The 62871-nt window shown below is 42.1% G+C and overlaps 1 protein-coding gene across 1 annotated transcript; it reads left to right on the forward strand.

The window, feature by feature from the left end:
- Positions 1-21594: 21594 nt before the first annotated feature.
- LOC127649358 (kinesin-like protein KIF2C) lies at positions 21595-45688 on the forward strand. The gene is made up of 21 exons (XM_052134413.1): positions 21595-21756; positions 23501-23595; positions 23761-23877; positions 25469-25526; positions 26159-26290; positions 32682-32786; positions 33086-33177; positions 33566-33661; positions 33753-33807; positions 33898-34060; positions 35651-35741; positions 35838-35901; positions 35993-36084; positions 36340-36482; positions 39553-39757; positions 40311-40421; positions 40604-40671; positions 42810-42903; positions 43169-43243; positions 43423-43516; positions 44788-45688. Exons 1-21 carry the CDS (start codon positions 21696-21698, stop codon positions 44856-44858), a joined length of 2082 nt encoding a protein of 693 aa, XP_051990373.1. The 5' UTR covers positions 21595-21695; the 3' UTR covers positions 44859-45688.
- Positions 45689-62871: the final 17183 nt, after the last annotated feature.

The raw sequence follows: 62871 nt of genomic DNA on the forward strand, positions 1-62871 counted from the left end.
TTTGGGTCACTTACTCATTCTTTATGATTTTTCACATTTAAGGATAATAGTAAAGTCATCAAAACTATGGAAGAACAGAAATGGAACTATGGGAATTGTGTTGTTACTAAAAAAATCCTAAATAAATCTAAACTATTTTATAGTTTAGCATCTCAAAGTAGCCACCCTTTGCATAGAATTTGAAGACATACTCTTGACATTTTCTCAACCAACTTCTTGAGGTATCAACCTGGGATGATTTTTAAACAGTATTGAAGGAGTTCCCATCAATAATGACTATCTGCTTTTCTTTATTATTCGGTCCAAGTCATCCATTTCAAAAACTTTTTTTTTTAAGTACAATTTTAGTTTTCTAATTAAATGAATTAATATGTTGGCACAATAAAAACATTTAAAAAAATTTTTTTTTCAAACATTTAAGCTTACGCCTTCAAATCAAAAGATCATGAGAAACATTTCTGTCAAGTGACCCCAAACTTTTGAACGGCAGTGTATGTTTAGATATTATTTGATTAGAATTTATATCAAAATATACATAAACAGAGCTAAAGATAGAGAGATTTTTTTTTTTTTTTATAATAATAAATAGTAAAATTATCATTTGTATCATTACAGAATTTTCTAGAGGTAAATTTGCTCAATGCTGGGGCTTCTTCCCAGCAGACCACTTTGTTATAAACACTGTAAATGTTCTTGTTGTTGTTTGGCAGAGGTGGGGGAAATTTAAGGATTTGTGACTTGCTTGACTAAATGAAGAAAATGACTTGACTTGACTTTGACAAGAACCAGCGACTCCACTTGACTTGACTTGACCTACATGACTCGACAATGACTTGAATGATTTTTATTATTATTATTTTCAATAACTTATTATAAACAGTAATAAAATGTGTTTAAAGCCTGCCAGCACCACTGATCTGCATCTGCAGTTAACACTGCACTCACAATGTGCCAAAATGACAGATGATTTTTGAGTTCCCAAAATAATCTTCTTTGGATATAAAGATTTTGTATCGGACCATGTGAATAAAGAAAGTATGAATTTGAATTTATGCATTTGGCAGACACTTTTATCCAAAGCGACTTACAGTGCACTTATTACAGGGACAATCCCCCCGGAGCAACCTGGAGTTAAGTGTCTTGCTCAAGGACACAATGGTGGTGGCTGTGGGGATCGAACCAACGACCTTCACCACCACTCCTATGAAAATATGCAGTGCAAAATTACTGATAGAAACACCACAACCTTAAATTTCATCAGACATTTCAAAAACCACAAGGAAAGGTAAGTAAATAATTTCATTATCCAGACAGATTAATATGTAAAATTACTGATCAAATGTTTGATGTTGTCAGTAAATAAAATGATTCATGATTAATCTCATGTTTTGTAGTGCGACAAGTTTGAAATGACCCGACATTGCCTCTAAAGGTGTGTGTGCCTTTTCTAAACCTTCTCAACAGTCATTAATATACCATAACCATTTGTTGACAAAATAAAAACATAACAGGCAGATTTTCAGTCAAAACACTTCATTTAAAACGTGACAGGTAAAATATACAGAATGACTTGTGATGAAATCCAAGTGCTCTCAAAGTGATTATGACTTCTGAAGACTTTAACCAAAGCCCTTGAATGCAACACCTTTATGACTTTTTATATAACTGTATCTCTGAAGGGAACGTTTGGTTACGTATGTAACCTCCGTTCCCCGAGGGAGGGAACGACATGTTGTGTCGGAGAAGCGACACTAGGGGTCTCTCTTGAGCGCCGATATTCACCTCTGATCTTATTCAAAAGGGCCAATGGGAGTTGGCAGTCAGTATTTGCATACCCCGCCCCCGGACATACGGGTATTTAAGCGGGGCAAATATGGGAGTTCATTCAGGATTTTTCTGAGGAGCCGGAAATGGTCCGCCACAACAGTGGCTCGGTTCAGCGACATGGCGGAGGAAAGACACAACGTGTCGTTCCTCCCTCGGGAACGGAGGTTACATACATAACCAAACGTTCCCCTTCTGTCGCTCTCTCCACGTTGTGTCGGAGAAGCGACACTAGGGGACCCATTCCAATCTTGCCATGCGCTGAACCTTGTACGTGGACCGCCGATACAGAGGCGGGCAGGGATTTCATCCAGTGCCACGCATCGTCTGTACCTGGCTGCACGTACTCTTCCCCAATGCCCCATAAGAACATCGGAGTCCTTCTAGTTACCCTGGGAGGGGAACAAGGCGATGTTTGCCAACATGGGAATGGGCCAGCCTGGCTGGGCCTCTTTTCTCTCTATGTTTCTCGCATAGAGCAATCACGGCCGGGCCCTTACATGCATATAGGGAAGGGGTCTTACCCAGACCCTCGCGGAGACCACACCTGCCCTTTTTTCTTGGGGAGGAAAAGTGGTAGACACGTCACACGGCCGTCTTAGGGCTCGTGTGGAAAGTATGGTGCGGTGGTAGATCCAGCCTCGAAGGGGGAGTTGCTACAGCACGGCGACCGAGGCAGCTGTAACTGCCTAAGGGAGACACGGGGGTCCGCTCGTAAGGGGACAGAACCGTGGAATTACACACAGGGGGAGTCCGAGCAGGAGGCCTTACCTGTGGAGCACCTATACCAGTACAGGGTAGCCATCAGGGTACCCTCAGTGGCTTGGGTCGGCGAGTTCCTCCGCTGAACCGCGGACCCGGCGGGCTGGGGAGGAATCGACCAGGGGCCCGACTTGGAGTGGGGCGCCCTGGGAAGAAGGCACACACTTTACCTTGACATCAGGAAAAGGGCGCTGGGCGCAAGCGATCCACCCGGCCGGTCGGTCTACGTGTTACCGAGTTCTATGGGCTCGGACCTGAGAAAACACGAGAAAACGCGGAGGTGCAAAGGTGTTGGGTGTTGCCCAACCCGCGGCTCTACAGATGTCTGATAGGGAGGTGCCCTTGGCCAGTGCCCACGAGGATGCAACACCCCTTGTTGAGTGAGCTCGGACCCGCAAGGGTAGGGGCACGGCCTGGGTGTGATAAGCCAGTGTGATGGCGTCGACAACCCAGTGGGCGAGCCTCTGTTTGGAGACGGCATTCCCTTTCTGCTGTCCCCCAAAGCAGACAAAGAGCTGCTCAGAGCGTCTGGTGCTCTGTGTGCGGTCCAGGTAAATGCGCAGGGCGCGCACTGGACACAGCAACGAAAGGGCTGGGTCTGACTCCTCCCGGGGCAGCGCTTGCAGGTTCACTACCTGATCTCGGAATGGTGTGGTAGGAACCTTGGGCACATAGCCCGGTCAGCGGTCTTAGGATCACGGACGTATCTGCCGGACCGAACTCCAGGCAAGTGTCACTGACAGAGAACGCTTGCAGGTCCCCGACCCTCTTAATGGAGGCGAAGGCGATAAGCAGGGCCGTCTTAAGAGAGAGGGCCCTGAGTCCAACTGATTCGAGCAGCTCGAAGGGAGGTCTCTGGAGTCCTGCCAAGACTACCGAGAGATCCCAGGAGGGAACTAGGCCTGGCCGGGAGGGATTCAACCTCCGGCGCCTCTCAGGAACCTGAGGATCAGGTCGTGCTTACCCAAAGACTTGCCGCCTACAGGATCGTGGTGGGCGGCGATAGCGGCAACATACACCTTGAGGGTGGACGGGACAGCCTCCTGTCCAGCCTCTCCTGTAGGAACAGAAGCACTGACCTAATCGCGCATCTCTGCGGGTCTTCGGCTCGGGAAGAACACCAATCTGCGAACAAGCGCCACTTTAGGGCGTAAAGGTGCCTGGTATAGGGTGCTCTGTCTTGGTTGATGGTATTCACAACGGTCGCCGGTAAGCCGGCTAGCTCTTCCGCATCCCGTCCAGGGACCAGACGTGGAGGTTCCAGAGGTCTGGGCGCGGGTGCCAGAGCGTGCCCCGTCCCTGAGAGAGGAGGTCCTTTCTCAGGGGAATTCGCCAGGGAGGAGCTGTCGCGAGGAGCCTGAGTTCCGAGAACCAAGTCCGAGTGGGCCAGTAGGGGGCCACCAACGTGACTTGCTCCTCGTCCTCCCTGACCTTGCACAGCACCGGTGCAAGAAGGCTCACTGGGGGAAATGCGTACTTGCGCAGCCCCGAGGGCCAGCTGTGTGTCAGTGCGTCTGTCCCGAGTGGAGCCTCTGTTAGGGCGTACCAGAGCAGGCAGTGGGAGGTTTCCTGGGTGGCGAACAGGTCTACCTGGGCCTTGCCAAACCGTTCCCAAATCAGCTGGACCGACTGGGGGTGAAGCCTCCACTCCCCGCTGGGCAGGCGTTGTCGTGATAGCGCGTCCACTATGACGTTGAGCTTGCCGGGGATGTGAGTGGCACGCAGCGACTTGAGTCGCTGCTGGCTCCATAGGAGGAGACGGTGGGCGAGTTGTGACATGTGGCGGGAGCGTACGCCGCCTTGGCGATTTATGTACGCCACCACCATGGTGCTGCCGATCTCACGAGGACATGTTTGTCCCGAACTAATGGGAGAAACTTCCTGAGAGCAAGAAGGACGGTCAGCAACTCCAGGCAATTGATGTGCCAACACAGCGGGGCCCCTTTCCAACGGCCCGCTGCTGCGTGCCCGCTGCACACGGCGCCCCACCCGGACCGGGAGGCGTCGGTTGTGACCAGGACGCATCGGGACACCTGCTGCAGGGGCACTCCTGCCAGTAAAAAGCAGAGGTCTGTCCAGGGTCGGGGTGTTTTGAGGCAGGCGGGGGTGATCCTTACCCGATGCGTGCCGCGGTGCCATGCTTGTCTCGGGACTCGAGTCTGGAGCCAGTGCTGGAGTGGTCTCATATGCATCAACCCCAGCGGCGCGACCGCTGCGGAGGACGCCATATGCCCCAGGAGCCTCTGGAAAAGTTTTAGAGGGACCACTGTGCCTGGCTTGAAGGAATCGAGGCAGTCCAGCACCAACTGAGCACGCTCGCTCCTGAGACGTGCTGTCATTGAGACTGAGTCTAACTCCAACCCGAGAAAAGAGATGCTCTGAACCGGAGTGAGCTTGCTCTTTTCCCAGTTGACCTGAAGCCCCAAGCGGCTGAGGTGCCGGAGCACCTGGTCTCTGTGTGTGCATAGTAACTCTCGAGAGTGTGCTAGGATGAGCCAGTCGTCGAGGTAGTTGAGAATGCGGATGCCGGCTACTCGTAGCGGGGCAAGGGCCACCTCTGCGACTTTCGTGAAGACGCGAGGGGACAGAGACAGGCCGAAGGGGAGGAATTTGTACTGAAACGCCTGGCCGTCGAACACGAACCGTAAGAAGGGTCGGTGTTGTAGCAGAATTGAGACATGGAAGTACGCGTCCTTCAGGTCCACCGCTCCAAACCAATCTAGATGCTGAACGCCAGCCAGAATATTTCTCTGCGTAAGCATTTTGAACGGGAGTTTTAACAAGGCCTGATTGAAAACTCGCAAGTCCAGGATTGGTCGTAAGCCGCCGCCTTTCTTGGGTACAATGAAGTAAGGGCTGTAGAAACCCTTCCTCATTTCGGTTGGAGGGACGGGCTCTACCACGCCCTTAGCTAAGAGGGTCGCGATTTCCGTGCGCAGGGAACTGGCGTGCTCGCCGTGTACTGCGGAAAAGCGGACGCCCCTGAAGGGGGGCGGGAGCCAGGCAAACTGAATTGCGTAACCGAGTCGAATGGTCCGGTGCAGCCAGCGTGATGCGTTGGGAAGCGAAAGCCACGCTTCCCAGCTCTGCACTAGGGGCACCAAAGGGACGAGTATTTTGGACGTACCCGGCGGGGCCTCGCAGCGGGGTGGAACAGGTAATGCAGCGTCGGGCGGCTTCGTTGCGGCCTAAGGCTGAGGTGCTGAGAATAGACTCAAAGCACTTACCTTGCTCCGAGCGCCCGGCAGGGGGCGGGTTCTTGACTGAGGAGGAGGTCTGATGTTGGCGTCCTCTGGACTCGTCTGAACCGGCCGGCCGGGGGACAGTCGTGGGCAGGCGGAAGGCGGGATCGCCGCGTCCGGTGTACCGGGACTGTTGTGATCTGAAAGCACATTGCCGTGAAAACGGCAATTGCGGCAAAGGAAATAGCTCTTTTATTGAGAATGTGGGTACCACAGCCCCCATCATGGGGTGTGGCAAATGAAAAAACAAAGGATTCTCCTCCCGGCCCTCCACCGGGGGACGGAGCGGTCTTACCACCTCCGGAGCTAACGTCTTCAGCTCTGGGTCGGCTGTCTCAGGAACGCTGGGGAGCCTTCCGAGTCCTGGAGGGGGTTCGTGAGACAGGGGGCGTGCGCCGCCTGCGGAGTGCTCAACGCTGGGGCTGAGAGCTGGGCCCGGGTTGAGGCGGAGCAGGAGCTGGTTTCCTCGAAGGGGGACGCCCTCGGCGGGCAGACGGGGCAGGGCCCGTAGCGGCAGGTCTCGCGGCGGGGCATGATGTGCGAAATGGCCTCCGTCTGCTTCTTCACCGCGGAGAAATGTTGGGCGAAGTCCTCGGCGGTGTCACCGAAAAGGCCAATCTGGGAGACAGGTGCGTCCAGGAAGCGGTTTTGTCAGCCTCACGCATCTCGACCAGGTTGAGCCAAAGATGGCGTTCCTGGACCACTAGGGTGGCCATCGTCTGTCCGAGTGCCTGCGCTGTGGCCTTCGTCGCTCTCAGGGCGAGGTCGGTCGCTGAGCGCAGTTCCTGCAGCACATCAGGATCAGGTCCACCCCGTGCATGTTTCTGAGAGCTTTGGCCTGGTGGACTTGCAGGAGGGCCATCGCATGTAGGGTGGAGGCAGCGCGTCCAGCCGTAGTGTAGGCCTCGCGTTAGCGAGGATGTTGTCCTACAGGGCTTGGATGGGAGTATGGGGCGACCCGCCAGGAGGTAGGGCTACCGGGGCATAGATGGTGCGCAACTGCCCTATCGACCTAGGGAATCGCGTCGTACCCGTGGCGCTCTCGCCGTCGAGGGTGGAGAGAGTGGAGCGGGTGGCACCTAGACGAGCGGAGAGCGGGGCTCTCCACGTGAGCGTCAGCTCATCATGCACCTCCGGAAGAAAGGGACCGGGGATGCGAGGCGCTGAACGGCGGCTGTCCCCAGGAACCAATCATCCAACCGAGAAGGCTGTGGGGAGGATGGAGGGTTCCAGTCCAACCCCACGCTCAAGGCGGCCCGGGCAAGCATGTCGGACATCTGAGCATCGGCCTCAGCCTGGGCCTGCTGGCCCGAAGGCGGCAGTCCAGGGGAGTCCTCAGCATCAGACACCGCACTCTCCGCACTCTCATCTGCTTCGGACTCGGGAGGATAGACAGCTGGGCCGTGAGGAGAGCCGCTATCGCCGCGAGCGTGGACGGAGACCAGCGAGTGTGTCGGGGAACGGGAGGTTCGAGGGGGGTTACCCGGCGAAACTGCACCCGCTGCCGCCCCCAAATCGCCCCCAGCGCCAACCGCACCGTCCTTAATCCCGTGGGAAGAAGGAGCAATGCGGGGTGCAGCTGGGGTGGCTTGCTTTCTGTTGAAAGCATGAACCATCCACAAACACCGCCTCGGTGTGATCGCGGCCCAAACACACGAGACAGCGCCTGTGGCCGTCTGAAGCAGAGAGCACTCTACCGCATCCAGGAACGACACAGGGGTGGAAAGGCATCTTGAAAAAGACACGTCCTTAAAAGGACGTTCAACGCCGCTGTGTTTGCTCTTTTAGAGAAAATTACTCTTTTAGTAAAAACTCTTTTAATACACAGTGTGTGTGTGTACGTGTCTGCACTGTCGAAGCGCTCAGGGGCAACAATGCACGGAGAAGGAGAAAGCCGCTGTTGTGCGCCGTCAAGATCCAACAGCATGCAGATCGTCAGAGGAAAACAGGAACGTTTAAGTGGCGTGTAACTCGCAGCAAACTGCAGACAGTCCATCGGCTCCGAAGAAATTTTCTGAATGAACTCCCGTATTTGCCCCGCTTAAATACCCGTATGTCCGGGGGCGGGGTATGCAAATACTGACTGCCAACTCCCATTGGCCCTTTTCAATAAGATCAGAGGTGAATATCGGCGCTCAAGAGAGACCCCTGTTGCTTCTCCGACACAACGTGGAGAGAGCGACAGAAGGGGAACCGACTGTCTTCAGAAAAGTTTTGATGGCATTTTCTTTTCATCTTATCTCCATATAATGCAGGGGTCAGGAACCTTTTTTCACATAGGAGCCAATTTAAAAAATTTTGATTGATGCATTTTTTCGAATAAAATAAAATGTTAATATTGCCCATAGATTACTCAAAAAGAAAACAAATATGCAAACATTAATAGGTAACGTTGCAATATGTAATAGAGTTTGTTCGGGTCTCCATAAAATTCATTCATTTTACAATTGTTCATGAAAAATGTAACTTCGCTTTCGGGCTGAGTGATATGTAAAAAATATGTTTATGATAATCGCATTTATAATATTGCGATATCCGATTATATGGTGAATATTTTTGCTTGATTTATTTTGCTTTAAAAATGAAATACAAATACATTTATTGAAAATGAAAACCTTAAACAAAAGACATTTCTAAATTCAAATTGCACTTTAAACTAAACTAAAAAAGCTATTTAAAAAAACGAAGTGATTAAAGAATCTTCTATATAACCACCTACCCAAATCCAAACATTTACTGTCTCCAATGACCCCATTTGCCATCATGCAAATATTAGTATTCGGCAACAGGTGCGAAATAAGAACTAAAGAAGGCACATTCAACTCAGATATGTAGGTGTAATGATGAGTCAACAGAGTTGAGATCCAAGTGTAGCTTTTAATAATAATAAACATAGTAATTCAGACAGGCAGAGTTAAATCACCAGCAGCAGTAATATCAAAGGCAGTCCAGAGGGGTATTCAATAAACAGGCAAGAGATCGGGGCAGGCGGAAGACAATCACAGGTTATATCCAGATAAAAAAAGACAGTAATAGTAGGCAGGCCGCAACAGATTAAAGACAGGGTAAACAGTCCAGGATAATATACTGGTAATTCAACAAACTAAGAAAATGATCAGAAATGTCAGCCTGGGCAAAATAAGACTTCGCAATGAGAGAGAGTGAGTGTGAGCTGAGTGGATTGGAAACAGGTGAACAGGTAATCATTGATAGGTACAGGATAATGGTAAATGGAGTCCAGAGAGTTAAAGTCAATCCCCATGTGATCTAGCCCTCTGGTGGTGAGCGGGAGGAACAACAAAGGCGGGATTGATGACAGATCAGGCAGGTTGGCCAGGAGATTCAGGAGGCCATCTCAGGGTAGGGACATGATCAGAAGACCTGGTTGATGATCAGAGAGCTGAAACAGGGTCAGCAAGCCTGGGTGGTGACCACAGACTAGAGACTGGAGCCGTGGAAGGCTTAGCCATGGGAGACTCTAGGGACAAAGCCACGGAAGGTGGAGCTGTGGGAAGCTCAAGAAGCGGAGCCATAGAAGGCAGAGCTGTTGCAGGCTTGAGGGGTGGAGCAATGACTGGCTGAGATATGGGAGGCTCAAGGGGCGAAGCTGTATTAGGCGGAGCCGTGACAGGCTCGGGGGCTAAGCCATAGAAGGCGGGGCCATGACAGGCTCGAAGGGCGAAGCCGTTGAAGGCAGAGCCGTGGGAAGTTCGAGGAGCGGTGCCATGGCCTCTGTGGTCGTGTACATGGGCATAGATTTGGAGACGACCTCTGTGGTTGTGTACATGGGCAGAGACACAGAGATGACCTCCGTGGTACTGTACATGGGCAGAGACTCGGAAACGACCTCCATAGTCGTGTACATGGGCAGAGACTCGGAGATGACCTCCATGGTCGTGAACATGGGCAGAGACTAGGAAACGACCTCTGTGGTTGTGTACATGGGCAGAGACTTGGAACCTGAAGCCTTTCTCCTTCTCATCCTCCGGGAGGCAGAGGTAGGCAACGTGGGCTTTGGGACAAACAAGGCTGGCAACGATGGCTCTGGGATGAGGCTGGCAATGTATTCTCTGGGACGGATGAGGCTGGCAACGCAGGCTCTGGGACGGACGAGGCTGGCAACGCAGGTTCTGGGATGGATGAAGCTACCAGCTTGTTAGCCGCGGCAGGCGTGGGCATTGGCTCGTTGGCCGTGGCAGGCGTGGGCATTGGCTCGTTGGTCGTGGCAGGCGTGGGTGTTGGCTAACTGGTCGTGGCAGCCAAGTGCACTGACAATTTGTGGGGAAGAGTCTTCGTGGCCCTACGCACTGATATCAGTGCCGGATAATTCAACTTGGAGACCAGGGCGTGAAGGCCTTCGAGCAATGAGTCGTGGAAGGCTGGACTGTTGCATGTCTTGGAGCAGACTCAGACATGGCTGTGACATGGTATGGAGCAGGCTGAGGTGTGGCTGTGACATGACATGGAGCAGGCTGAGGAGTGGCTGTGACATGGCATGGAGCAGGTTGAGGAGCGGCTGTGACATGGCATGGAGCAGGCTGAGGCGTGGCTTTGGCATGGAGCAGACTCAGATGTGGCTGTGACAAGGAGTGGAGCAAGTTGAGGTTTGGCTGTGATACGGTATGGGACAGGCTGAGGTGTTGCTGTGACATGGCATGGAACAGACTCAGGTCTGACTGTGACATGGTGTGAAGCAGACTCAGAAGTGGCTGCGACAAGGAGTGGGAAGGCTGCAGACGTAGATGACTTGGAATCCAGGATCGGATTGAGAGAGGAAGCTCCCCCGAAGCAAGTGTTTTGAGTACTAGCCTCACATATACCTCACACGTGTAGTCTCCGGAGTCTGGTTATTTCCTCTACTGGCATGCTGTGAGTCCGATCTGGTTTATGGATTTCAAAGCAGTGTGGGCATCAAAGTTGGAAAAGAAATGGAAGTACTTCCTTATTGATAAGTCTGCCTGGCTTAATTGAACGAAGTATGCTACTATATCCATGGTGCGGTGAATATTAAGTCCAGCTTGTCCACTACGTCTTCAGTGGCTCTGATGCCGGGAGTACATGAAGACTCTTATGTTCACTTCTACAGCCAACAACAGAATAATTACGAAGATGAGACATTATTCTTCACACTGTATCTGCTCCAGCGTGAAAAAAAATGGCAAACTGTGTGTAGATCACTCAGGGGATGAGGGTGGAGTCAGTCACCAGTCGTGGGCAAGACCTGCTCTAAAGTGACGTCACTTTAGAGCAGAAATGAAAATTATTCATTTTGACACTGTTTTTGATTAATAGAAATATAGGAAAGAGGAGTGGGTGGACTTTTAACATTGTAGGGTCATTGTGTAAACACACTGCCGACTCACATTTATGTACAAACACCAATTTGCATAATAGGTCCCCTTTAACTCTCTGGACACCATTTCCCATAATCCCCGTACCTGTCAATGATTACCTGTTCACATGTTTCCAATTCGCTCAGCTATTTAAGATTCAAACTCACTCTCTCTCATTGTGAAGTCTTGTTTTGCCCAGGCTGACATTTTTGAGCGTTTTCTTATTTTGTTGAGTTCCTTTTCATATTTGGCTCCTAAACTATGGAACAGTCTCCCTAACACTGTTTGAGATGCAGACACATTTTCTCAGTTTAAGTCTAGACTAAAGTCTCATCTATTTAGCCAGGCATACACCTAATTTATCCTCCAACCCACAATTAGGCTGCTTTAGTTTAGTCTGCCAGAACCAGAAACCAGAAACTTTGATCACGATATATAACTCTGCAATAAATTTAATGGCATCTATGCTTATATTATTTTATTTGTTTCCCTGTCTCAACCCTGGGACTCCTATCCTGAGGTCACCAGAACCGGCAGGATCCAGCACCATTCCTGCTTCGTGTTGGACTCCACTGCTAAATGTCGCTGAATGATGATGACTAAATGCAGCCGGTGCCAGCCAAACATCACTTCAGACTTCAGAGGATGAACTGATGCCAACTCCAACCATTAGAAATGGTATACTTCATATGCCATTGTCTGAACCTTGGATTTAGGATGGACCACAACGAACCTCACCAAAATTACCGGCCAGGTTGAACTGCGTTTCACATCCCTGATCTCTGCCTGCATCACCTATTGATGGACTACGATCTTGAAATGGAATGCATAGATTATCAATAGCCAACAAATGCCTTCATAAGCCAATTTACAAGGACAATTGCATCTATGTGAACTTCTGCAGTTAATCCAGGCTGGACTTCAAAGACATTGGTCATTAATCTTACAGTTCAAACAAAATCGATGTTTAAACCATGACTTTAACTATACATAAGTAATATTTACATTATATTCATGATGTTAGCCAGAGAGGAACTGGCCCCCACATTGAATCTGGTTTCTCCCAAGGTTATTTTTCTCCATTAATCAACATCTTATGGAGTTTTGTGTTCCTTGCCACAGTCGCCTTCAGCTCACTGGGGTTATTAATACAATAATTATTCAATTACTTATTTTTAAACACAATTAACAATTGTAATTTATCTATGTGGCGGCGGGGGCGTGGTCAAGCGCCCGTCCAGGAGAGAAAAGCGGTAAGGGCGCTTACACCTGAGCCAAATTATGTCTAACACCTGTCTCTAATTTCAGTGAGTACGAGGAGAGCGGCATAAAAAGGCAGCGAGAGGGCCCCACGAGAGAGAGAGATGACAAGCGACCTCAGTGTATTGTATTGTATTGTATGTGTGATAGTTGTACGAAGCAAAAGGGAATTAAAAACCTTACCTTGTGGTGAAGACCTGTTTCCTGTCCTCCTTCCTTGGGAAGTATTACACTGGTGCCAAAACCCGGGAATTTAAAAGGAAACATGGAAAGTGGTCGCCCATAGAGTCCTCCCAGCTGGCAGAAGTCCTCCAGTCCCTCGCGATGCTGCATCAAGGCCACCAACAATCCCTGCTTGAGCTCCGGCAAGACCAAGATCACCGGTTTTTCGAAATCATGCAGGCTCAGGCAGAGGACCGGCTCGCCATCCGGAGCCTCCTCAGCCAGGAGGATGCATCAGCCACAACCGCGACCCCGGACACACGCGCTACGCTGCCCCCATGCTACAGAAGATGGGAGCAGCAGATGATCCTGAGGCCTTCCTCGATTTGTTTGAGCGCTCAGCAGAAATCTGGGGCTGGCCCCGCGAACAGTGGGCAGCCCGCCTGATTCCCCTCCTGTCCGGGGAAGCTCAACTTGCGGCAGAGCAGCTGCCGGCGATGAACCTCCTGGCCTACACCGATCTGAAGAGGTCTATTCTGCAGCGGGTCGGTCGGAGCCCGGAAGAGAATCGCCAGCTCTTCCGGGACATGAAACTAGGAATGTCCGATCGCCCGTTCGCGTTAAGCTCAATGGCTCGGGGCGCCTGTCGGAGGTGGCTGCTCGCGGGGGACCGCGACGTCGAGGGAATAATCGACCAGGTGGTACTGGAACAGTTCGTTCAACGGCGGCCTCGGAAGACGGCGGGGTGGGTCCAGTGCCATCGCCCGGCGTCGCTGGAGGAAGCTGTTCGGTTGCCGGAGGACCACTTGGCGGCGATCCCGAGGGCGGACGAGCCCTCTTCTTCTTCGTCTTTCTCTCTTTCCCCTTCCCTTGTGTCTGCCCCTGCCCTCACCCCCTCCCCTATGTTCTCTCCTTCTGTTCTCTCCCCAGGGCCCGTTCCTGCCCCGCGCAGGCGTGGAGGGTTCCAGAGACCAGCTTCCCGGCCTTGGGAGAATGTACCCTCCCATTCCCGTCATTCAGCCGCTCTCCTCCTCAGGTGGGGGCACCGCCAGCACAAGTGCGGCCGCTAGCGCCTGGGCCGGCCTGTTGGAGGTGCGGAGACCGGACCACTTCGGGATCAGTGTCTGCTGATGGAAGTGGGGGCGGTGGTGCTGGTCTCCGATGTCCCGCAGGCTGCCCCTATCGGGCTGGAGCATACCGGATTCGGTAAGGATCAGGGGGGGTATTTACCAAGCTTTGCTGGATACAGGCTGCAATCAGACCACCATCCACCAATGCTTGGTTCAACCCGGGGCTTTGGGTTTAGCTAAACTGGTGAGGGTGAGGTGTGTGCATGGGGATGTTCACAAGTATCCCATGGTGACTTTTGCGATTAAATTCAGGGGAAAAAACATAGTGTGGAGGCAGCGGTTAGTTCCCGCCTCACCCATCCGCTAATCTTGGGTACTGACAGGCCGAATTTTAAAGATATTTTAGAGGGTATTTGTGCAGATGGGTCCTGCATAAAGAAGTGTGCGGTGTGCGATGCTTTGGCGGGAGGCGGGCAGGGACCGTCCTCGGCTGCTCGGAATGGCGAGGGAAGGGGCAGGTGGCGCCCCTCCTCTCAGGGAATTCCCTGAGGGGACTTCCCTCTAGAGCAGTCGTGGGATCGAAACCCTTAAACATGCTCTTGACCAAGTGAGAGTAATTGATGGTCAACAGCTCGGCCGGGCATCGCCATTGCATACCCATACTTTGCCATGATTAGAGATCGGTTATATAGAGTGGCGCAGGGCGGCTCAAACAAAGGAGGAAGTAACACAATTATTGATTCCACAGAGCCACCGGAAATGGTTTTCCAGGCGGCTCACTATAATCCTATGGCCGGTCACCTAGGGGAGCGGAAAACACTTCTCAGTCTAATAGCCCGTTTCTATTGGCGGGCATTGGCGGTGGCGTCCGCAGGTGGTGTCGCGGCGTGCGTGAATGTCAGCTGGTAAACCCACCGGCCACCCCAAAAGCGCCATTACGCCCTCTACCATTAGTCGAGGTCCCCTTCGAAAGAATTGGGATGGACCTCGTCGGGCCATTAGAGCGGTCAGCACGCGGACATCAGCCGTGTTAGTCCTAGTGGATTACGCGACGCGATATCCGGAAGCAGTGCCTCTGAGCAACATCTCCGCACATAGTGTTGCAGGGGCACTCTTCAAGATAATCTCCGGTGGGGATTCGAAAGAAATCCTCACCGATCAAGGCTACGACTTTTATGTCACGAACACTTCGCGAACTTTACGAGCTCTTGGGCATTAAATCGATTAGCACTAGCGTTTACCATCCGCAGAGCGGATGGCCTAGTGGAAACGATTTAATAAAACACTCAAGAACATGATTCAGTAAATTAGCGTACCGATGACGCTAGAAATTGGGATAAGTGGCTAGACCCCTGTTGTTTGCAGTACGAGAGGTCCCACAAGCCTCCACAGGGTTTTCCCGTTTGAGCTGCTGTACGGGCGACGCTCCGCGGTGTCCTTGAAGTCATCCATGGCTTGGGTGGAGGGACCTTCTAATAGCAAAAATGAAATTCAGTTCGTTCTCGATCTTAGAGCAAAACTCCACACACTGGGGCTGACTAACACAGGAGAATTTGCTCCAAGCTCAAGAACGCCAACGCCGGCTGTATGACAGGGGTGCTCGGCTCACGGAATTTGCACGGGAGATAAGGTACTCGTATTACTCCCAACATCGAAGCTCTAAATTACTCGCCAAGTGGCAAGGACCCTTTGAGGTCACCACGACCAGTAGGGGATCTCGATTATGAAGTTAAGCGTACCGATAGAGGGCGCGACGTCAAATTTATCACCTCAACCTCCTGAAATTGTGGAGGAGGAGGCGGCCTCTGTGACGCTGGCCACGGTAGTTCCGGAGAGGCGGAGCTCGGACCAGAGGTAAACAAAAACTACAACCTTAACACTCCGCTTACTTGTGGAGACCACCTCTCACCGCGTCAACTCACAGAGGTTTCTGAATTACAAAAGGAATTTGCGGATGTGTTCAGCCCTCTACCGGGCCGTACAGACATCATACAGCATCACATCGAGACCGAGCGGGCGCGGTGCGCTCTATCGCTTACTCGAACATAAAAAGAAAACAGTATGGGAGGAATTAGATGCGATGCTTGATATGGGCGTAATAGAGGAATCCCACAGTGATTGGTCCAGCCCGGTTGTTCTTGTTCCCAAGAGTGATGGGTCTGTTCGATTCTGTGTGGATTACAGAAAAGTCAACGCGGTATCTAAATTTGATGCGTACCCAATGCCCCGTGTTGATGAACTGCTCGATCGGTTAGGTACTGCTCGATTTTATTCGACCTTGGATTTAACAAAGGGTTATTGGCAGATCCCCTTGACACCAATGTCCCATGAGAAAACAGCCTTCACTACGCCGTTTGGATTACACCAATTTGTGACGCTTCCTTTCGGTTTGTTTGGGGCTCCGGCCACGTTTCAGCGCCTCATGGATCGGATCCTCCGACCACACACCGCGTACACCGCTGCCTATTTAGATGATATAATCATTTATAGCAATGATTGGCAGTGGCACATGCAACATCTGAGGGCCGTCCTGAGATCGCTGCGGCGGGCGGGGCTCACAGCAAACCCTAAGAAGTGCACGATTGGGCGTGTGGAGGTACGGTATCTGGGGTTCCACTTGGGTCATGGCCAGGTGCGTCCCCAAATTGATAAGACCGCGGCGATTGCGACTTGCCCTAGACCTAAGACCAAAAAGGGGGTGAGGCAGTTCCTGGGGCTGGCTGGCTATTATAGAAGGTTTGTGCCTAATTATTCGGACGTCACCAGCCCACTGACTGACCTCACTAAAAAGGGGGCTCCAGATCCGTTCCAGTGGTCGGAGCAGTGCCAACAGGCGTTTATGCAGATTAAAGCCGCACTTTGTGGGGGGCCGCTTCTTCATGCACCTGACTTCTCTCTCCCCTTTTTATTACAGACGGACGCTTCAGACAGAGGGCTGGGGGCTGTACTCGCGAGGTGGTGGAGGCGGGAGCGCCGGTGCTGTACATTAGCCGTAATCTCTCCTTAAGGGAGACTAAGTACAGCACCGTGGAGAAGGAGTGTTTGGCCATCAAGTGGGCGGTCCTCACCCTCCGTTACTACCTGCTGGGGCGGGCCTTCACCCTCTGCTCGGATCACGCCCGCTGCAGTGGCTCCATCGCATGAAAGATACTAACGCCCGGATCACCCGTTGGTATCTAGCTCTCCAGCCCTTTAAATTCAAGGTGGTCCACAGACCGGGGTGCAGATGGCTGTCGCCGACTTCCTCTCCAGAAATGGGGGAGTGGTAGGCAGGCGGATGACGCCCGGCCTGAGTCGGGCGGTGGGGGTATGTGGCAGCGGGGACGTGGTCAAGCGCCTGTCCGGGAGAGAAAAGCGGTAAGGGCGCTTACACCTGAGCCAAATTATGTCTAACACCTGTCTCTAATTTCAGTGAGTACGAGGAGAGCGGCATAAAAAGGCAGCGAGAGGGCCCCACGAGAGAGAGAGATGACAAGCGACCTCAGTGTATTGTATTGTATTGTATGTGTGATAGTTGTACGAAGCAAAAGGGAATTAAAAACCTTACCTTGTGGTGAAGACCTGTTTCCTGTCCTCCTTCCTTGGGAAGTATTACAATCTAATTACACAATGATGATTCATCGACATTATAGACATTACAGTTTTATCATCTGTTAATGCCTGATCTTCTGTAAAGCTGCTTTGAAACATTGTGTGTTTTGAAAGGCCCAATACAAATAAAATACACTTGACTAATTTTAAACTGTTTCTTCAGTGTTTCTTCTTTAAAGCAACTGTTTCTTGCTTTTTAATTAAAGCAAAATTCCAGCCAAGAATTTAATTACTCAAAAATAACCTGGTTTAATACTTTTTAAAGCTGTATCCCTGATTGAATGCAATCATTGTGGAAGCAAAGATAAATGGCAGTCTGTTTTGGCAAATTTGTTTGTCCTCATGAATGCAATAGAAAGAAAGAAAGAAAAATGTAAAGAAAAAAAAGTTCATGCCATCTACAACTACATTATCAGTGTTTGAAATGAGCTTTTTGGCTAACCTGCCACTGTGGCTAGTAGTTTCCACTCATAATTTTCACAAGCCAAAATCCCCTGTCTCGCAATAAGTGGCAAAGGTAACTGGAGACTCTAACTGCATGCATTTTATTTTTACCAATTTGAATGAGAATTATATTAGTTTAGCAGGACACAAGCCTAATGATTTAAGTCACATTTAGGATATCATAGAACAGGAGGAAAATCTTTCTATAATTTGTCCATAATTCATGGAAGTTTGAACCCCCTCATTCTAAATTGTACTTGCCTATATGAAAGTTTACCATTTTCCTACCATTGTTTAACAGTGGCATGTGTAATTATAAGGCCATTATCACATACCCCATGAATGGCTCCACATTACTGTTTATAGGTTATATTGACAGTCTTTTCTAAAAAAAAAAAAAAAAAAAGTATTTGTAATAAAAATGTAATAGCCTTTACACGTTTAGAAAAGTTTAACTACATATTTTACAGTTGTAATACATATAAAGTCTATTAGATTCACTCTATAGTCTATATGAACATTTAAATAGATTAAATATGAATGCATACAAGTTACCAGTTAATGCTACTGCAGAAAAACAAATAGAAGGATGATGATTTGCATAAACGTTTAAAAAGTGATCATGTGTATTATTGGTTGGGGAGTACAATACATGTAATGGGAATATGTATATAAAATACAAAATATAAGTAACTGTATTTCAATACAGTTACAATTTAAATCATTGTTATTTAGAATACAGTTACATTCAAAACGTATTTTGATTACTGAAGAGATTACTTTGCATTTTATTGTCATTTGTTTAATTTAATATTTAGTCCTTTACAATGGAAAACATTTATACATAGAAATGATGCAATCCAAAATGCATTTGAACAGTGGTGAAACACTTTCTTATGATGTGTTACATTCACACGAGCAGACAGAGAAGTAAGTTTTAAGTAAGTTTGTAGCAGAAGAAATAGAAATTACCTTGTGTAAATTCTCAGCTTTATGCTAAGCTAAAATGCTATTTCTAGCCATTTTAAATGTGCATGTTACCAGGCACGAACATATTTTTTTTTTCAAGAAAATTCATGTTAGATCATAATCAATTTTTTCTAGTAAGACCAAAATCTATATTAGGGCAAAAATAATAATAATTTTTGTTTTGTTTTCCTGTAAAAATATCTAAAAATCCTGTCCACTGGCATGTGTGTACACTGTTTTCAATTCATACCAATGAAAATCCACCTCGTAAGCATGGCTCTCGGCACCCAATGGTTTGAATCGAAAATTATTGCTTTGCCTCCCTAAATGCACCAGTCTACACACAGCATGATGTGCGCTTGAGCGGTTAGCAAGAAAGCACATTTCATTCGCACTGCACAGATGCCAGGATAAGTTATGAGAGGCATGAATACTATAAAACTGGCTCTGCAGTGGCTCCAACATTTATAGAATTGTGTTGAGTTACCCACCATTGCATTTGGTGGGTGTTAATTTCAAACTCTGTGCATTATGCTTACACAAGGGACTTGCATTGTTTAGACCTTTCTCATAGAGCTGAGAAATACTTTTAAAATCTTAATTTGTGTTCTGCAGAAAAAAGAAAGTCATACACATCCGAGATGGCAAAAGGGTAAGTAAATAATGAGAGAATTTTCATTTTTGAGAGAACTATTCCTTTAAGTTGTGTATTAAACCATTAGCCTGAATAGCTTGCAGCTCCTCAGTTTTCCTTCTAAACCAGAAACACTTTGCCCTGACAATTACCTCACACAGATACTGTGTTACATTAAAACTGAAGAGGTCAAGGTCAAGTTTATTTATAACCATACCATGTGTGCTAACCAAGGTGCTGTACAACAGACATAAAATAACACACACCCCTACACTAAAAAACATTAATGAAATTACATTTAAAATAAATTAAATACTGTGGCAGGGCGGAGGGCGGGGACAGGTTGTGATTATACACACCTGGTCCCTTATCAGGTTAATTATACCTCCGAGAGGGATAAAGGCCGATGGCAGACGGTGGTGCGACGAGAGAGAGATCATGTGTGTTTGTCCGGCTCTACCGCTCCAGGCAGTCTGTCGACCCCTCCGCGTTTCTGGGGGATGGCAGGGCACTCCTCCTCCCCTGGCAGTGGCTCCATCACTCCAGGCGGTCGTGGAGTCCAGTCCCCACTTGCCTCGCGGACGGCGGCCGTTCACCACGTCCGGGTGGTCGGGCTACTCCCTCCAGTTGGTTTTTAAGCGTGACTTTGGATCAGTCAATAGCAGCTGAGAGGAGGATCTGAGCATTCTCTGAGAAGAGTAGGGACGAAGAAGATATATAAGCAGGAGCAAGTCCATACAGTGCTTTAAATACAAATACTAAAATCAACTCTGAATTGAACAGGTTAACCAATGAAGTGATGCTAACACAGGTGTAATATGCTCAGTCAAAAGACGGGCTGCGGCATTCTGTACCAGCTGTAGGTGTGAGAGTGAGGACTGGTTTATTCCGGCATACAGAGCATTACAGTATTCCAGCCCGGTTGAGATAAATGCGTGAATGACTGTCTCCAAATCATTAAAAGTAAGAAAAGTTTTAATCTTGCGAAGTCCCTTAAGCTGAAAAACACTGTCTCTGACTACAGAATTTATATGTTTATCAAATTTGAATTCAGAATCAAAAATAACCCCCAGGTTGACAACGGTGACAACGGTTCTCGAGAGAGAGAGAGAATTACAGGCATGTCCGTCATGTGTGTGATTATGTTTTCACAAAATTATTATTTATATTAACAAGCTGGTTCTCACCTCCTCCTTGCCCATCGTAACCCCTTACAATCAACTATTCACATTTCCAACTAAATTTCAAAGCGAAATAATGTGTAATGGACCGAATGACACCTGTTGAATAATAAAGATGACATTTTTTTAAAACTGAATATTTCTATGTAAACTTTGGAAGGTGAATATTTATTATTACATTTACATTTATTCATAAGGCAACCATTTTTATCTAAAGCAACTTACAAAACAGGAATAATACATTATAAGCAGTGTCTGGTAAGTTACTCTAAAATGTAATTAATTACTAACTACTAATTACATATTCTACAGTGTAATTAGATTACTGTACTAATTACTCTGTCTGAAAAGTAATTACATTAATAATTACATTATAAAACCATTATCGACCTCGACCAGATGGAAAATACCAAAATACATGAAACTGTTCTTTTATCCCTTACTTTACCTTTTCAAATAAATGAATTTAAAGTAATTAATTACTTAGTAATGCATTACACCTTACAATGATTATAAGGGATATATCTTAAGGCGATATGAAGAGGAGAGTAGTATGAAAAGTGCTTCATTATGAAGTTTCATTGCATCAGAACAATAGTATCCAAGATACTTTTTTTTTTTTTTTTAAATGTTTGTCTGTGTGTTGTGTTAAATGCTTTCCATTTAAATATTCACAGCTTAAATATACAACCATGTAAAATTACATCCCCCCCAAAATGCAAGCCCAATTAAGTGTGCTTTTTTTTTTATTATTATTTCGTGGTATTATTACTACTTTGGTGCGATAATAAATGGCGATGTAACGAATCGTAACGATGCCAAATTTTTGGATAAACAATTTAAATATGCCATTAATTCAGCGAATCATATTCAAATATTTAATCGTTGAGTTTACCAGTAAATGAAGTTGGCTTGTTTCTCATTGTGGCCCCATAGTTTGTGATGACTGTCGTTTCTAAGTAAGCTCCATTTAAATGCCAGTCTTTTTTTTTTCTTCTAAAAGACGCCTTCAGATCCTGCAATGTTGTGATTGGACAAAACGAAGCACCTCCTCCTTAAATAATCCAATGACTTCTGCTGACGATTTTTGAATGCAGGGCGGTTGATGTTAGGATAGTTTTACGACTCATAGGGGCAACGTTTTATCACAGAAAACACAAGGTTTTCTTTCTGAGATTTAGAAGCGGTCGTCAAAAGCTTTTATTAATAAAGAAAACCTTAAGATGGATCCTGTAATGTCGAAACTGCTGGTTGGTCTCGCTGTCAACATAAGTCGTAGTGATGGTAAGATGCTTTGCTAGCAGCTAATCTTGAGTCTCTGAAGCTACAGGTGTAAACTGCGTCTACAAAACAGTGTATCTCAAATCAAGTAAAACCAGATCAAAGTAAACTTATCAAATACAAAGCAAAACAATACAGCATGTAGTGCTATTAGCTGGTAATTAAATAATTCAGCTAAAATATATACACTGGCAGCCAAAAGTTTGGAATAATGTACAGATGTTGCTGTTTCGGAATGAAATTGGTACTTTAATTTACCAAAATGGCATTCGACTGATCACAAAGTATAGTCAGGATATTACTGATGTAAAAAAAAAAAACAGCACCATCACTATTTCAAAGTAGTCATTTTTGATCAAATCTAGACATGCCCTATTTCCAGTAGCCATCACTCCCAACACCTTATCCTTGAGTAATCATGATAAATTGCTAATTTTGTACTAGAAAATCACTTGCCATTATATCAAACACCGTTGAAAGCTGTTTGGTCCTTTAAATGAAGCTTAACATTGTCTTCATGTTTGTTTTTGAGTGGCCACAGTGTACAACAGACTGGCATGACTTAAGGTCAATATTAGGTCAACAATGGCAAAAAAGATACGGCTTTCACTAGAAATTCATCAGTCAATCATTGTTTTGAGGAATGAAGGCTGAAAAAAACTGAAGATTTCATACAGTGTACACTACAGTCTTCAAAGGACAACTGGTTCCAACAAGGACAGAAAGAGATGTTGAAGACCCAGATACAACTAAACAGAGGATAAATACATCAGAGTCTCTAGTTTGAGAAATAGATGCCTCGCATGTACTCAACTGACAGCTTCATTGAATTCTACCCGCTCAACGCCAGTTTTATGTACAACAGTAAAGAGAAGACTCAGTGGTGCAGGCCTTATGGGAAGAATTGCTAAGAAAAAGCCACTTTTGAAACAGAAAATCAAAAACAAAAGGTTAGAGTGGGCAAAGAAACACAGACATTGGACAACAGATAATTGGAATAGTGTTATGGATCTTAAACCTATTGAGCTTTTGTGGGATCAGCTAGACTGTAAGGTGCATGAGAAGTGCCCGACAAGACAGCCACATCTATGGCAAATGCTACAGGAAGTATGGGGTGAAATGTCACCCAAGTATCTGGACAAACTGACAGCTAGAATGCCAAGAATCTGCAAAGCTGTCATTACTGCACATGGAGGATTTTTGGAGGATGAGAACACTTTGAAGTAGTTTAAGAAGTTCTGAAAATGTTTCTCAAATGATAAAAGTAATATTTCATGTTATTAATGTCCTGACTATACATTGTGATCAGTTGAATGCCACTTTGGTGAATAAAATTACCAATTTCTTTCCATAAGAACAAAATAGAATGAAGAGCAACTAAAGAGAAAATAATATATATTTATATAACCTATATATAAATGTGAATATGCAAATGGAACCTGTAATTTCTCCTTAAGTTAATGACTGAAACAGACAACCTTATGTTCTTTTTCTCAATCATAGGACTAGAATCTACTTGCTTTACCTGAAGTACTGACTAAACTGTCTAGATAGTTTAGTAAGTACTTCAGGTAAAATCAAGTACTCCACTGAATCAAAGCATAAGTCTCCTGTTACATAGTTTGTTTTCTTTAAAGGCAATTTTTGGAATTTTGTTGTTTTTCTGACTGTTGTGATGTGAAAGTCAGCATGTGGATGTTCTTAAGATCATTACCACCTTTATTTTTTATTTTTTTCTTCAATGCAGGGAGAATACACAGTGCCACAGTGAAAACTGTCAATCTTACGAAGTCCACAGTAAATGTCGAATGGACTGAGAAAGGCCTGGCCAAAGGGAAAGAGGTTAGTACTTAATTTGTTTGACACACTCTGTTACACTGCAGTTATTGGAATGTTTACCAAACATGCTGGTTATTTGGAGTCAATTTTTTGTACTTCTATGAAGTGCCCAAAAGAAATCCGCTCTAGGATGTCATTGTTATCAAGAGTAAGTAGAGTGTCCCATAGGTTGACCTGGATGAACTTGAGCAACTCAATTCCGACCTTATGCAACACCTACAACCATGCCGTCAGGAGGAGCCTGTCCCTGCCCCTAATGCTACACCTTTGACAAAACCAGCAAAAGTGAGTTCTATATTTTTACTTGCATTCTTGCATACATTTTGTCTTCGGGATCACACCACGTACAATTTTGATTTGTTTTTCAAATGAAATATTAAATACTGACTGTCCGCCCTGTCATTTTACAAGGGATGGAATCACATTCCATTTGTTCAGAAAGTGTAGTCAGATTCACACTGATCAGCCACAACATTAAAACCACCTTATTGTGTAGGTCCCCTCATGCTGCCAAAACAGTGCCAACCCGCATCTCAGAATGGCAATCTGAGATGCTATTCTTCGCACCACAATTGTACAGAATGGTTATCGGAGTTACCGTAGATTTGTCAGTTTGAAACAGTCTTTCCATTCTCTGTTGACCGCTCTCATCAACGAGGCATTTCCATCCAAAGAACTGTTGCTCACTGGATGTTTTATTTATTTATTTAATTTGGCACCATTTTAAGTAAAATGTAGAAATTGCTGTGCGTACAAATCCCAGGAGATCAGCAGTTACAGAAACACTCAAACCAGCCCATCTGGCACCAACGATCCTCCATACGATTATCTAATAGGCCAATCTTGTGGCAGCAGTGCATAAAATCATGCAGATATAGGCCAGGAGCTTCAGTTAATGTTTACATCAACCAGCAGAATGGAGATCAAATGTGATCTCAGTGATTTGGATCGTGGCATGATTGTTGGTGCCATATTTCAGTAACTGCTGATCTCCTGGGATTTTCACACACAGCAGTCTCTAGAATGTACTCCGAATGGTGCCAAAAACAAAAAACATCCATTGAGCGGCAGTTCTGTTGACGGAAATACCTTGTTGATTAGAGAGGTTAATGGAGAATGGCCATACTGGTTCGAATTGACAAAGTCTACTATAACTCCGATAACCACGCTGTACAATAGTGGTGAGAAGAATATCATCTCAGAATGCTATTCTGAGATGTCGGTTGGCACTGTTTTGGCAGCACGAGGGGGACCTACACAATATTAGGCAGGTGGTTTTAATTTTGTGGCTGATCGGTTTATCTACATCAGTTGCCACGGTACTGACATAAGTGCAAGTATGTGCCAAGAGACTTTCTTCAGTAATGGAGAGTAGCTGTAGTTATTGAAAGATGTTCATCATGGCAACTCGTTGTTTTAGCATGTGTGAGTCATTTGAGACAACATAAGCAATGATAGCATTACTGTATTTTACAAATTAATCTGTATGATGTGTCTGGAGTTGCTTATTCTTTCACTCATTTACTATAATGTAGGCCATTTATATTGGAAAAGAGTGAGTGAATTTGGACATGATATTGTGTATGACGTAACTTATATGTTATGTCCAGATTGATGAACGAAAGCAATCTTGAATTTTATTCTGACTGGCAGATTATGAATGTGGTGATTTTTTTAGTAAAAATCTGATTTCATGTGGGGTTTTTTCTGTTAAAAACAGCCTGCTAAGTTTGCAGTGTTAAATTGAACACACACACACACACACACACACACACACACACACACACACACACACACAAGAAAGTCCTAGATGTATGCTTCCTGTTTGAACAAAGCTTCATTACTCACAAAGTTCTGTTCTATGTGTTTGTTTCAGAATGCCAGAGCAACAGAGCTTCCCTTAAGGTTATCAAGAATACCTGCACCATCAGAACGTAAGTTACAATCTTCTATCTTTTTTCCAGTAGGTTTACTCCAATTCATAGGTATCGTATCAGTGCGCCAGCGTAATCTTTCGATGTCTCCCATTTGAAGCTGCTGCTCAGGGTGGTCCATCTGAAGAGCCAGGTTTGCATAATATCTCCATGTCCTGACCATTCACACTCACTCATGGTTGTATTATAACTGGTATCATTAGACTTGATCAGGGCGTTTCTTCCCACTTCTGTCCACATGATTTTCTCCTTTTAAATTATTCTCTCCTCTTAACAATCAGAAATAGACTTTTAAATCCCTGTATCTTATCAGTCCAGCAAGTTGATGGCTGCATAGCATAGATATTCATAAATTCTAGCAGTGATCAATGCACTCTGGTTCCTCTCTAAAGCATTACTCACTATTTGATAAAGCAATTATTGTTCTTGCTATCTTCACTGTAAGAATTACCATTTCTCACTGCTTTTTATGCACAAAATGGTATTTGGAGAAATTTTTTCAAAAAATGGCTTTCAGATATAATGGCCATATTGACAATGGAAGTTTTTAATCCATTATATTAATGCATGAACACCGTTTAAATGAATAATAGATCAGGCTGCATTTAATAAAGCGATTTTTGCCTCCTCAGCTTCTAGAAGGATGATGACACGTCAGACGTGCTTTTTCCGACAGCCTGCCCCTCCACCTGCGGTCATGGCAACGGTTGCAGAGGATGTTCTCCCTCAAGACCTTCCCTCATCCACTATCCCTAAACCTTCAGGTGTGTCTTTTACATGGCATGACGTTCATAGATGAAGTCATTACTTAATGATCAGATAGTATTGTATTGCACGAAACTGATGATTGATGTTGCTAACTTAAGGTAAAGGGTTGTTTTTAATCGTGTGCCATTCTGTGTTGCGCATGGTTGAGGGGGTGCAGATGCGCTTTTTCCACGGGGATGCACCGAAATTTCGGCCGGCGAAAATGGCACTTTCGGTTTTCGGCCGAAAGAGAAAAAAGGCCGAAAATATATACCGCCCCGCCCCTCAGTGCTCTGATTTCACTCTGGATCGATCTAGCCCTTATCACGGCGCTACCAAACAAAGGCCGATCATGTCAGCGGTGTGGAAATTCTTCAAAGTTTCTGATAAGGACATCACATTTGCGATCTGCAGTGTTTGTTCAGCAGAACTTTCAAGATATATATATACACAGAGTACAGCAAGAGATTCTACAGGAAAGCGCCCCGATCCACAGCAGTGCCACAACTAGCGCTGCTACACCACAACTTGAGACGTATCTAGCTGAACTACGCCAGAAGCTACAATCCCCTTGACTACGGTCGCATAAACAAAGACCGCTTTCCTTTGCTTGCGTGGATTGCGCACAGGTATTTATCTGCCCAAGCACCAGCACAGAGAGTGAGAGACTGTTTAGTGCAGCATCTCATGTTCTTGATGAGCTTTCTGACAGGAGAGACTGTCAGAAAGTTTAGCAACTTTTGTTCTTGAAGAGAAACCGGTCACTTGTAGTTAAATAGAAAGCGGTCCAATTTGATGTGTATAGCAATTACATTACACTTGTTCTTCACTTGAGGATACATCAGTCGTTTACTATGGAATGATATTCCGGACATTATTCAAAAGGAATTGCAAATTGTATTTGCAATTGCGTTTTCAATTTGTGGACGCATAAAATGTGACATAATCCAAACGCTTAGTTTAAGCGAACGCACAGTGACTGCCAGATTTCAAATGGAAAAGCAAAGTCCGTTTGCAACTGTGTTTCCCATATCTTACGAGTTTTGGCCCTGTCATATTTAAATAGCAATTTCAATTACCACGTCTGCTTTTTCACTTTCTCAGCGTCGCGTATGTAGCCAGCCAAAACTCAAATGGAATACTATTATTTTTTTATTTTATTTTTTTTTTTTTTATTGCAGTATTAACAAACAGAACAAGACGATACATACAAGAAATATAAACAATCTTTCAAAACAAAAGAGAAATTATGGTTCAGAATACATTGAGAGGAAATGTGAAAGAAATTTAAATATATTCAACAATAGTCTAAAAAGAAAAGAGAGTAAGAGAAGAAAGAAAAAAAAAAGAAGAGGGCACAAAAGAAAAAAACATTAAGAGAGAATATTAAACATGGCACTAATTCTGGACGTTTTCATTGCTTTCTTGTTAACAGAAGTTGAAATTGTATTTAAATACATCTTCAATTCTTCTTTGAAAAAGCTAAAGTGGGGTTTACTTTTCATATATTTACATTTATGGATATGAAACTTTCCAATATATAAAAGAAGGTTTATACAAAAACATGCATTAATTAGATTCTTGTCTTTAACATAAAACCCAAAAAGAATGTGTCTATATGATAAAGAAAAGTTACATAAAACCTTTTGGACAATCAGAGCATCAATATTGTTCCAGAAAGACCGAGTAAAAAGACATTCCCAAAACAAATGATCAACAGTTTCAGAGGAGGCTTCACAAAAAGAGCAGGAAGTATCAATATCATTTCTAAATTTCTTTAAAAAATTATTTAACTGGATGAAATCTATGAATAATTTTATAGGATATTTCTTTAACTTTATTAGTTAGAAAGCATTTCTGAGGATGTGACCAAACATATGACCATTTAATATCATCAAAAAGGTTATTCCAATAAGAAATGGAGGAAGGGATTGAAGTAACAGGGTCCAAAAATAATGACCTAATTTTATAATTGGATTTATGTATTGAAAAACAAATAGAACCAACCACAGTAGATTCAGGGCTAGGGGAGAAACAGAAGTCACTGTAGCACTATTATTGTTTCTAAACAGCATACAGATTTCCAAAGAGATGGCCTTGAAAACTATATTAAATTCTTTACTAGATATTGGGAATTGGTATCCTGAAACAAAATCGGAATAATTAAATAAATTACCTTCACTATCAAATAGCTGGTTTACTAATATCACCCCATTATTGAACCAGTTTTCAAGAAATAAAGATTTCCTCTTATGAAGAATATTACAGTTGTTCCAAATTAAAAAATTGTGTGGCGAGAAATTATGCTTGTAAATAAGTTTCCAAGCCATAAGCATCTGCTGATGATAATTGGAAAGTTTGACAGGAAGTTTACTAATTGAATAATTGCACATTAAAAGAAAATGTATACCTCCTAATTGAGAAAAAATATATCTTGGGATTATACTCCAAATAGAAGATTGATTGTGAAGGAAACGTTTAAGCCAATAAATATTTAAGGTATTGTTAAGAGAATCAAAATCAATTAAATTTAAGCCACCTTTATTATAAGAATTCAAAATAACTGATTTTCTAATACTCAAATGGAATACTAATTCCCTTAGTATTTCCATTTCCGATGCCTTACACAGAAACCTGTCAATCAGGGTCAAGGGTGGGATTATGCTATGGGGCGTGTTTGTCTTGGGAAGTGACGTCACTCGCAGTCGACGGTCAAGAGGTGATGGCCTGAACAGACGCCGGTTTATCAAATCAAATCAAATCACTTTATTGTCACACTACCATGTACACAAGTGCAACAGTAGGTGAAATTCTTGTGTGCAGTTCCGAGCAACATAGCAGTCATGACAGTGAAGAGACATATACCAATTACAGTAAACAACAGACACAAAACAATTTACAAATCAAATGTACACATACTTACACAACACATATACAATGTACAGTAAACAATACACACAATATACAATACAATAAGTAGGAGTATATGAAATATATATATATATATATATATATATATATATATATATATATATATATATATATATATATATATATGTAGTATATTGAGGAGAATATGTTGACAGTCCAGTGTGAGATTATAGATGAATAAAGTGCAGTGCTAATTATTGATCCTGATAGACTGTGAGTGATGTCACTTCCCAAGACAAACACGCCCCATAGCATAATCCCACCCTTGACCCTGATTGACAGGTTTCTGTGTAAGGCATCGAAATGGAAATACTAAGGGAATTAGTATTCCATTTGAGTTTTGGCTGGCTACATACGTGACGCTGAGAAAGTGAAAAAGCAGGCGTGGTAATTGAAATTGCTATTTAAATATGACAGGGCCAAAACTCGTAAGATATGGGAAACACAGTTGCAAACGGACTTTGCTTTTCCATTTGAAATCTGGCAGTCACTGTGCGTTCAGCTTAAACGAAAATGCAAACGGTAATGCGCGATTTGCAATTGCGTTTGGATTATGTCACATTTTATGCGTCCACAAATTGAAAACGCAATTGCAAGTACAATTTGCAATTCCTTTTGAATAATGTCCGGAATATCATTCCATAGTTTACAGTTGAGGTTGGATTTAGTTCAATTACTGCTGTTTTGCACTGTTGTTTTGCACAATAATGTGCACTTAAAGTGTACATACGTTTACATAAACAGAATAGAGCACTGATCTATATATATATATATATATATATATACAGTGAGGAAAATAAGTATTTGAACACCCTGCTATTTTGCAAGTTCTCCCACTTGGAAATCATGGAGGGATCTGAAATTGTCATCGTAGGTGCATGTCCACTGTGAGAGACATAATCTAAAAAAAAAAATCCAGAAATCACAATATATGATTTTTTAACTATTTATTTGTATGATACAGCTGCAAATAAGTATTTGAACACCTGAGAAGATCAGTGTTAATATTTGGTACAGTAGCCTTTGTTTGCAATTACAGAGGTCAAACGTTTCCTGTAGTTTTTCACCAGGTTTGCACACACTGCAGGAGGGATTTTGGCCCACTCCTCCACACAGATCTTCTCTAGATCAGTCAGGTTTCTGGGCTGTCGCTGAGAAACACGGAGTTTGAGCTCCCTCCAAAGATTCTCTATTGGGTTTAGGTCTGGAGACTGGCTAGGCCACGCCAGAACCTTGATATGCTTCTTATAGAGCCACTCCTTGGTTATCCTGGCTGTGTGCTTTGGGTCGTTGTCATGTTGGAAGACCCAGCCTCGACCCATCTACAATGCTCTAACTGAGGGAAGGAGGTTGTTCCCCAAAATCTCGCAATACATGGCCCCGGTCATCCTCTCCTTAATACAGTGCAGTCGCCCTGTCCCATGTGCAGAAAAACACCCCCAAAGCATGATGCTACCGCCCCCATGCTTCACAGTAGGGATGGTGTTCTTGGGATGGTACTCATCATTCTTCTTCCTCCAAACACGGTTAGTGGAATTATGACCAAAAAGTTCTATTTTTGTCTCATCTGACCACATGACTTTCACCCATGACTCCTCTGGATCATCCAAATGGTCATTGGCAAACTTAAGACGGGCCTTGACATGTGCTGGTTTAAGCAGGGGAACCTTCCGTGCCATGCATGATTTCAAACCATGACGTCTTAGTGTATTACCAACAGTAACCTTGGAAGCGGTGGTCCCAGCTCTTTTCAGGTAATTGACCAGCTCCTCCCGTGTAGTTCTGGGCTGATTTCTCACCTTTCTTAGGATCATTGAGACCCCACGAGGTGAGATCTTGCATGGAGCCCCAGTCCGAGGGAGATTGACAGTCATGTTTAGCTTCTTCCATTTTCTAATGATTGCTCCAACAGTGGACCTTTTTTCACCAAGCTGCTTGGCAATTTCCCCGTAGCCCTTTCCAGCCTTGTGGAGGTGTACAATTTTGTCTCGAGTGTCTTTGGACAGCTCTTTGGTCTTAGCCATGTTAGTAGTTGGATTCTTACTGATTGTATGGGGTGGACAGGTGTCTTTATGCAGCTAACGACCTCAAACAGGTGCATCTAATTTAGGATAATAAATGGAGTGGAGGTGGACATTTTAAAGGCAGACTAACAGGTCTTTGAGGGTCAGAATTCTAGCTGATAGACAGGTGTTCAAATACTTATTTGCAGCTGTATCATACAAATAAATAGTTAAAAAAATCATATATTGTGATTTCTGGATTTTTTTTTAGATTATGTCTCTCACAGTGGACATGCACCTACGATGACAATTTCAGACCCTCCATGATTTCCAAGTGGGAGAACTTGCAAAATAGCAGGGTGTTCAAATACTTATTTTCCTCACTGTGTATATATATATATATATATATATATATATATATATATATATTATGTTTATATATATATATATATATATATATATATATATATATATATATATATATATATATATATATATATGTTATATATATATATATATATATTATAGTTTTATATATATATTATAGTTTATATATATATATATATATATATATATATATATTATAGTTTTATAGATCAGTGGAATAGAGGCCCTCTGCCATTCTGTGTTCTGCCTTTTTGTTTCAATTAAAATTACTGTTGCATATTTAAACTTTTTGAAAGATGCTAGCTAAGTTCATTACTTGACTGTTGTTTTGCATATAATAGTTTTCTAAAACTTTAAATTATTTGGATAATTGTTAATAAAATCTGTAAAATTATATTTTTACAGAACTGAAAGAAGAATAATATTTAATAATGTTTTAATATATTTTTTGTCCAATAAAATTGTGATTTATTTTATTGGTTTGTAGTTTTTCAATTCAGATTCATTAAATTCATGAAATTAATGAAAAGTATAATATTAATACAATTATACACAAAAAAATCTCTTTTTTTTTTTCTTAAATAGGTAAAAAAAAAGTACGTTTTGGTTTTCGGCCAAGTGCATCCTGGATTTTCCGTTTCGGCCCAGAATTTTAATTTCGGTGCATCCCTAGTCTGTGTGTACTGTCTTAATGATGAAAATTGCATCGAGTGCACTGCGTGAGACGGAATAGCAAGTATACTTTGGCCTATAAAGCTGAAGGATGTAATTTCTGTGACACTAGTGCCACTGAATGGAATTGAAAAAATAAACAATGTTTTCAAAACAGCTTTCTGATTATGCCCCTCATCTTCAGTTGTTCAAACAGTCAGATATTCCTGCTCCCAACTCACACAGTTGGTCTAAGCAGGTCTATCTAAACAGAGCAGCACAAAGACACAGAATGTACAGTTCAAGAAAATTAACCTATGAATATCTTATAGTTGTCTCTGCATATTAAGCTTGGAATTAAAGTATTTTAACACTGAAAAAATTACATAAGCTTTAAATTGCATGCATTTATGTTTCGTCACATCTGGATTGACAGGCTACCAGAGGAGGCTTGTTTCAAAGCCAGCCTCTCCTCTGCTACCAACTGCTGAAGCTGCTTGTGAGAGCGAAGCTTCCAAATGTGTCCCCATGGGTCCAACAAGTATGTATGGTTTTGGATTTGTTAAAACATGTGAATCACTTGTTACTTTGTCTTCATTTAAGATCTGTTTAGGACCATTCCCAATTAATCAATGAATGTATATAAATGCTTTGATAGAATTGTGGTGTCAATCATTGCATCTGTCATTTCCTGTTTGGAATTTCTGGAAGTCTTGATTGAATTGTGCAATATTGTTGTTAACCGTGCATTATTAATTTGAGCAAGTCAATGTGATCTCTCTTTGAATAGTTCAATTTTACTCATGGTAATGACTGCCTCGTCATATTCTAATATTTTAGGCCATCGCATGTCTCAAGCCTCAGAATTTAGCAAAGTGGCAAGCAAAAGGTTGTCTCTAGCAAAAAACCCGGAAACGCAGAAGAGAGGGAAGGTACAATATTTTAAAGTCTTAGGCCTATTCACACCAAGTCTGAATTTTCTGCACTAAAAGATTTTAACACAGTGCTTCACAATGCTTTCGTTCACACGGAGTCTGAATATTATTCTGCAATTATTTGTTGTTGTTTTTGCTGGAATGCTGATCAGTCCCTTCAGATATACAAACTTCTTTCAGTGCTTGACAAATTTGCTATTGGACTTGATGTGAATAGTTTGAAAACTTCTTTGCTAATATTTTATACTTTGCAGTGTATAAAATTCATTTCTTTTGCCTCATTTGTTTACAACGCACCTGGTGTACAAAGGACCTAATTGTCTTGAAATGTGAAATTACACAATGCTAATGGTTTTTCTCCTTGCCCTTTCTGTTTTATTGCTAGTTTGGAGATACAAGTCGCCCTAATAAGCAGTTTTACCAGATGATTGAGGATTACAGAGAGACCTTGGAGAAAGTGCCCTTGTCTTTGTCTGATCCTGTGAGTTAATTAAGCATACAGTTCTGAAAATTCTTATAAAAATAACAAGTGTGTAATGTTATCATATTCTAACCCAAGGTGCATCTTGTAGGTCAAACCTCACAGAATTTGTGTCTGTGTTCGCAAACGTCCTCTGAATAAAAAAGGTAGGTAACTGATACATCCTTTTTAATTGTTTCTTGATTGAATTGAATTGTTTCTTTGTGTGTCTCATTTCACTGAGTTATTGTGCTCAGAGCTGGCCAAGAAAGAGATTGATGTGGTCACAATCCCTGGTAAAGGAGCCCTACTTTTGCATGAGCCCAAGCAGAAAGTGGATCTGACGAAGTACCTGGAGAATCAGACGTTCCATTTTGATTACTCGTTCGATGAAGACGCCACCAATGACTTGGTTTACAGGTATCTTCCTATTCTGAGGTCAATTTGTTCTTTTATATATATACTTGACCGGCCTTGGCCTTCATTAACAATTGTTTGTGTATATACAGCTGGGTACAAAAGTCTAATTGAAAATCTAATATAATTTTACTGACCTTTTACAAAAGGTCAGATTTTCTTGCTTCTATTAATGCCCACATGATTCCCTTTGGAACATTCTCAAATCATAGCCTTGTTTTGCATAACATGTGTTGCTCAAACTTGTGGAGTCCATGGCAGATTGAGTGCATGATGTCATTGAAGCAAAAAGAAGGCACACCAAATACATGCCAAAGAAATGTTGACTGAATATACAGACGCACTACTGTGTGTATTTTAAGTAATTAATTGCAGTTTTCTGTGATCAATTGCGATTTAATCCTGGTACACTAAAACAAACATTATAATCTTAAATATATGTACTTTTTCATTTGTCTCAAAGAACTTTCTGGTTGGTCATCTTGTTAGTCAACATATAGGTGTTAGTCAAGTATAGGGTTACGTGCCATGAAATCAGTGGACATTCTGTAAATAAAAGTTGGGCAAAATCTTCTGGTGTTTTCCAGTGCACTTTTTAATAATAGGATTAAATTGGCAGATTAAATTAATATCAAGCTTTTTTGGCAAGAGAATCTTGGCAACTAAAACAGCGCCAACTCATCTCAGAATACATTTATGCATTTGGCAGATGCTTTTATCCAAAGCAACTTACAGAGCCCTTATAACAGGGACAATCCCCCTGAAGCAACCTGGAGTTAAGTGCCTTGCTCAAGGACACAATGGTGGTGGCTGTGGGGCTCGAACCAGCATCCTTCTGATTACCAGATTACCAGTTATGTGCTTAGACCACTACACCACCACCACTCCACAATAGCATTCGAAATAACGAAAATTGGTTGCAAATGCGAGTGTTTCCTCATTGTATTTGTGGGTTGCACATAGTGTAAAAGATATATCTCGGGATTTAAGAATGGATATCGAGATCCTTCAAATTAAGTTTCTGATGCATCAGGAAATCAATCAATTTATCCACCCCAAACTGTCAATGCATTATAAAATGCAATGCATACAGATATAAAACAAATTGAATACTGAAGTTTAATTTGCTGAATTTAAAATCTCAAAACTGTTGTTTTCTCTGGCTGCCATTATATAACACACACCCTGAGTCTCTTGTGTGGTTTCGCTTTTGACACCGGTTCAGATGATGGTGAGTGAGCATTTTTGGCAATGCGAAAAGTTACGGCATCTTTTCCACATCTGCCTCACCACTTGTGGTTCTCAATAAAGTTAATCTGCACCCATGTTTATTATGCCCAGGACATGTTGTGCTTGATGAAAAGTTTGTACCTTCTGGAAAATTATATGTGCCAATTTCAGCCACAGGAATTGAGGAAAAACATTTGTGAATTAAGGAAGTGGAAAAAACGGATAATGCATCAATTGCTTAAATTGCTTTAAGTGTCAACTATTAATCGCAGAAATTAACTAGTTACATTTCCCAGCCCTAAAATGTATTCCACAAAACATGCTAATTTAATCAGCAACAAACAATGTCTTATGTACTTTTAGATTCACTGCTAAACCCCTGGTTAAGACCATTTTTGATGGTAGTATGGCGACGTGCTTTGCGTATGGTCAAACAGGCAGTGGAAAGACCCATGTAAGTAATTTTCCATTACTTGCATTTCAAATAAAATGACTAAACTGCTTTGAAACAATGAGTTTATGCATTTTTCAACTGAGGCTAAATTTACAGACAATGGGTGGAGACTTCTCTGGAAAGAGTCAAAACAGCTCTAAGGGGATCTATGCTCTTGCAGGTGATTGGAAATATAAAATGTACTTAACATAGTGGCCTGTTGGTATTTATTCTTGTTCACTCATGTATTAATCTGTCTGCATACTTCACAGCACAGGATGTATTTACTTTCCTGAGGCAAAAACGATATGCTGATATGGACCTTTGCCCATATGTCACTTTTTTTGAGATCTACAATGGCAAGGTTTGCAAATATTGTGTTACACAGTTCGAAAACATGTATGTGATGTCTTATCAAAGAGGATATCTCTTAGTTATTGTTCCTCTGTCATTTGAGTAAATAAACCTCAATTTTTCAAATGATTAATGGTACTTTTTTTGCTCAATTTAACAAGCTTGATATTATGATTTGCTTTTTATGCCGAGCTTGATTTTAGATTGTTGTGTGTGTAAATACTTGCTCAGGCATGATTGTGAGCTGTTTCTGTGCCCTGTGCAGGTGTTTGACTTGCTGAATAAGAAAGCAAAGCTGCGTGTTTTAGAGGATGAAAAACAGCAGGTCAATGTTGTTGGCCTGCAGGAGGTGCCAGTGTCATCTGTTGATGATGTCATCAAGATGATTGAGCGAGGAAGTGCATGCAGGTATGAATTAAGGACTTTTTATTAGGCTTTGTTCAGACATGTAGCTAAAATTGTATTCATCTTTAGGTGTTTCTGACTCTATTTATATAGTTTTCTGTAGTCTGAACTAGGGCTGCACAATTAATCTAAATTAAATCGAAACCGCGATATGAACTTTTGCGATTATTCAATTTCAAAGGCTGCAATTTAATTAAATAAATATTTTTTTAATCAGTATCCACAAGGCACAGGTAACATATTAATTTCACAGAATACAAGATGGGGTATAATTCAAACATCTTTATTTAATGATTGCTGAGCAAACGGCATTAACAGTAACACCTGTAAAGTCGTCTTTTCCTGTCATTTGTTTACCTCACGAGAGAGCGTGTGGCCCTTATAACACTCCCCGTGGAAACAAGTGAAAGCGGAACTAATTTTACCAACATCCAACAAAATGAAAAGGAAGGAACATGCATATAATAAATATACAGTCAGGTCCATAAATATTGGGACATCGACACAATTCTAATCTTTTTGGCTCTATACACCACAACAATGGATTTGAAATTAAATGAACAAGATGTGCTTTAACTGCAGACTTTCAGCTTTAATTTGAGGGTATTTACATCCAAATCAGGTGAACGTTGTAGGAATTACAACAGTTTGTATATGTGTCTCCCACTTTTTAAGGGACCAAAAGTAATGGGACAATTGGCTGCTCAGCTGTTCCATGGCCAGGTGTGTGTTATTCCCTCATTATCCCATTTACAAGGAGCAGATAAAAGGTCCAGAGTTCATTTCAAGTGTGCTATTTGCATTTGGAATCTGTTGCTGTCAACTCTCAATATGAGATCCAAAGAGCTGTCACTATCAGTGAAGCAAGCCATCATTAGGCTGAAAAATCAAAACAAACCCATCAGAGAGATGGCAAAAACATTAGGTGTGGCCAAATCAACTGTTTGGAACATTCTTAAAAAGAAAGAACACACCGGTGAGCTCAGGAACACCAAAAGACCCGGAAGACCACGGAAAACAACTCTGGTGGATGACCGAGGAATTCTTTCCCTGGTGAAGAAAACACCCTTCACAACAGTTGGCCAGATCAAGAACACTCCAGGAGGTAGGTGTATGTGTGTCAAAGTCAACAATCAAGAGAAGACTTCACCAGAGTGAATACAGAGGGTTCACCACAAGATGTAAACCATTGGTGAGCCTCAAAAACAGGAAGGCCAGATTAGAGTTTGCCAAACAACATCTAAAAAAGCCTTCACAGTTCTGGAACAACATCCTATGGACAGATGAGACAAAGATCAACTTGTACCAGAGTGATGGGAAGAGAAGAGTATGGAGAAGGAAAGGAACTGCTCATGATCCAAAGCATACCACCTCATCAGTGAAGCGTGGTGGTGGTAGTGTCATGGCGTGGGCATGTATGGCTGCCAATAGAACTGGTTCTCATTATTGATGATGTGACTGCTGACAAAAGCAGCAGGATGAATTCTGAAGTGTTTCGGGCAATATTGTCTGCTCATATTCAGCCAAATGCTTCAGAACTCATTGGACGGCGCTTCACAGTACAGATGGACAATGACCCGAAGCATACTGCGAAAGCAACCAAAGAGTTTTTTAAGGGAAAGAAGTGGAATGTTATGCAATGGCCAAGTCAATCACCTAACCGGAATCCGATTGAGCATGCATTTCACTTGCTGAAGACAAAACTGAAGGGAAAATGCCCCAAGAACAAGCAGGAACAGTTGCAGTAGAGGCCTGGCAGAGCATCACCAGGGATGTAACCCATAGTCTGGTGATGTCTATGCGTTCCAGACTTCAGGCTGTAATTGACTGCAAAGGATTTGCAACCAAGTATTAAAAAGTGAAAGTTTGATTTACGATTGTTAATCTGTCCCATTACTTTTGGTCCCTTAAAAAGTGGGAGGCACATATACAAACTGTTGTAATTCCTACACCGTTCACCTGATTTGGATGTAAATACCCTCAAATTAAAGCTGAAAGTCTGTAGTTAAAGCACATCTTGTTCGTTTCATTTCAAATCCATTGTGGTGGTGTATAGAGCCAAAAAGATTAGAATTGTGTCGATGTCCCAATATGGACCTGACTGTATATCAAATATTTAGTTAATATAATAAAATGCATTGCTAAATTAAATATAATAAAATAATTAAATGAAATGGTGACAAACTAACCAAAATTTTCACTTTAAATTGAATTACACCAATGGGTTATCAGTTCAACTTAAGTTTGACATTAAGCCTCATTCTTTAGGACTATCTTATATACAGTAAAGAATAGTTTGTATAAGCCTACTCGTTTTTAAGGCCTAGAATAAAGAGTAACATTTATATTTTGTGTATACTGAATTATTCAATCAACACTATTTTTGACAGCAAAAACTAGGCAACAACTATGGTTTTACCAACAGGGAAATTTAGTTAACAGTGACATTGAGCAGAAAGCTTACATATAACCAGTTTTGAAAGAACTGCTGATAAAAATTTAAATTATCAGCATCGATTGATGAGATGAAAAATTGGAGATCGATGTCTGATGTTAAAATCCTGATTTGAGCATCCCTAATATTGAAGTTGACTGTTTAAAACTAATGATGATGATTAGTGGGCTGAGATCCTGGTACATGATGGACTGTAACATTTGAATATGAAGAAGATTTTGTTTCACTGTGTATATATGTATTTGTTTGTGGGTGAACTGAAAAAAGGTCTCAGTTTGGTTCTTTTTAAGAGGGCTCAAATGTGAAAACTCCAGTAGCCTTTTTGCAGTTGAACATGTGGAAAATATTTCCATCATAATCGCAGTTCAAATCGCAATATTTTTCGAAATAATCACAATATGACTTTTTGTCCAAATCGTGCAGCCCTAGTCTGAACAGCAAAATAATGGTTTACAAACCTGCTCACAACCACATCCATATACGGTTTGGATTTATAAACATCATAGTCTCTTTCTGGAGAACTTTGTCATGCTTTGTCCAAAATGGTCATGTGTTTGTAATGCTGTATTTATGAAACGCAACCCTCAAATCCTATCTAAAACAATTTCACACTACTAGAACGTCTGGCCAGACGTTTGCCAATGCCAGTTCGTCACGGTCACATGCGGTCTTGCAAGTAGTCCTGAGGCGGCGGAATTTCCTCCATGGGAAGTTCTCTCTGGTGGACCTTGCTGGGAATGAGCGTGGCACTGATGTCAGCAGTAATGAGCGGAGCACCATAGTGGAGACTGCAGAGATTAACCGCAGCCTGCTGGCATTGAAGGTGATGTACTGTCCAATTCTATAAGATTTAACCACCACAGACCAGCAGTCTGTTAGACCAAATGGGTCATTTCTACATGATAATGTTGTTTGTTTGGTTAATGCACAAACTTTGACTTAATTGAAGGGAACGTTTTAGGTGCTCTAACAAATTAAAAAATTGTGTGATTTTTCCTGGCATGAAACATTCCATTTGTCATTGTAATTTTTGTAGCTCTGCTCTAAAATGTTTCATAGGCATTTACATTTTACATTGATTAATTTGGCAGACATTTTTATCCAAAGCGACTTGGATACTAGGCTAGAAATGGTTCTTTGAGTACAATCTATATAAAATCAATTGGTGGGATTCAATACAAAATTAGGTAGTAAGTACTTTTAAATTGTGTGAATTGTCCTCTCTTATACATGGTGTTAATAAAGCTGCTGATGATGACCAAATTACTGCAAAATAAGTATTTATACCCAGTTTGTTCACTGTTCTTACAAACGCTAATTTAATTGGTAGCTTTGTAACTTTGAATTCTTGTCTTGCATCTTCCCTGACTCCTCAGGAATGTATTCGGTCTCTGGGTCAGAATAGTGAACACATCCCTTTCAGGATGAGCAAACTCACCCAAGTGCTTCGAGACTCCTTTATTGGAGAAAACTCCAGAACCTGTATGGTAAGTGTGCCATTTGTATTCATTTTGTGTGTGTGTGTGTGTGTGTGTGTGCGTGTGTGTTTGACCGTCTATTGTAATTTTATTTATTTTTTCCATGTGAGTGGCATGACACTTTTAAAAAAGGGCTTTCGTTTTCAATTGTCCTTTATTGTAACATTAATTACTACTTTGGTCTGTTTCAGATCGCAATGATCTCACCGGGCATGGGCTCTTGTGAATACACTCTAAACACACTACGTTATGCAAACAGGTACAAATGTATTTTCTTACCTTCCTTTACTTGAACAAAGGTTTAGTTATTTTGATTTAGCTATATCTTATTCTGAAGAATGGTTTCTCAGATGGCAAACACAGGAGTAGGGTTGGAAACCAAGAACTGGTTCTTTTTCAGAACCGGTTTAAAAAAAAAATTTAAGATACCGGAACCTTATGATTTTCATAACTTGCAGTTCCGTTATTCCTGAACAAATGACTCATGAGCCGGTACTTTTTATTGAATAAACATCAAACACAAACTATTGAAGTCTCACTAGCTGTAGTACAACATAAGGATACATGAGTCTAAACCCAGGGAGCTTTTTTCGACATCTTTTTGTGGCCTGCGTTGTTGTAGTCACCATTTTCTACAGCCATCCATCCATCCATCTTCAACCGCTTATCCGAAGTCGGGTCGCGGGGGCAGCTGATCCAGCAGGGGGCCCCAAACTTCCCTATCCCGAGCCACATTAACCAGCTCTGACTGGGGGACCCCGAGGCGTTCCCAGGCCAGTGTGGAGAAGTAATCTCTCCACCTAGTCCTGGGTCTTCCCCGAGGCCTCCTCCCAGCTGGACGTGCCTGAAACACCTCCCTAGGGAGGCGGCCAGGGGGCATCCTTACCAGATGCACAAACCACCTCAACTGATTCCTTTCCACGCAAAGGAGCAGCGGCTCTACTCCGAGCTCCTCACGGATGACTGAGCTCCTCACCCTATCTCTAAGGGAGAAGCCCGCCACCCTTCTGAGGAAGCCCATTTCGGCCGCTTGTACTCGCGACCTAGTTCTTTCGGTCATGACCCAACCTTCATGACCATAGGTGAGGTAGGAACAAAAATTGACCGGTAGATCGAGAGCTTTGCCTTTCGGCTCAGCTCTCTTTTCGTGACAACGGTGCGATAGAGCGAGTGCAATACCGCCCCCGCTGCCCCGATTCTCCGGCCAACCTCCCGCTCCATTGTCCCCTCACTCGTGAACGAGACCCCGAGGTACTTGAACTCCTTCACTTTCTACAGCATTTATGATAATTCTCAGTATTGATAAACTGCTGAACCATTATAGAGGAAAAGAAAAGGCTAACAGATAAAAAATAATGAATGCCTGCGTGCATCCTAGGTGGCCAGTATGTCGTGACAGTGACAAAACGGAAAACGGATCATCTTTCTATATATGGCAAAAAAAAATAAAAAATATTTCTCAAAATTTACATTTTAATTGTTCGGTGTCATTTTTTTAGATGGTTGCATTCCTCAGCAGCATATGGCCTACTTTTAAAAGTGTGAATCTTTTATAATAAACAAACAAAAAACATATTGGCTTAATATATGATCATTATAATTATAGTACTATATCACAGTTGTTATTTTAATTTTTTTTAAAGAACCACACTTTTTGATATATTGTTTTATTTCACTTGTGTTAATTACATGCGTCCATGATGTATTAAATGCATATAGCATAGTCTGCTCACCTCATTAAAATTAAAAAATGTATTAAAATATGTTTCAGTACATTTAAAAATTAGTTGGGCCCTTTAGACTTGGGGATCCTGCTCTCCAGAGTTGAGTACCCCTGGTCTAAACTGTCTCTTCAACTATTACTTGATTATGTAATGATTTACTTCAGACCTGTCAGACTTCAATCAGGCAGGGTAGTTAATGACTACATGTTCATATGTCAGTGTATAATTAAAGATACACATGAGTTTTCATCTAATCAGTGTAATAAATTGTATTAAATAAATGAATTAAATGTTATCACATTTATTAGATTTATTTAATATATAGTTGGGATCAATTATTGGATTACTTTTTTTCCTCTAAAAAGTATGAAAACATGCCTTTTACAAGAATTGTATTAAATTAGTGTCTGATTTGAACTGCAGAGATCTGCTGCGTAGAAATCTGAAATTATACCATCATTTCAGAACAGCAGTAAATGCAATAAGAATTGCCAAATAATTCTTCCTCAAAAGTACTGCAAGAATCATTAAGAGGATATGGAATAATGAAATGCCTAATGATTTCCATCCCTACACAGGAGGAACTGTGCAGATCCTTTTGCTTCTAATTGGCTGAGCAGGCCCTCTGGTGGTTTGAATAGGATTTACAGTCAGATTTGTGTGTTTCTGACAGGGTGAAAGAACTGAACGGAATATCTAAGGGAGCTTCATTGGATAATGGCTCGAGTCTAGAGCTTTCTCTGGAGGATGGAAGCTCCTCAGAGGAGGTGAGTGAATAAAGGATAATGTATTAAATATCTCTTTCCAGAACTTTTAAAATCTGAATATATAAATGTAAACAATAAAATGTAACATTATGACATAATGAGAAACGTTTGAACACTAATTCAACATTTTTAGAGACAATAAAGCATCAGATCCCCATTTTAAACTAAATTAGGCCTTTTTTTTTTCATGCTATTTTGTTTTCACAAAAGTTTGAAATCCAATTTGGGTGAATAAACTGGAAATGTGATTTGCTTGATTTTTCAGGAGTCCGTTATCCCAGCATTTGAAGCTATATCCCAAGTCTCTGAAATGGAGGAGCGGTTTCATGAGGAACTGAGGGTTCGTAGCATTCAGAGTCTTCTTGTATATGTGAATCTGATCTGTTTTTTTGGGGGGGTTCAAACCTTATAATCAAACAATAACCAATTGAATCAAAATAAAATCCCATATACAATATTCCCTTAATTGTTATTCATATTTTGCTTTGTAAGATTTTCTGTTCAACATATCTTTTCCAGGGGTGCTGTGAGGTTGCCACGTCTATGGAATGTCCCTCATTTGATATTATTTCAAATTTACCAGAGATTGATGCATTTATGAGGAAACTGCAAGGTATTTCATTGAATTCAAAAAGACACTTACATGGATATTCCTATTTTATTGATCCAAATATACAATTCAGGGGCACATCTACAGCAATTGTAAGTTTTATTTGATACATTAGGCTTTAAATGTCATTATACTCCTGATGCCCAGCAAATCATTTTTGTGTAGGATATTTAAGTTTTTTTTCAGCCCATATATGCTACAGTGGGAAGTCTTGTGGTATTATCAGAGGACTCGCCAGGCTTTTAAGATACCAATATTTGTGAGTTTGGCCATGACAACATCCTCTTCTTGGTCTATAAATATGGATTGATATATATCACTGATCAATTCAACACATCAAATGCAATATGAATAAAATAATTTTTTCAATAATCAATTTTTATCACATATATTCTATGAACCAAACAATATTGACATTTTAAAAAAAAGACATTGTATAAAAAAAATTAAAATAAACATTTGCTGGGTCCCAACTTATGGTAAGATGACATCATAATATCTTATAATGTAAAATGAGATCTTTATAATGGCAGAGCAGATTGCATATATGAAAATACACAGACATATTAGTTCACACTTTAATCATATCTTATAAGAGTATATGGCAGTTTTATTTTTTTATGGGCATGATTGAGAGAGATGCCTCAAAAGCCATCATATGGTTGGATATGGATTTCAAAATTTTTTTTCTCAATAAAATATACACATTTCTAACCAATCACAAGTTGCTTATATTCCACAAATACTCATTTTAAAATATGAGTAACAATATAATCATTACTGTAAATTTTAATTTATTTTATTAAAACTTTTAATTTATTAAAACAAGTTGTCATTTATCCCAACATAAGTTACTTTTTGCACAAGTCTGCCACCATTTTAAATGGATTGATATAAGCATTGAAATTTATTTCCCAAATAACCAGCAGATGGTGCTATAAACATGTGAAACTTACACACTATAGGTTGTTTGGCTTGTCAGCTTGAACAGAGAGTGAAACAGGAGCCAATGATCAAATGGATCATTTGATTGAGTGTCCTTTTAAAAAAGGTTTTAACTGTAGGTGTCAAAGTTCAGTTGCATCTGATATTTGTTAAGGTCTTGTAAGCAGGTTCAGAATGGTCTTAAGCTGTTTAGCAGATTAAACACTAAAAGTTTAAGAACTTGGGTGAGCTTCAGCCCTTGCTAAAGTGTCAAATTTGTGTGGTTTGAAAGGGTCTCATAGCATGCCATTTCCTGCTTAGCACTGAAATTGTTTTTCTTGTTGTTGTAGCGTCTTACCAGGCTTTGAGATCAGCCATTGAAGCAGAACAGACGGTCAGGATGTCATCCAAACTAATCTAAGATGAGATTCAGCTGAGGCCAATGGCAAAGAAATCTTTTATTAAAAACTGATGCAATTTCACTCTGTTCTTTTAATTATGTTATCATGTAGCTGCATAGATATGTGTTTGTATAAGTTTTAATGTCTTTGTATACTAAATAAAGGCACCTTCATTTTGGATCTTTTCTAAAAACACATTTTGTATTGTGTCCTGATTTTTAAGGCCATCCTCATAACACATCAACCCTTGTTCCTTATTTACGTGCATTCGGTGAAGTATTTCTGTATACGGCTTACTGGTTTTCATGTCTCCAACTTGGAACAGAGCTTTTACCATGATGACGCAAAAGTGGACAGTGAAGGTGGTGGTCTGAGCTGGGAGCGCTGCCTTATACCACCCACCTTCTCAACCCCCACTCCCAGCCTTGACCTCCAAACCTCCACTATACACAAGCCACAACCAGTGTATACACTTGCCCTGCAAACACAAGCTGAAATGACAAATCAAAGGCGTAATAAACAGCTCACACTGAAAAGTTTACCCCAAAGGAGGAAAATAAACAAAATCGGACTGCCTGTGGGTGGCCCCACATCTCTGTGTGAGGCCGAGAAGCTCAACTCAACTGCTTCCTCTGCGCTCTCTGGGTGGCATTTCCCAACCTCCCCACCCCCAGCTATTTATCCCCATACTCTGTAAACGAACAAAGCAGTGTTACATTTATTTCCCATGTTGTGCAATATAATCTAAATATGTATCTTGTTTTATTACATGTATGTTTTTTTTTTTTGAAAATACTACTTGTTTTTGACGCTGTTCGCTGTGTAAAACCGTTCTCACAATAAAACAATATATCAGCGTGAGATTGAGTTGATTTAAACACTGTATAATTGTTTGAATTTATTTCTGGTTATATGTAAAATGCTGGTAAAATGAATGCCAAATGTTCTGAAAAAATCCTTCTGTATGTACGTTTTCACATGTAGCCTACAGTCACGTTGTGATGGACTAATTTACTATAGTCACTAGATTTGTTTTATTTGTAGTATTTAATTAAATAAATGTCTTGTTTGTTCGGGGGTTTTTTCTAGCATGTTTAAATCTGAATGACTGTGGCCCTATTAGGGTTTTGGAGGTTCACCTCAGAAAAATATGAATTAACTTCCAGAGGCCACAAGAGCTGATTATAATGGAATCCTTCAGTGTTTTTTAACAGTGCTGTCAGCCTCAAATAGTCTAGACTCAGTGATGCATTGTGGCTTATCTTCTTGGAGCACAATTAGCCAGTTTGTCTCTGAAAGGACAATCTTAGAATAACTAAAAAGGACCACTTGGGATGTACAGACATGCTCCTTCAGTTCGGTTACCACCATACATTTTAAAGAAGGCTGAAGGAACATTTGCTGGTATTTTCAATCTGGAAATGTGTTTCATGTGAGTTGAGTCTTGTATCTGTTGGCCACGAATCTGTTTGACTCTGCTCTCTGGATTCCAGCTGTCCACATGAATGTTTTCTCAGTGTGGAGTAAATTGGCAGTGGCTGTTGCTCAGTTCCCATCACCTCCACAGACTAAATAAACAGACAAACCACCCAGCAAGCCCATCGGAGGAGCATGCAGAACAACCTGTTTTTCTTTTGCGCCTGACCCCGTTCTTTCTTCTTGGTCTTCTCTCTATCATTCTCTGGCTCTAGTTTGTCTGTGGACAGATCTAGATGGTAAAGTGTCTGTCAGTGCCAGGACTGGCAATTTTGCCTTGGACTCTGTCTGAATGTGTTCTAGGTTTGGAGAAGAGCCTTTCCAAAAATGCATGCCACACATTAATCGATTGGCTGCATATACTGTACATCTATTCATCTGGACATCTATAATGTAGAATACACAGGGACTAAACAAATTTAATGTTTTCCATTTCGGTTAAATCTGAGTAGAAAATATATTTTTTGTTCCGGTTCAGGTGTTGTGCAATCTCCATTCCAAATGGTAACCAAACCGAACTAAATAAAAGAACAGTTAATAATGTTCTTTTTAAAATGATTATTCTGTTCTAAGGGTGGGTGATACACCATTTGCAGTGTTACCAGATCTCGTAAGAGAAAATCAAAATAAGGGACTTGCTTCACAAATATGCAAAATTAAATATTTTTTTAAATTTTCTGTCCTCATATGGGGAAATTATCAGCATAGAAATCATTGCAAGATTAGTATACAGTGGCATATATAGAAATAACATATTTTCAGTAAATGTATTCTTACTATTGGATATATCCCCAAAAATATTTTAAATATTAATCTAAAATCATATAGTAGCCTAAATCTCTTTCTCCTGCATGCATGCACGCACACATTGCGTGGGCACATTTGGACTAAATGCCATCTTATGTAAATGATTTGAAGTATTTAATAATTGTTTAATTATTTGAATTATTTGCTTTAATTACAGATCTGCTTCTCAAGCAAAATCTGGCAGCATCAAATCTGTATTAATGCATCATATCTAACAATAATTCAGTGAAGACTTGGAAACATTCATGCGTGTATATGTAGTAATTTTATATACTGGTAATTACTAAAAAGGTCTAGGCCTATAGCACGTCATGGAAGGCTACATCCACATGTGTGATGACAAATGTGTGATGCAACGTTTTCCTTCAGAATAAAAGCACATGATTATCATGTTCTACTAAAAAGAGTGAACAGGAAGTGGTGTGTGTGTGTGTGTATATATATATATATATATATATATATATAGGGTTGGGGAGTAACGGAATACATGTAACAGGATTACATATATAAATAGAAAATATAAGTAACTGTATTCCACTACAGTTTCAATCATTGGTAATTAGAATACAGTTACATTCAAAAAATATTTTGATTACTGAAGAGATTATTTTGCATTTTATTGTCATTTGTTTCATTTAATATTTAATCCTTTCAGATGGAAAACGAATCGGTTACCTAACGTAACCTTGGTTCTCTCTAGATGAGGGAACGAGTTTTGTGTAAGCTAGCTTACGCTACGGGGAAAGATTCAGCTTTTCTGAGATATTGAAGCCAAAAAATTATCCTTAATTTTGTATCCATTGTCAACGCAGTGCAGCAGCTGCATACCTTGAGCGGGCTAGCTAGCGAGCTCATTGGTTGCTCTGCGGCAACTGCTGCAGCCTATAGACGAACTTGAGTGAACTCGCATCCAATGAGAGGCGCCCGCGCCGTCACTGTATCAAAGCCCGCCAGAATGGGCGTGGCTAGAGTGCATATAAGCGTAAGTTCATAGGCTGGAACCCTGGTTTTCATTGAATGAAGCGAAAGTCGCCGTGGCGCTGAAGCACGGCCGGCTACGCAATACTCGTTCCTCATCTAGAGAGAACTGAGGTTACGTTAGGTAACCGATTCGTTCTCTTACGAGAGGTTCTCTTGTATTAGCGTAAGCTAGCTTACGCTCACGGAACCCATTGTCAACGCTGTGCACGCCAAGCATCCACTGCATGAGCCCCGGGGAGGGTGGGGGACCCGGGGAGCCCTTGTGAGTGGGGAATAATATTTGGCCGGCAAGAGTGCGGGCCAGTGTGTGTGTAATACATAAGCACATAGTGGGAAGGGAAAGACAGAGTGGCGGTGCCGGTCTGTGTGGAATGTGTCCCGCCAGTGCAGCTCACCAGGGGAGCTGTAGCGTATTAAACCGCTAGTAGTTTTGCCTGCAGGGCGGGCACTTCCAGATTGTAAAATCTGACAAAGGTGGAGGGGAAGCCCAGCCCGCTGCCACACATATGTCATGAATGGAAATCCCGCTGGACCATGCCCACGAGGAGGCCATGCCTCTAGTGGAGTGAGCCCTAATGCCTAACGGGCATGGTAGGTCTTTTGACGCACACGCGGCAGCAATAGCATCCACTATCCATCTAGACAGTGTCTGTTTCGAGGTGGCGAAACCTTTGGTGCACCCTCCGAACGAAACGAAAAGCTGCTCAGAGCGCCTGAAAGAGGCGGAGCGCGCAGTATACAATCTCAGTGCTCTGACTGGGCAAAGGAGATTGGCGTCGCGTTCGCTATCGGATGCTGGCAGCGCTGATAGGGAAATGATTTGTGCTCTGAAAGGAGTACCGATCACCTTGGGGACATAGCCGTGTCTAGGCTTTAAAATGACCTTGGAGTCACTTGGTCCAAACTCAAGACACGCAGCGCTGACAGACAGCGCGTGAAGGTCTCCCACACGTTTAACTGATGACAGGGCAGTTATAAAAACGGTTTTGAGTAAAAGGTATTTCAAATCCACGGATTGAAGCGGTTCGAAAGGGGGGGCTTTCATAGCTTCAAGAACTACAGAAAGATCCCAGATAGGAACCGATGTTCATAGATAGATAGTTCATCCTTCTAGCTCCCCTGAGGAAGCGGATGACCAGCTCGTTTTTTCCCAGTGACTGGCCGTGCAGGGGTTCAGCGAACGCCGCGACGGCCGCCACGTACACTTTGAGCGTGGATGGGGATCTGCCCTTATCCAGCAGCTCTTGTAAAAACACGAGCAGCGACGACATCCCACATGTCCATGGGTCCAGGTCTCTGTCGGTGCACCATTTTGAAAACACAGACCATTTGGACGCATAGAGTCTTCTCGTGGAAGGGGCTCTAGCGTGTATGATAGTGTTTATTACTCCTTCTGGCAAAGCGACGGGTAGTCGTTGATCACCCATGCGTGCAGCGCCCAGCGCTCTGGGTGGGGATGCCAGATCGTGCCGCGAGCTTGAGAGAGGAGATCTGCTCTCACTGGAATGGGCCACGGGGCTGTCAGTGAAGGCTGCGTAAGCTCCGGGAACCATGTCTGATTCCCCCAGCGCGGGGCTATGAGGAGCACCGAGTGACGTGTTTCCCTGATCCTCTGCATTACCTGTGGCAATAGCGAGACGGGAGGGAAGGCGTAAAGCGCGCGGTTGGGCCAGTCCTGGGCCAGCGCGTCCTCGCTTTTCGAGAAAAATACTGGGCAGTAAGAGTTCTCTTCTGACGCAAAGAGGTCTATCTCTGCCAAATATGCTCCATAACTTCTGGCTGTTTGAGCGTGCAGGGACCATTCCCCTGGGGAAATATTGTCTCCGGACAGTCTGTCTGGGCCGTCGTTCAGGTGGCCTGGCACGTGCGTCACCCTCAGCGAGCGCAGGTTGCACTGGGACCAACTCAGTATGCGTTTTGTCAGATGGAAGAGGTTCCTGGATCTGACACTGCCCTGACGGTTTAGATAGGATACCACAGATCTGTTGTCCGAACGGACCAGGACGTGGTGACCCTGAATGACCGGGAGGAAGCGCACGAGCGCGTACTCGACCGCTATCATTTCCAGACAATTTATGTGAAGGAGCTTTTCCTGAACTGACCATAGGCCAAAAACCGGAGAGCCCTCGCAGACCACGGCCCAACCCGTGTTGGACGCGTCTGTCGAGATGACTTTTCGGTGCACTTCGTGAAAGTACGGGGTGCTAAAGACAGGCCGAACGGAAGGACGGTGTATTGATAAACCTGGCCGTCGAAGGTGAATCTCAAGAATGGCCTGTGACGGGGATTTATCTGAATCTGAAAGTAGGCATCTTTCAGATCGAGAGAAATAAACCAGTCCCCCTGCCGCACATGCGCGAGGAGTTTCCTGATTGTAAGCATTTTGAACGGTCTTTTTGCGAGCACCTTGTTCAAAACCCTGAGATCTAATATTGGTCTGAGGCCGCCGTCTTTCTTGGGGACAAGAAAATAACGGCTGTAAAACCCCGACTCGCTCAGAGAAGGTGGCACCTCTCTATGGCCCTTTTGCACAGAAGGTTTGCTATTTCTGAACAAAGCATGCAGGCTGCTTCCGTGTTCACAGTAGTTTCGAGCACGCTCTGAAGCGGGAGGGCGGCGATCGAACTGTAGCAAATAGCCCTGTTTTATTGTGCTTAACACCCATTTGGATATCCCTGGGATAGCTTTCCACGCTTTGCAGCGTAACACTAGAGGGTGAATGGCCAAGTCGCCCTGATTGCCGCACACAGCGAGCTGAACAGAATGTGTGAGCGCTTACTGTGCTTATGCATGACTGCTCGCAGACAGCAGGGACAGGCTGTTCTGTGAGTGACTTCCCGATTGAGGTGAATGGGGAAAGAGTCACATCTGTTAAGTGATGCGCGAGCATAGTCACGGGCATGGGACTTACATACAGAGAGTTGTTTGCTGGCCGTGTGACAGAGCGGGCAGAGAAGGGGTGCGTTTATTGACTCTAACACTCGAGCTGGCTGTGCCCGCTTTATGTGAGTGGGCTCTGATAGGGACACGGGAAGTGTAATGCTTGTGTGTAGGGGTGAACACTGGATTGTGGGCACATTTTCTACACAAGCATGTTTGCTTTTTACAAGATTTCTTTGGGTCGCCGTGAAAACGGCATTTGAGTGCAGGCAAGCGGGCAGTATCACCGGCTTGTTGGCTGCTGAATCCACCACTGCAGTAGCCTGAGAGAAGGGGACTGAAAGGGGGCTAAGCTTTGACGGTGGTCCGCCGCGGCGGACTGAGCCGTCGTTTCCTCAACAAAGCTAGGAGGACTTCGGTTGCTCAGGTTTCAGCGCAATCTTAGGCCGAGGCCCGCGGGGGGGCGGCGGTCTGCGGCGGCTGTCTGAGCGCGATCTAGGGCGGCCGCCCTGTCGACGCTGAGAAGTGTGGCTTTGCTGAGCTGGGCGCTGTGCAGGAGGCTGGTCACGTGGGCGGCCTGCAGAGGAGCTAGCGCGACGAGGCAGGAAGAGATTCATGGCTTGGCTGGCTTTCTGGACTTCCGAGAAACGGTCAACAATGCCACTCACCGCGGAACCGAAGAGACCGGACGGAGAGAGCGGAGCGTTGAGGAACGTGGAGCGTTCAGCTTCTCCCATGTCGGCTAGCATTAGCCATAGGTGTCTCTCGGTCACAGTCAGCGCGGCCATGCACTTCCCTAGGGCTTGAGCTGCAGCTTTGGTGGCGCGAAGGGCGAGATCCGTCGCGCTCCTTAGATCTGAAACAGCATCTGGGTGCCTGCCTTTCTCATCCCACTCTCGAAGAAGGTCCGCTTGGAGGATCTGTAAGACGGCCATGGAATGCAGAGCAGATGCGGCTTGGCCGGCGGCGGCATAGGCGTGGCCAACACAGGCGAAAGTAGTTCTGCAGGCCTTAGACGGGAGCACTGGCTTAGACCGCCATTTCGTGGAGGGCAGGCAAAGGTGTGCTGCTACCGAATCCTCGACCGGGGGGATGGAAGAGTAGCCCCTCTCGGTGGCGCCATCCACCGAAGCGAGAGAGGTGGAGACATGGGATCGGTTCCTGGCCGAGAGAGGCGCGTTCCACGATTTAGAGAGCTTGGCGTGGAGTTCCGGCAGGAAGGGAGCTTCTTTCTGCGCGGCGAAACGAAAGGTGGCGCGGCGGCTTCGGTCTTGAGTGCTTCGAGTCGAGCCCGCAGGTTCGACATCGGAAGCTCCTCACAGAGGTCGCATCCGCCGTCAGCGAGGGCGAGCTCTGCATGTTCCAGTCCCAGGCAGAGAGCGCAGATGAGGTGGCGGTCTCCGGCGCTGACAGGGGCGCGGCATGAGGCGCAGGTGGTGCGAGGCATCTTTAAAAAGACGCTCGTTGCTCTTTTTGTGAAGTTCGCTGAGGAACTAGCTTGCTCTAAAAAGGATACGTCGCCGGATGGCGTAGCTCGCAGGATGGCTGAAGGTGGCGAAGATGGCCGGCTTCTTCGAGCACTGTCCAAGCTTGCTAGATGCCCCTCGAACGGCGACGCGGCTTCTGCAGTTCAGAGATGCGAAGAGCTTCGCTGAATAGATGAAAATCAGGGTTCCAGCCTACGAACTTACGCTTGTATGCACTCTAGCCACGCCCATTCTGGCGGGCTTTGATACAGTGATGGCGCGGGCGCCTCTCATTGGACGCAAGTTCACTCAAGTTCGTCTATAGGCTGCAGCAGTTGCCGCAGAGCAACCAATGAGCTCGCTAGCTAGCCCGCTCAAGGTATGCAGCTGCTGCACTGCGTTGACAATGGATACAAAATTAAGGATAATTTTTTGGCTTCAATATCTCAGAAAAGATGAATCTTTCCCCGTAGCGTAAGCTAGCTTACGCAATACGAGAGAACCTCTCGTAAGAGAACCTTTATACACAAATGATGCGATCCAAAGTGCATTTGAACAGCGGTGAAACACTTTCTTATAATGTGTTACATTCATACAAGCAGACAGAGAAGTAAGTTTGAAGTAAGTTTGGAGCAGAAGAAATCTAAATAAACCTTGTGTAAATTGTCAGCTTCACGCTAATTTAAAATGCTATTTCTAGCCATTTTACATGTGCATGTTATCAGACACGATCATATTTTGTATCAAATAAATTCAAGTTTGATCATAATTTCTTTTTTTTCTAGTAAGAACTTTGATATTAGGGCAAAAATCGTATTCTTGATAATAATTTTTGTATTGCTTTACTGTAAAAATACATATAAAAAAATCCTTAAAAAAACACTGCATGAGATATTTTTAACATGTGCATTTTGTCTTACTGTACTGGGAGAGTTTTTATAGTCAAAACAAGTAAAAAAATCTACCAGTGCTGAAGAAGTAATCCAAATGAAGTAATTACTGGCCTTGAGTAATCTAATGGAAAACGTTACAAATTAAATTTTACAGCATGTATTCTGTAATCTGTAGTGGAATAAATTTCAAAAGTAACCCTCTCAACTTTTTGGGTTCCAAAAGTTTGGAATAATGTACAGATTATTCTGTTTCGTGATTGAAATTCGTACTTTAATTCACCAAAGTGGCATTCAACTGATAAAAAATACAGTCAGGATATTACTGATGTAAAAAAAAAAATCAGCACCATCACTATTTGAAAGTAGTCATTTTTGATCAAATCTAGACATGCCCTATTTCCAGTAGCCATCACTCCAACACCTTATCCTTGAGTAATCATGATAAATTGCTAATTTGGTACTAGATAATCACTTGCCATTATATCAAACACCGTTGAAAGCTGTTTTCATTAAATTAAGCTTAACATTGTTTTTGTTTTTGAGTTGCCACAGTGTACAACAGACTGGCATGACTTAAGATCAATATTAGGTCAAAGATGGCAAAAAAGAAACAGCTTTCTCTAGAAATTCATCAGTCAATCATTGTTTTGAGGAATTAAGGCAATGCAATGCTTGAAAATGGCAAAAAACTGAAGATTTCATACAGTGCACACACTACAGTCTTCAAAGACAAAGGACAACTGGCTCTAACAAGGACAGAAAGAGATGTTGAAGGCCCAGATGTACAACTAAACAGAGGATAAATACATCAGAGTCTCTAGTTTGATAAATAGATGCCTCACATGTCCTCAACTGACAGCTTCATTGAATTCTACCCGCTTAACACCAGTTTTATGTACAACAGTAAAGAGAAGACTCAGAGTTGTGGCCTTATGGCAAGAAATGCAAAGAAAAAGCCACTTTTGAAACAGAAAAAAAAGAATAGGTTAGAGTGGGCAAAGAACCACAGACATCTAGTCGCCAGAGGTCACAGTCGCTGGAAGTCGCCAGCTCTCATTGAAAATGAATGAGAGGAGGTCGTTTTGTTGCTGGATGTCGTCATCCGGTGACATATTGTTTTTAAAGGGCTCTTAAAATCGTCAAATTGATTTATATGTTTCCCTCCATTCCCATTGATGAGTGATCAGTTACGTGACACACGATCCTGGAACACAGCGCCCATCAGCAAAGATGGCAGCTTCGATTTCGCTCACTTTCTGGGAACCCTGCGCTACCTGAGCACAGTCATAGAGATGAATGGTGATGCTAACAGATAGCGCTCTTCAGGTATTTTATAGCTCCATAGTGTATGCAGTGTTGCCAACTTAGCGATTTTGTCGCTAGATTTAGCGACTTTTTGATCCAGTTAGCAAGTATAAGAGCCATCTAGCGACTAGCGACTATTTTAGCGACTTTTATAGTCCACTTTAGTGACATTCTTCCACATCAGGCGAAGTCAAAATCATCAGCTCTATCCTGAATGATGTCTAATCTTTCTCTGTGTTCTAGCGCCCCCCTTTGTTTCAAATAATATGACTGACCTGCATGCAATTAGTAGTTGCATTTATGTGCAAAGGGACATTCTATAAATCGAATGACTGATGGCAAAATAAAATAAATAGAAATCCTGTCTGTCTGAATGTTTGACAAGTTCAATTAGTGATAGCTAAATAATTAGTCAGGGTTATTTTTATCTTTTACTTTCTTATTTATCACTGACTATATGCAAGGAAATTGAATGTATTTGAGACCTAGTGGTTACTTTTTTTTTTTTTTAGCTACTTATGGCAAATTGATCTAGATTAAATGTAGTATGTTACCCCTCATGAACATCACAATGGTGCAGTGCTAAATGCTAAATTTGTTTTCCTGCACATGCCATGCATCTACCAATAGAGGGCAGTCCAACAGTGAAGACAGACCTTTTTACAGATGAACACAGATGTGATATTTAAATGTTTAATTAAGAACGAGCTTTCCTGATGTTGTAATAAAGCTGGGGAGTTCATCTGTATATTAAATTGTATTTGCTTTATTATGTTTACTGGTTTTAAAATCAGTGTTGCACAGGAAATTCCCGGCATCACATTTGGCTTCCCTCATGTTTGCCCCTGATGCATCAGAATAGTTTCAGAGTCAGGCACATTGGTGCTTGCTCATTTTTCATGCAGTTTGGCATCGCTTGGCATGCACATTGGCGCTTGCACTTGGCGTCTGAAATTAATGTATTCAGGTGTTTGATTTTGTCCATGAATGCTTCCTTGTTTTTGAAGGGATTATTGAACATTTCTAATGGTAATTTCCCAGTAATGCTCTCCTTAAAAAATGTTTCCTATGTTCTTAGAAAGAATTCTGCTATTCTTTTCCAAAAGTGGAATGATCAAATGAGCGTGCCTATGTGTTGTTCTGTGTGAAGAGATACAGATGCTGGCGGCAGGACTGTCTGCAGGCCTGTGGTGAGTCTGGGTTTCCCCAGCTGTGGGTACGCTTGTTTATGCTTCCATTTCAAGGCAGCTAGAGGACAGGGTGCTTGTTAAGTAACACAGGTGTGCGAATCATAGTGACCAACAAAAAGAGGGTATTTTTAAAACTCATACAGATGTTCATCCTTTAGACTTTTATATAAATACACTCACAAGGGAATATAAATTACTGTATTTGATGTGGCAGTTTAGGGCAATGACAGCAAAGACATTATTTTTGTTCTAAAATTGTGCAACCTTGCTTCCTTTCCTCATTTCCTAGCTCCACCTTCGTAGAAAACGAGGAAAGGATGGAAGGAAAGGAAACAAGTAATGTCCTGCTCACTCACACATCACTTCAGACACCGTCTCTGCGCATCTGCAAAACATCTCATTAAAGTATGTAGTTGAAACTTGATTAATTTTTATTATTTTTTATTAGAAAACCTAATAATTAGGATGCAGATTTAAAGTTTGTGACAATTATGGTTTATTTAAACTGCAAAGGTAAAACATGAATTAAAACTGTTGTGTCAGATGTGAAGGGGGAGGAGAATTAATACGTATGTCAGGTGCTTCAACCAAAAAGTCTTCCACATGGGATGTTCCTGTGCTTCCTCCCTCAAGCGTCCTCGGAAGCTTCCTCCATCCTCGGCCCTTGCCTCCTCACAGTGCATTTAGTGAACTGATATGTCCTTCATGATGGCGGACTTTGATCGGTTTCCAGGTCACAGGTTCGAGGACAGAGGAGCGAGGAAACGAGGATGCACAATAAAAGAAATGTGAAGCACTCAGTGCTTTAGCATCAGGTCTACATGCATCAGATTCAATATCAGAAATAAACATTTGTATTAAGCGGCAATATATGCACCAGGAAATGATTTTTGTGGCATTTATTTACCTTTATGTGGGAATCTTTTTTCCAACTACATGTTACACACAGTAAATCCATTTCTGAATGAATTGAATGAGTGAAACATACTTTATTGTCACCAAAGGGAAATTTGTCTTGGACTCATGGTGCATACACATACAAAAAGACTTGTCATTCTCCTTTAAATCATTATACAGTAAGTAATAGAACAATAATACCACTTTAACCTTCTCTCATTAGAAAGCAGAACAACTGTAAAAAAAATTATATACATATCTATATATACATATATATAAACAAGTTAAACATTATACAGGCCCATCTGTAAATAATGTACAAAATATAACATAATACACAAATCTAATCGTACATTTTAAATAACTGTTTGGTCCTTGTGTTCAATTAAACAGCTCTCTTTCTACTGTAATAGTGTAGTACATTCTGAGGTAATCAGTTTTATGTTTTGAAGCTGTTGGGAGTGGAAGAGTGTTCACGTCAAAAAACGTTGGCGTTTTTGCCCCAAGCCCTGGATAATTTCTGACCAAGATCAGATGTTAGTAATCAAAATGTGCCTCACAGACAGTACACCATTAATGAATACAATCAGTAATTAATAGGAAAACCAAGTGGGTCTCTGTGGATGGTGCCTGGTGTGGACCCCACATTCATGAGCACTGAAAGGTCCACTGGACCGTCAATGAGCCAGCTAGGGAACAATAAACACTTGCGCATTCTTTAATCGACACATCCACAAAAAGAGGGAACTCGCCTCTCTCCACGTGATGAGATGCATTTTGTTTGGAATACTGGACCTCATCCTGCCTTAGCAACATCCCTGTGGACCAAACATGCCAGACCTCATATCCACTGCCGGTCCTACCCCATTTGGCACCCAAGGCAAGGTGTTATCAGTTTGCACAGGGCACATTTTGTTCGACGCAGATTGGACACATGCTAAAATGGGCTTTGTAGATCTAAGGGCTTTGTAGACCTAAGCAATGCCACTCTAGGCACTCGCCTATGTCACCTAATGGGTTGGCCGGCTCTGCTCATAGCTCTGAATGAGTGCAAGAATACTATAGGAACAGCATGTAAATATCTTACTACAGTGTGCTGGTTTACAAGTGTCTTGCTTGATTAGTTTCACGTGCACTTTTTAGGATGTCTGAATTTTAAGATTAATGCAAGTGTGCCCCTTTGAACTCTACAAGAAAAGCTGAGATTGATTGTGACATGTTGAGGACTGCTCTTTTGCAGGCCATTGTAGTCTAAACAGTACCACCTAGTGGTGACAGACCATCATGATTCAAATGCATAAGGCATGCGACTGGATTCCTGCGCTTGTGAGCAATGCAACGAATGTTATTTTGAAAGATCAGTTACAACATCAACTATTTTTGACATTCTTACATGAGGATTAAACCCTACTGTATGACCCTTAAACAGAAAGTTGATTTAGAAACATAAAAAGTTATGACATATATACTAACACTAATCAAAAATAAGGACATATCTGAAATTGACCATGTAAAATCCTTTGTACAAAAGGTCAGGTTTCTTTGCAATTAGAAAAAAATCCCAAATATATTAAATTTTCATTAGTGGTCCCAGACTTATGGGCCACATTGCATATTCTAACCAAAGAGGTGAAATACTCATAACACTACACTTCTATTCTATAGTGCAATTACTGAATGTGGTTTAATACTGACAGAGAGTAAATTACTGCTTTGGGTAAAAACCCGTTTTTGCATGAAGATGTTTGTTTTCTGACCTTGCAAGACTACTTGACTTTGAGTCAGGCTGTAAGTAGTTACAAAGAGCAGCTGTCACAGGACACAGGTGTCTTAATTGCCTGTCCTGCTCTAAGAGTGTTAGCAGGCAATACCTTCAAACCTTTGCCCTTCTGTAGTTGAAATATTTTCCATTTTCAGCCTGGTAACCAGTCATTTTGGTGTAATATATGTTTTTTCCCTATATTGCAAACATCACACAAAACTAAAAGCTAGAGTAAACCTGAACAACACACATCTTTGGAATTCTTCAGTACCCACAAAGCCACTACCATGTCAGTACTGTGAATGCATTTTTAAAAAGTGCTATGGATGCCATTTTTAGAAAGAAATTTAAACCCAGAGCACCCGAGGACACATATGGCGCGGCTTTCAATGCTACACAACATGTTGTGCTGGCCACATAAAATGGCTCTGCCAGTCTCCTCACTATATTCATTACGTTTTACAACCTCTCACATGTGTTTAATTATAATCTGACGGTCTTTTACCCACAGTGCCATGCGATGCACAACCACTTTAGGATTATTACCTCTCCTATTTCCAACCTAGACAGCTCAGCCCCACGAACTGCCATACAATTTGTAAGAGAGCAGCCTAAAAAGATTTACATCCCCAAATAGAGCCCCTTAAAGCACACACAATGCAACTTCAACATGGCTGGCATTCAAACTGTTATTGTTTTAACCAAACAAACCACTTCTAAACAGTCGGTCTGCATTGCAAGCTCATATTTAGGCCCTTCTGTAAACATCACTGGGCAGAATGAATCAATTAAAAGGGCATTACGTTAGTTCCTGTTTATTTAAAACATGTTTACACTGCAGGGGCCTGCCTGAAAATTCATATTGTTCCTGCACTAGAACAGGACCCAGAAATTGCAAACACATTTGTTAGTTTGAAGCGATTTCTGTAAATATTGATCGGTGCTCTGTATAATGAGGTCAGTGAACTAATGATTCTAGTTGGATAGATAAACAAGACCTATAGATGGACACATGTGGCGCGAGCATGAAGCTACTCCAATGGATTCCTTTCTGCGGGTGCCTCAGCTGAATTTTAAGAGTCACTGAGAATTGTTAGTCTATTTGAGTATAAGTTTGGCAAAATGTACATGTATACATACATTGAGAGGCAAAAGTATGATACCACCAAAAAGCTTCTCTTTTATAATTTAATCTACAATTTTTTATTATATTATCAGCATAACAATTTAAGTAAAAGGTATTCCATGGGGAATATATTTATAAGGATAACTTCTAAACCTTTAAAACTGATTTAATGTGTGCAGGGGTGCAAAAATGGGGTATGCAACATATGCAAAGCATAGGGCACCACATGATGCATTCATACTATTTATATCCCCTACCTATAATACCTTACAAATAACCAAAACACAATTTTAGACAATAACGAGATAATTTATTTTATTTAACTTTCATTTGACTTAATTTTATTTAACTTAAACATTTCTTAGCATTTTAAATGGGTTCTAATATGCATTTTAATTTATTTTATCAAGAGGTACCGTAATAGCTAATCCTCACCCTCTGTGTGCCGATGTTGCTCTGACTGTTACATGACAAAAATAGTCAGTGGGGGAATGCGTTCTGGCCTGGGGTGCAGAACAGAAAAAGGAAGATGGAAAATGAAAAACAGTGCATTAAAGCCACACTATGTAACTTTTGGCCCTCTAGGGGTTGAGACATAAAACTGCAAGTTTCTTGCGGAGGAACACTTTACCTCAGTTGTGATTAGGCACTGCTTTTTGGCGGATGAATCTCATGGTTTGAGGTGGAGATGACCTGAAGAGTGTTTTATTCAATACGCAATACAAATTAATGTTTGTATTATATTACACATATCATATTAAGAGATGAAACTTGTGAAATGGCTGATATGAGTCCGATTGAAGACACTATTTATATTACAATCTGCAGCCTTTGTGAACAATGCAAGTGAACTGTAATACTACAATAGTAGGTCTATGCACTGCAAACAATAAAATACTGTAATATAAAAATGCAAAACAAAACAAAAAGATGTATTAATGATATAATACTTTATTGAACATGAAAATATTATGCAGAAATATGTAATATAAGAATTACAATAATGCATATTTAATCATTTATTAGGAAGTAAAGTTACAACAGAGAGATGGGAACACTCTGAACAAATTAATAAACATTACTGTTCTATGAAATCGTTACAATATAGAAAACTTGAGATGAGCATAAATTCATGGGGATCCACCTTGTACCTATAGTGGCTTTTTAGGTCTGTTTAAACATCTGCTAAAAGGACAAAATGGATTTATTGCTCCAAAGACAGTAAAGTGACAACAACTTGTGCATTTCTTTGACTGAGGTAAAACAAAGAAAGAGAAAAATAGCCTAAGAAAACAGTAAAACATTTAGAGTCACACAGGTTAGGAATCTTGAAACTGCAGCAATGTTATAAAATACTCAGACGTCATGAATATTAGTAAGATTGTAACAGTAACTTCACTGAAAAAAACTAAACACAAACTAAACTTATCAAGACACTGCGATCGATAAACATGTAATGTTCGATTTATTAAAGCATGACAAACAATATAAGCTTCAACAACCCTACCAGAGAACATATCTAAGCAGTATAGCAAAAATATCAATAAATAAATAATTGCTATGTACATGACTGTTCATATAAAAATTCCACATTGATGTTGCATACCCCTCAACAAATGTGTAGATGTGCCACTGACTGTGAGCTCAGGTTGTCAATGGTAGCTTGTATGCTTCTGTTGAAACCTTTGGTAATTCAACTTCATTTAAACAAAATCATGTTTATTAATGGAATTTCTGGTGATACTGCATGTTCCTGAAGGGAAAATATCTCAGTCTCTGTACACTCTCATTTACATTAATGAATTAAGCAGACACTTTTATCCAAAATGACTTACAGTGCAATCAGGGTATACATTTGATCAATTTGTGTGTTACCTGGGAATCAAACACCATGCTCTACCAGTTGAGGTACAGGAACACTATACAAATACTTGTAATATATATGCAAAAATATCTGAATATTTCGCAATAAAAATACATTGTTTCTATACTTGTATTCAATTACTTTAAATCAATAGTTTTAAATGTGTCCTCATTTTTCTTTTGATTACTCCATTCAAAACTTTCATGGGATTGTAGTTCATTCCCTCATGAAAGATGTTATCTAACAGTCTTGTACCTTTTTATGTTTGTTCAATTGTAAAATACTTTTTTTCTTCTAATCATTTTGCAACGTAGTAATTCATCTTAGAGCTTATTTGTTTGGTTCATCGCTTAGAACTTTTTATGAGGGATTTTATGAAATCCCTTTGGAAAAAAATTTATGGGATAAAATTCTTCTGGAACAGATGCAGTCTAAAAGTGGGTGGGCACTGTTGCGCTTTATTGAAAAATTATTATGACTTTCAGAATTTCTTAGTATTTGATATGTTCCCCTCTTTGTTTTAATGACAGCATGCAGTCAGGCAAGCACACATTCTACAAGCATTTGCATAACCTGATGATCCATGTTGTCCCAGCATGATTTTCAATTTTTCAGAATCCTAAAACGTTCTGTTTATTTCAAGGTTTAAATGAAAAAAAGTCCAGGATTTTCAAAGTCATCTCTGACTTTTGGACCACACATTATGCATATGCATATAATATTTGTGGGGCTTTTGTGGGGCTTTTGTGGGGTCAGTCGTACTAAAAACATGTCTGCACTGGTTTAATACTAGACATATTTGGACAATAATTCTGCAATTGTTTTTTACGGTCTGGCCTTTTAGTAAAATGGTCATCACCACTACCTCTTTCCAATCATGTCTACCCTCTTAAAACTGTAACACAGGCCAAAAGAGAATAACAGTGAATAGAAAAGACTGATCTCACAGTGAAATTGGAAACAGTAGGTTGACTATTCTTCAGCAGAAATTTGTCTGTGCCTACCAAAATTCAAAACACTGCCCCCACTGCCTAGTTACATTTTTAGAGATTACATGTTAACAAGGCAACGGCAGTATATTGTTAATAATTTTTTGATCATTTTCATATCAATGTCATCATATTCTTACCCTGAAGCGCAGTAGTCTCACAGATGAACATTTTGAGCATGTGCTCTTTTATGTTACAACAGTAAGATATGCACCTCAGCTAAGGAATATGTGATGGACTACTAGTAAGTAGTAAGGGTTAAAAGTAAATGTGTCAGAGTTTTCAGCTGTTGACCTAGCAATGTCACTGATTTCAGGTTCATTGAATGATCCTACATCAGCACTGTGCTGATTTAGGTCCATATAGCATGATTGCGAGTGTGATATTGTTTATATAC

This window comes from Xyrauchen texanus, chromosome 9 (genome assembly GCF_025860055.1).
Source record: "Xyrauchen texanus isolate HMW12.3.18 chromosome 9, RBS_HiC_50CHRs, whole genome shotgun sequence".
Taxonomy (NCBI): Eukaryota; Metazoa; Chordata; class Actinopteri; order Cypriniformes; family Catostomidae; genus Xyrauchen; species Xyrauchen texanus.

Excerpts from the sequence above, each read along its gene's own strand:
- LOC127649358 (XM_052134413.1), top strand. The coding sequence starts at position 21,696 with ATGGATCCTGTAATGTCGAAACTGCTGGTTGGTCTCGCTGTCAACATA. Across the intron at positions 26,291-32,681 it reads CACTATCCCTAAACCTTCAG|GCTACCAGAGGAGGCTTGTT; the intron begins GTGTGTCTTTTA and ends CTGGATTGACAG. Across the intron at positions 36,483-39,552 it reads GAGCGAGGAAGTGCATGCAG|AACGTCTGGCCAGACGTTTG; the intron begins GTATGAATTAAG and ends TCACACTACTAG.